The sequence below is a fragment of the Corylus avellana genome, chromosome 1 (assembly GCF_965113065.1).
Source record: "Corylus avellana chromosome 1, dhCorAvel1.hap1.2, whole genome shotgun sequence".
Lineage (NCBI taxonomy): Eukaryota > Viridiplantae > Streptophyta > Magnoliopsida > Fagales > Betulaceae > Corylus > Corylus avellana.
The window spans coordinates 23684710-23745657 of NC_142490.1; the positions used below are offsets into that span (position 1 = coordinate 23684710).

Here is a 60948-nt window from a genome sequence, read left to right on the forward strand (position 1 = left end):
TATGATTCATATAATTGTTTCTATTAAATTTTTCTTTATAACCACCAGGATTTAAACAACATTAAAAAAAAAAAAAAAAAAAAAAAAAGGAAATTGCTATAGGCGGCTTCAACTGGCAGGCATTCGAATTGATCTTCTTTATAATCTCTACCGGACCAATCTTGCAGGCAACCAACTTGTTATATTCTCCAACAGAAAACTTATCTTTAGTTAACACAACCCACACAAAATCCCCCTCCTCGAACTTTATGGCGCGGTGCTTTTTATCTGCATCCACCTTATACTTTGCTGTGGAATTTTGTAAATTCTGAATGGTGAACTTGTGACCTTCCTGTATTTGGGCTATTAAGTCTTCAGCTGTAGCATGTGTTCGCTTCAAATCTGGAATAGGTACCAAATCCAATGGGGCACAAGGATTACTCCCATAAATGATGGTAAATGGGCTAAGGCTGGTGCTCGGTTAGTGGAACGGTCGTAGGCGAACTTGGCTTGGAATAATTTATGATCCCATGACTTGATATGCTCCCCACCAAACTCCGAAGTAAGGCTCCCAATGATCGATTAACGACCTTTGTTTGCTCGTCCGTCTGTGGATGATATGTACTGCTAAAATCGAACTTTGTATGTGACAACCTCCACAAACATCGCCAGAAGTGGCTAAGAAACCTTGTGTGGCGGTCGGATACGATAGACAATGGTAGTCCATGGAGGCGATAGACCTCTCTGAAATATAATTATGCTACATTCACCGCGTCGGCGATCTTCTTGCAAGCAATGAAATGCACCATTTTTTAGAATATATCAACAACTACATTCTCAACATGCGGCTCGATCAACTTAATTAGCTGAATTTTTTGTTCTTTTTGTCTTCCTTTGTTATTTTTGTTGTTCTTTTTATCCTCCTTTGTTATTTTCTTATATTTTTGGGGAGAAAATCGCCCCCAATGGCCCCATTTCTTCACACAAATTTACAATATGTCATCATCCACTCACTTTACTGCGGATTAGGAGTTGGCTCCACCGCGATTGGATTCGAGTATGACACCCAGGTCATTCCCTAGCAATCAAAGGGTTTTGTATCCTCGGAATCCTCTTCTTCTTTACACTGCCAATTCTAGTGGGCCGGGCCTTCGTCAAACATGAGACAAACTGAAGTAGGCCTAGAGCACGGCTTCAATCCTATATTGTGGGGCCCTTGGTAGATAGGAGAGATGTAATTGGAAGTACATTTTCCTAACAATGAATAAATTGTCTTTTTAGTATACTCAGTGGCACATTGAGATGCAGCCAGATTTTCATTTGACAGCATTCTCATTGCTCCGCCTCCTCCTCCTTCTGTTTGAATTGTTAGTGGAAAGGATCCTCCCTCAATCCTCCTCCTTTGGTCTCGGTTTGTTAATTTTAGACTTGTTTAGTTTCTTAGTTGTTTTTGGTTTGCTTTGTTCCTGTTTGTTGTTTATTGCCTAAAAAAAAAAAAAAAGAGAGAAAAATATACATGGAGATATTTGTGCGTTAGCTTAGCATCATCCGTGACAATTTCTTTAATAGTATGATTACAACTTTGAATTTCTTCCGAACCGCGCAATTATTGAGCTTATTAGTAACCGATAAAGATGAACACATTGTATAGTGAAGATAGTGTTGTTGTGCATAATAAAAATGAATAATATGAAAACAAAAAGAGAGAGAGTAAAAGAAAATCGAGACACAAATTTACGTGGTTCGACAATGTGCTTACGTTCACAAGAGAATCTGACTATATTTCACTATTCAATGATTTAGGGTTACAGCATAAAATATTTGTAGGAAAACTTTAATTGTATGGACATATTTTTAAAAAAATCCAAAATATCCCATACCGTACTATACTAGTATTTCAGTATTATTCTTTATGCCTGAGAGAATATGAGCCACTTGTTCCAACAAAAGAGTTGTATAAGGACAAATTGAAATTGCAAATCTTCTTGGACATGTATGGCCAGGAAAGTTTGGATAGCAGGTAAGCTGACAGCCAGTGGTTTATGTCGTTAAATATTATAATGATGGTGTTCTATGTATGTTTGTATACTTGTTTCTTTACCCTTGTGCTAAGGACAGATATGTAGCAGCTTTGTTAAGAGTGGAGACTACTTGGCCAACCATACCAGTATTCAGTATTACTTTTTATGTCTAAGAATACGAGTCACTTGTCGCAACAATGTTAATTCTCAAAATTATTTTTCTTCTATTCACAATGCTTTTGTCTTTAACGTTGAAACTAGGGGTGTAAATTTGGTCCCAGTTTCTCGGTTATTGGCTAAAACCGGGAACCGGAATCGGGGTACCCAGTTTTTCACTTTTGAAAATCAAAACCGGAACTGGGTACCTAGTTACAATAACCGGCTGGTTCCGATTGGTACTCGGTGATCTGAACTGGGTAATTGGTTTTTTAATTTTTTTTGCATTTTGAGCTTATTTTAGGTGTTAGGCTTAATTTTTGGGCTTATTTTAGGTATTTGGCCTAACTTTTATGCTTAATTTAACCCTTTTGTGCCCCATTTTTTTTTTTTTAAAAAAAAAAACAATTCAAGAATATTAATAAATATACTAAATTCGAAAATATAGAAGTGATTTACGATTTTTGTGAACCCTAGAGTAAAATAATAATAATAATAAATATACTAAATTCAAATATATATATATAAAATTAAAAATATATTATTATTATTATTATTATTATACCGAGCTACTCGGTTACCTGGCTATAACCGGGTTTTAAAATTGGAATCGGGCACCCTGGTTACCGGTTTTTCCCAACCGAATTCAAACCAGTTTTTCAGTTCCAGTCCTAGTTTCCTAGAATTTTTTTACACTCTTACTTGAAACTTCGAATTGTAGAGAGTTGATGGAAATAAAGGAATCAGAACACAGAGCTCACTCACAAGCCGAAGTTTTGAGAAATGCTTTAGATCTTTAGATGAACATAGTCTAGAATTTTTCAGAGGATTTTTTTTTTCTTTTTTTTTTTTTTTGGGCCTTCAACCTCATCTCATCCAAAACATTGGATTTACTCAATCGATTCACAAGATCATTTGTATTTACTTCAATGAAAGAAGTGTGGGCCTGGGCCTTTTCCACAGGCTATTAATTAATTTCAAATCCCAACTACTACTGCCCATCTGTCCTTTTGTTTGATTTGTTCGACTCTTATTGATCTTTTTGGGAGTTAAAACTGCATCATGTGATGATGTTATGATTCCATATTGATTAAAAAAAAAAAGTGTATTCAACCTTCAACTTTTTTTGGGGTTGTTTTGACTTCAACTGTTCAACAGGCGTCTTTGTCTAGAATTGCTGAAAATATGCATTATTTGGATGCACTCTGCATCTGGGTGCGCTTGGATTTGGATCCACGAAAGCCTTTTGCAGCTGGATTTTTGGTCATTCTGTGAAGCTATAAATGCTATAAATGCTAAAAATGTCACTCTTGTGCGAACATGTCAAAAAAAAAAAAAAAAATGCTAAAAATTGCAAGTATGAAAAAATGGTGTTACACAACATTGAGATATGAAAAAAAATAAATAAATAAATTATCGAGCCTCTAAAAATAAGTTGGTTGAGATAAACACCATGAGCATAAGTGTGCCATATATTTTTCAATACCTTTTGATTTGGATTAACAACTTATGTGTGATATTTAAATTAACTCTCTTTTATTTTTTTTAGGTATATCATATTTATTCAATTTTATAGTTTTATTTTAATTGTTTAAAAAATTCAATATGTACTTGTTCAATAATCTAGATATTAAATCTCTTCTATAATATAATATACATATGATATTAAAATTACAATACTAACAATTATAGTGCATGATATGTATTACCCTTGCCATCCCAACTAGTATAATGAAGATAGTGAAAAAGCGTTAGCTTGAAGTTAAGAGACCTTAATTTCAAGGGAGTAATAAAGAGGGATAATACAAATGTTCTACGTTGGGAAGCAAAAGATGACTCTGTTAAAGTCAATTGGGATGTAGCCGTGGATAAACACAGAAGGAAAATGGGAATAGGTGTTATAGTTCGAGATAGCATGGGAGAGATGTTGACGACTCTTTCAGCACCAAAAGACTATATTATCAGCCTGATATTGTAGAGGTAGTGGCGGCATTGAGGGCTGCTCTTTTTTGTGGCAAGTTAGGTTTCCTTCGGGTGATTCTGGAAGGCGAATGCGCTCCAAGTGGTCCAGGCATTGCGGAAGGAAGGAAAAAACTGGAGTCGTTATGGTCACATTATAGAGAAGGCTCGTGGGGCTTTAAATGGCTTGTAAGCGTAGAAGGTAAACCATGTCAGACGACATTTGAATGATGTAGCCCATGACTTGGCTAAAGAAGCTTTATCTTTGAGTTTGGAAAATAGCTTTATTGAGGAAGTTTTCCTTTGTATCTCTGATATCATTTCTGTAAAGCATTGTCCTTAAGTTGTTTTATTAATAAGATATGCTCATTTTCTCTTTTAAAAAAAAAAAAAAAAAAAAAAAATTGGAAGAAGAAGAAGGTAAAAGACTTCTGTGCATACGTGGGGCACATAAATTGTGTGCAATCGCCATGTGTCTATCTCCTTGTTAAAAGAATTGAGTAATGCCTTGATTGCTCAGGTTTGCATGTGAGCACTTCACGTCTACAGCAAAAATTTTAAATCACATGATCACAACCTCAGTGTTTGAAATGTCTCGTCCAAGTTGGCTACGTGTTTTTCGGCCTTTGGCTCGTCACAAGCATATCGTCTACATAGACTTCAATGTTCCGTTGGTAGGTAACTACTGTATTTTTCAGCCCGAACTGCAAAACTTTGTAGCAATCAAAAATTTACTAAATAGAATTACACTTTATTTTATTATTAATGCTTATATGACACATTGACAATTCCCTTCAACATTTAAACACAACCGTGATTTTAAATAAATGTGAAATGATTTTTTTTTTTGGAAATATGAAAAAAAAAAGGGTTGAAGTTACTTTCCAAGCACCATATTTTTCCTTAATTTTTATAGTTTGATAAAACGGGCATCACAAAGTTGATCGAACAACTAGAAATAATATATTAGTCAGTTTTTTTTTTTTTTTTTTTTTTTTTTTTTTTTATAATTGAGTAAGGAAATGGTTACATAGAATTATTATTTCTACTTATGATCTGAAAGGAACAAGAAGTGGACAATCCTAAAATGAAAAAGGGGTGAACTCCCCAACAATAGACAAAAAATAAATTAAAACAGTGTGAAAATAATTACAAAGAGTAAGAAATGGGCTAAACAAATAACCCAGTCTTCTCTAGGAGCCGCACAAACCAGTCGTTAAACAATAGACAACGAGAAATTTTTTCGCCTACTTGGATTGAAAAATTGACGAACGCCTTCCATTTATTTAGAAAGAAACAAAATCTAAATCTTAAATTTACAAAATTTTAAAAATAAAATGGAAAAAAATTCAGCTTCCTTGAATATATAAAATAATACACATCGAAGTGAATTTTATGATGGTAACGTTTGATTGGAAAACTAAGGGGATAAAAAAGGTAGAGAAAAGCAAAAGGCATTGAGATACCTGACCCAAAAGCCTACAAGGGAAAGTAGATTACACTCTGGAACCAAATTATTAGTCAGAAAATAGCTTTTTATTTTTGCTTTTAGAAAGTAGTAATAAGGATTAACTATACAAAAAAAAAAAAGAAAGAAAGAAAGAAAGAAAAGTAAAATATATTTAGAGATATGATTCATATAATTGTTTCTATTAAATTTTTCTTTATAACCACCAGGATTTAAACAACATTAAAAAAAAAAAAAAGGAAATTGCTATTTTTTTTATTCAGGACATTGCAATCTCTGTCTAAAAGATTTTGAATAATGTTATTTTTCATGTCAATTTATTACTCTCAATTCATATTTGTTGAATTGGCTTGTTTTAAATGACTTTAATTACTTAAAGCATGTATAAAATGAGTGTGGACATTAACATTATTCAAATATTTTTATTTTAGCTGGGAAACAAAGGAAAAAGAGATATGCTAGGTCAATAAGCGAAATTGAGGACCACTTCAATGAGTGATTCCCACCTAAATATGCAAAGGAAAAACTTTTGGAAAGGGATCCTCTCCAATTGAATCAACCAGACAGGAACCGGTCCCTTCATTTAAAAGCACATAATTGTCATTTTATAATTTTTTTTGATAATTCTGCCCTTCATTTAAAAGAGACCGACTCCTCTCTAGTTTAATTCAACTAGAGAGGATCTATCTCCAAAACTTTTTTGTTTTCACATGTCTTCTTTGAGTAATGCTATAAGGAGGATTACAGTCCTCTCAAATATAAGATGATCATTATTAAATTTTGATATATTAATGATTTTAAAACAAAAAAAAAAACTCTAATCCTTCTTTTAGCATTACTTATTATTATTATTATTATTATTATTATTTTTTTTTAAGATAAAATTGGAGCAACTACTTTTGAGAAAAAAAAAAAAAAAAAAAAAACAACGGTCCAACACAACCTTCTCTCTGCTCGTGTCTCCGGTCTGGTTTTTGTCCAACCAAAAAAACCTTAACTAACAAGTAAACAAGAAAATATAAGTATAATTTGGTGCTAAAATGCACCTTCTCTGCTTTGGATGCTTCTTTGGTCTTCTTGGGTCTCGAGCTCACTCCTCGCTCTCTCTCTCACTCTCTGTGATCTGTCATGATGTTTTCTATATGTAAAGCATGAAAAGAGTGGGGTTCTTCAGAAGGCTTTTCTTCGTGGAGAAGATTCCCCTTTCTGGATTGGTATGTTCAAACTCAACACAAAAAAGCCATTGTGGTAGTAGTAGTTGCAGTGGGTTTTCTGTATTTTTTATCTCTGACCCTCGCAGTTTCCGTGTCAGAGCCATTGTTTTCCTGTCTTTTTTAATTCTTTCACTAAAAAGTAAACATATGGGAAAACTTCTCTGAGACTGTACTTGGAAACCCAGTTGAATTGAAAAACAAATGAAATTTTTTTAATTTTTTATTGCTGATTTTGTTGCTTTGTGAGCTTTGGAGATTTTGAAACTGGGTGTTTTTGTTTGGTTTTCTTTTTGTCCTGTTTTGAGTCTTTGATTCTGCAGTAGCAGATGTCGTGGGGGTTTTGAAGATCAGTTTGGCTCTCGTATACTTGGGAAAGCAGCGACCATTGATAGCACCAACCATTACGTGATTTTCTTCTGCTGCTTTGTGGGTATGTGAATTTTTGCGAATATTTGGAAATGGCTATTCTTGTTTGCTTATGTTTTGGCCTTATTTGAGGTCATTGAATGACCAGAATTAGCTAGGCATGTATGTAGTGTGCGAACATAGAATTTTTGGGTTTTGAAGACTAATTCAACTTATTAAACCTAAAAACCAATGATAAAAGGAGCCCGTCTGGATAATTATTTATGAACTTTTTTTTCTTTTCCAGATTTGTGGGTTAGTGGATTATGAAAATTCTGGAATTGGGTGCTTTTGTTTATCTATTTTGTTTGGGAATTTTTTTTTTGAACACAAAAGAATTGTGAGTGCATTCAGTACAAGAACTCTAGAATTTTGAAGTGGAGGATTATAAAGAATATCTCCGTATAATATGACGATCATTTGAGCTGGGAACAACCTGAAAGGCTGCTAGACATCATGAATTTGCAAGGAAGTGATATGCATTATAAATTTGCAAGGATGTCCTCTTTGATATACTTAGTGTCTTTTCTGAGGATAGAAGCAAACTAAATTGACCTGTATTTCGTTTATTCTTTGTTATATTCTTCTGTTGAACTAGATATTATAAACTGTCTTTTGCTGTCCCAGATATTGAGGAAAATGGGCTGTGTTGCGTCCACGATTGATAAGGATAAGAGGGTGCAGACTTGCAAGGAGAAGAAGAAGCTAATGAAACAGTTGGTTGGGTTTAGGGAAGAATTCGCAGATGCCCTATTGGCTTATTTGAGAGCACTGAAGAATACCGGAGTAACTCTTCGGCAGTTCACTGAGTCGGAGTCATTGGAGTCGCTGGATCTTGAAAATATCCATTATGGCTTGGCATTGCCTCCCTCTCCACCTCCGCCATTGCCTCCCTCCCCTCCTCCACCGCCTCCTTTTAGCCCTGATTTGAGAAAGTTCAATGAAAATAATCGGAAGGAAGAATTTCCTCAAAAAGAAAGCGTAGAGATTGAAGAGGATGATAATTATATCACATCATCGCCTTCTCCAATCCCGAGCTCATGGTACCACTCTTTGGACCCTTACCCTTTTCTGTCTTCTCCACAGCATCATCACAAGAAGAGTGAAGTTGTGGAACTAGGCGAGGACGAGAAGTGGGCAGAGACTAAGACAGAATTTGAAGAAGAAGATCAGAAAGGGGAAGTTATTGTGAAATTTGCTGTAAATCCACTTCCTCAAAAGCCACAGCCTGTAGAATTGGTTGATGATAATTCATCAACAATGAGCGGGCACACTAAAGACACCGCAGACATGCCTGCGGTAGTATTGAGGGGCAAGAAGACCTTGGAGGGTATTATGAGGGAGTTAGATGATTATTTTCTTAAAGCATCGGCTGGTGGAAAGGAAATAGCTGTTCTTGTGGACATTAATGGAGGGCACACTTTTCTCTCACAGGGTTTCAAAGAAAACAACAGTAAATACTCTCTATTTTCATCTAGCATTTGTCTGATACTTTCCAGTGTTTTCCCTTGATACGTAGTAAGTACTTATGGAGTGGAAGTTTCACGTGATAACACATTGTCTTTTTCATAATGTTGTTCATGATGTTTGTTAAAATCTTTTCACCACTGATCTTATTGTTCTAATTACATGAAAACTTTCCAATGTAGACATCTCTATAAAGGACTCTGTGTAGCTTCTGTTATTGTTTATGCAATATGTTACCTTCCAGCCTTTGTCGAGGCATTTATTATTCCATTATAGTTATTGAAATATGGTTCCTTATGAGTTTGAATGATTTAGGCAGTCAAGCCATCATTAAAGGTTGATTTCTGAAAATATCGTGCTGAAGTGTTTCCATGCTTCACTTGCTACATAATTCTGGACCTTCAATTGTTGGTATTTGGAAGTTAGGCTGAACTGTATTGCTGTCATAGACACTTTCCTTATGTGGGTGGTTATTTTAGGTTCTCCGATCGATAGTTTTCTATTTTTATATTCACAAAACAAAGAGCAGTGCAATGAATGCCATTTACTTATCAAAAAAAAAAAAAAAGAGCAGTGTAAAAATGTGCCATCAGAATTGGTTTTCAAAAACTGTTTTCAGGGAACATAATGTGTATAAATTGTCGAAGGCAAACTAAACCGTTGAAAACATCATGTTTATGGATTGTCTTGTTGTTCTCTACTTCTTTGAATACAGTTTTTATTGACTAATTTCTGAAAACACAGCCAAGAGGCCTCTTTTTTTTGGTCAATCTCATCTTTGTTAGCTTCTTGTTTATTAGAGCATCCGAAAACCATTACAACCTACTTATGGAATTTCAACGTATAATATGTCGGTTTGCAATAGATTTGGTTATGAAATTGCCCCCCCGCCCCGGTCTTTCTTTCATTCTTGTCTCGTATGCAGAAGCATAGCAATAGACCAGGGATTAGTCCCTCATTATTTTCTATGTATTACTTAATTGATTAGATGATCATCAGTATTGTTGTTGTTTCTATTTGGTTCTGAGATCTAAGCATCAATTCCGGTCTACTGACTTGGTGCCTAATATGATCTTTGTGAATAGTTTGCTCTGGAAAACCTTGTTCTGATGTAATTCGTTTCTGCTCAAAGAATCAATTTACGCCTGTTACCCTGTCTGGTGATAATTTTTGTTATCAAGTTCTTGGAATTTATTATTACCTTATCATTTACAGGGAAGAACTCTGCAAAGGTCTTTAGTTCATTGTCATGGAGTTGGTCTTCCAAGTCTCTTCTGGTAACCAAAGAGGCTGTTGATCTTTGTGGCTCTAGTGAACCATGCAGGCCTGGAGCTCATTGCATTACACTTAAAAAACTTTATGCTGCAGAGCAGAAACTTTACAAGGAAGTGAAGGTAAGATCATCATTGAACAACAGTGTGTTAGTAAGAATATGTGTATCCAAGAATCTGCATAATCTGGAAACATTGTAGTGTAAAGTTTGTTGGAGATTTTTTTACGTAATTTGAAAGAGTGTTATGTGGCGTTGTGGTACCCTGGCATGATATGACTTGGAAATTTTCCTTTTTTTAACCTTTCAATTTTTACAAGTTTGTTTGACAATCATGGAACATACAGAAGATAAAACTACAAATCTAAAGGAAATTACCTGTATTCCTGCCATACTGGCATGACTCTTTCTCACAACTGGGAAGCAACATTTTAGTTCTAAGGCATGCTTAGGATATCAGAAAATTATTGTGCGTGATTCTTATATGTATATATCATTATATTACTTGTAGGTGTATATCTGGCTGACAAGAAGCTTGATGCCCTCTTATTCTTTTGTTTAATATATACTTCAGGAAAATTTCAATATGGGGGTCAATATTCAGCAATTCTCAAAGCTTAGTTACACGTCTTGTTAATGAATTGATATGCGATTGTACTTGCTTATGATGGATTTAATCGTCACGTTATGTAGGAGGAAAAAATGACCAAACTAGAGTATGAAAGGAAGTCCTTCTTACTGCAAAAACAGGAGAATGAGAACCATGACTGGACCAAGACTGAGAAAACTCGATTGACTGTTGAGAGTTTGGAGGCTGAAATGATTCGTCTGCAACAATCAATTAGTACGATCTGTTCATCTATGTTGGAGCTCATAGATGAGGAGCTATATCCTCAGCTGGTTATGTTGACTTCTGGGTAAGTGATTGTAGACATCTATCTAATACTACCAGTCTTTTGATAAATATATACATGGTTCTATTGTATTACCTGCCAAAGTAAGGCCCCGTTTGGCAATGGACCAGCCAAAGTTGGAATTTTTTTTCAACTCCCCAACATTCTTACTTTTTGTATTACATCAATCACTTTTTATTACTATTCAAATTAAAAATTCACTACAAAACAAAACTTTTTTACTTTTCCATACAAAAAATTCTAAACTTCTATATACTTTATATCACATCAATCACCTCCAAACCCAAAACCACCTACCCAGTCTATTGCCCAATGGGGCCTATGTTCTCCAGCTTTTCAAAATGAGAAAAGTGGGAAGCCTCAACCCAAATCTAGTTGAATTTATCAAAGAATAGGTTAGCCATCATACCTTCGCCTGCCTTGTGATTAGATTTTCAACAGGCCTTAAATACATTTGGGTGGAAATTTAGTGAAAATATTGATCCCTATGTCTTCCTAGTATGTCATATTGAGATCATGATTTTGGCCCCAAAATTATTTTCTATGCTTGAATTCTTATGCAGCCTAATGCAATTGTGGAAGACAATGTACGAGTGTCATCAAGCTCAGAATCATATCTCCCAGCAGTTGAATCATCTGCATGATAACCCAATCACAGATTTCAGTACAGATTACCATCGCCAGGCAACAGCTCAGCTTGAAACTGAGGTCACTTACTGGTACAACACCTTCAGCAAACTCATAAAGTCTCAAAAGGAGTATGTACAAACCCTCTCCAGGTGGATTCAACTCACTGGCCGCCTTGCAGATGACCATCAACATCAACACAGTGGTTACTTATCTGTAGTCCGCAGCCTATGTGAAGTTTGGCAGCTTTCCCTTGACAGATTACCTGATAAGGTACTTCTGCTGAATCTTGCCTAGGAGGATATTACTGAGTTTACTAATGATCTCAGATTCGAGTGATTATTATGAATACTGTCCATATATATCAAACTTATATACACAGTTTAAGCTCACCACCTTTTTGGTCACAGAATTCTCATGTTGGTGAATCAACCGATTAGTTTGAGTGTTACACGTGTTGTGAAATGAGAAAATGATATCTTTGATGCCCAATTGTAGGTAACCTCAGAGGCCATTAAAGGCCTTTTGTCCGCCATCCACTCTGTTCTCCTGCAACAGGCAGAGGAATACAACCTGCAGAAGAAATCTGATAAACTTGACAAAAGGTTGCAAAAGGAGTTATGCTCACTAGCCGAGATGGAGATAAAACTTGAGGGAAGCTCTCATGCTGCAAATACACTCCCTGATTTGAGCCCTAAGCATCCTATATCAGTGAAGCGTACGAAAACGGAAGCGTTAAAGAAGCAAGTGGACGGCGAGAAGGACAAATATCTGAATGCAGTCCACGTTACAAGGGCCATGACATTAAACAACCTGAAAACAAGCCTCCCCATTGTATTCCAGGCGTTAATGGGATTCTCAAGTGCTTCTGCTCAGGCAATTGAGGAGGCTGTTCACAGCCTTGTCAAACCGGGAGATAGCTGTGATGTTGCTTCACAAAACTCAACGAGTTGAATATTTTTCAGATTACAAGATGAAGTGACAATTAAACAGATCTTGTTCCAGGATTATATTACTTGATTCTGTTGATAAAATCACAGAGCATATATAATTGCTTTCTTGAGGATAAACAGAATGCAATTGCTTGCCTGAGGATACTAGAATTTGATGGTTTCTTGCCGTCGTAATGATGTAATGAATTTTGTGCATGATTTCTGCCCATGCAATGCAAGAGGGCGTTAGTATATTACATGGAAATGAAGTGCCTCTATACATTGCTTTGATTTTCGGAACATTTGAAAAGACATCAGCTTGTTTTCCATTTACCCTTGTAATAAGATTGATGGAATCTTGAGGAATCTGAGACTATGGGGGCAGGATCCACTGTGGTGCTTTCTGAATGAGGATAACAAGTTTTATTTTTGAGTAATGCTAGACATTAGGGTGACATGCGGATGGATATTAACTATTCGGATTCCTTATCTGCACATACGAATACGGATGCGGACGTGGCTAGCAAAAATCACTATTTGCATATGCGGATGTAGATAGTAATTTTAGGGTATGCGGATGCCGTTAATAACCAAATCTGTATACCCTTTATATATATATTCACCAAAATGAAGTTGTTATGAATAAGGTATAGGTTATATACTTATATTTACATCGTTTTCAAAAGTAATATGAAATTAATATATTTTCAAAACATTAGGGCTTAAGAAAATTAGAACAAGTTTAAAACACTAAACCGGTCTAAATTATTTTCAAAATTGTTTAAAGTAGGTCATAATAGAGACCCAAAGAAAGTTAAAAAAAAAAAAAAGAAAAAAGACTAAAATAGGCACAAAAGACCCATTATCTAACATATGAATAACGAATTATAACTGCAATAACTGTGTTGACGTAGTTAATAAAAACATGATAGGGATATCTAAAGGGAATATCCACATTTTGCGAATGAGACTGCGGATATTACAAAAGTAAAATGAAATTAATATATTTTCAAAACATTAGGGCTTAAAATAAATTAAAACAACTTAAAACACTAAAAATTGGCCCAAATTATTTCCAAAATCGTTTAAAATAGGCCCTAATAGAGATTTTTTTTTCAAAAAAAAATCTACAATAGGCACAAAAAGTCCATTATCTAAAAATAAAAGCGGGGAAACTGTAGGATGCCTTTTGTCTAATTCTTAATAGAGGGTTACGATAAAATTGTCGTCCAAACTGGACAAAAAAAAAAAAAATCTTTTACCCCATTATAATAATTGATATATGTCCATGTGATTTTCACTTGCATTTTTAATAATGCATGTAGGAATTACATACGATGTTAATCTTATTAAAAATACATGTAAAAAATCATATTCTCTAAAATCAAATATCAATTTAATAGAATAAATTGAATGAATTTTCTCTAATACAGTTTCAAGGAAAACTTTGTTTTAAGATGTCTGTTAGGTATTAATTTTTACATACCAACCAATAATAAGAGGCTACGTGTAGGGGGGAGCAACACATTTAGAGATTTAAAATAATAAAAATTAATTTATATCCAACACCCCTCTAAATACTAAAATATAAATAAATAATTTAAAAACCTATAAATATTAATACACTGCCTTGGCGCCTTTTTCCTCTCTTAAACCGACATTTTGAGTCCTTATTGTAGAGGAATTAGAAGTTCTCTTCAACCGCCCTATTGAGTGAACCGTCCATTTTGCTGTTGCTATGAAAATAAATTATAAAATTTAAAACAACAATCATGTGTTCAATCATTCAGATCTTATTTTTGCGTAGTTCGTAAAATTTGAATGACCGTTTATAACCATTCATTTTACATGACTTGTTACTACTAAATAGAACAACTTTAATACTGCGATTGTTAGGTGAATGGTACAAATATTCATGATTTTTCTAGGTTTGATGTTAGTGAGATATTGGAGTAAACTAAAGCTTTATGATTATCTAGATACTTAGATTCAAATATACAATGTGTACATGTATTGGTCTATGATGTGTATGTTAATAACTTAATAATATTATAGTATACCTTTTTTTTTTTTTTTAACCTCTATGAGTGTTAGATCTGATAACTGTTAGATTGATTAGATCTAATAAATTTCATCACAGGGGTTCATATTTTTCCCAACCCTAAAACATATTTTTAACCCATCTGCTCGATCTGCAACCCCAAGTCCCCAACCCTTATCAAACTCTGTTGGCGGAAAACCCACACCCGCTGCACATCTCGTTCTCTCTCCCCCTGGACCCCTCCTCGTCGAACTGCCATCGCCGTTAACTTCTTTGCCGAGCTGCGTCGTCGCCGTTAAGTATCATCTCGTTCAGGGTTGGTTGCATCATCGCTGTCTCACCTTGTCTCTTGGCTGTTAAGTGAGCGAAGCGTCTCGCAAGCAAGCTCGGGCTCGGCTCGCATAAGCTCTGCTCGTGCTCGACTCGAATATTAAATGAAGCACTTCGTGAACACAAATCCTAGCTCGAATATTAAACGAAGCAAGCTCGGCTCGACTCGGCTAACTCGTGAGCTCGGCTGGTATATTTTTTATTAAGTAACAAATAACAATATATAATCAACATTACTCATTTACTCAATAATAACAAATATACTATATACCTTTGTTTTTTTTTTTGTTATTTATGTATATGTGTGTATATATATTATATATATAATATACGTATATATTAATATAAAAACATATAAGAAATATATATATATATATATATATATATATATATATATATATATATATTATCATTAATCATTTTATTATATGATATAATCATATAGTACAACCGCACAAGTTATTGTGTCATTTAATACAAATATTATAATTGGATAGTTTATACTTTGGAAATTGGAATCGTATATATCACATAATCATTAATCATTATATAATCATATGGTATATCTGCATAAATTATTGTGTTATTTAATCAATACATTATAATTATGTACTTTATTCTTATAAAACATATATGATGTATCACATGATCTTAGATCTAAGTTAATATTAATATTAATATTAATTGTGAGATAATATGATCATAAAATTTAAGTATGAGTGTACGACCATTAGATCATATGAATTTATTACTTAGAGTTTGAGTATTACTATTAGATTAAATGATTAATAATTAAGTAACTGATGTGTTTCTTATAATTTATACATTATAATTACAATTTACGGTAAGTAAAAACTTAACAATTTGAATTTAAATCATATATCATGAATCGTGATAATGAGAACATATAATATAAGTATATAAGTTATAACAATTAACATTGACCCATTACCCATATAAATTAGATAATGATACAATCATATAACCATATAAGTATATAAATGTTTACATATAAGATACAATATATATTAATATTGACATTATATAATTGACCCGTGTTAAACATTAACATTTTAACATATTAACTAAATAATACTATATGTAATATGATAATAGTGATTAGTGTGTGCGAGTGTGTGACATAAAGCGTTTTACGTTGTAATTTAAAAAATACTTAATCTAAAATAAGAAGAAAAAAAAAATACGCGATTGAAAAAAACACAATTTTTAAAATTGTAATTATTAAAATTGAAATAACAAACTGACCCTAAATAATACTACATAACACAGTTTTTATTCCTAATTTCTAAATTTTGAATTTTTTATTGAATTTAATAATTTACTTGAATTTGAATTTGATCTATGGTATATAAGTGTAATCGTAGCTGTCCAAAATGTTTTGATGATCTAATAACCGTTGGATGATATTAATGGATGGCAACTATCAAACATTTACTAAAAAGAATATATATGGTGTAACAGAGACACCGTAAACTTGCTTTGTTTGATCTAATCTGACGAGTAATATTAAATGTTGAACACGTATATATGATCAATGGATCATATTAAACAAGCACACCAGATATAAGTAGACACAGTCACATGGGATAAGTTTTTGGTAAAACGAATCCAACCGTTAATATTTAAAATTTAATTATTTTTCCAAATCCAACGGTTGGAAATTAGAGAACCCAAATTTAACCTAAATCTATCAGATCTCTCCATTCTCTCGACAGGTCTCTCCATTCTCTCGACTCTCCTCTCACAGACTCTCCATCATCCTCCTCGCCTCCTTTCTCTGTTGCCGCTCCTACCACTCTCCCAGTGCCCCCAACAGCATCCACCACCACCACCGCACACCTCGACGCCTGGCTGAAGCTGAACGGCTCGTGCCCGGTTTCCAGGAACTTGCCGCTGCCAACCCCGCTGTCCACGCCGCTCTCGGAGGACGTTTCAGTCTCGCAGTACGCCGCAGATCGGAGGCGGAGGAGGTGATAAGATTTGTGGGTTTTTCTTTTCTTTTTGGGTTATTTTTTCTCCGTTTCTTCTTGGGTGGTGGGTGGTTTGGGGTTTTGCCGTTTGATGTGTTTGTTTGGTTGCCCAGAAAATATTGGGCGGATTTCTTAAAGTTAGGCTAATTTTATGGTTGGGATCAATTTTGGGTGGGTCGAGATTCCTTGTAAATGTGAGATTCCTTGCCGTTTGATGTGTTTGTTTGGTTGCCCAGAAAATATTGGGCGAATTTCTTAAAGTTAGGCTAATTTTATGGTTGGGACCAATTTTGGTTGGTTGCCCAGAAAATATTGGGCGGATTTCTTAAAGTTAGGCTTAAATTACCAAAAAAAAAAAAAAAAGTAGACGAGCTCGAGCTCGAGCTCGAGCTCGAACAGGGTTCCAACCCTGTCGAGCCGAGCTCGAACAGCAAAGTCAGGCTCGACTCGAGCCTGGCCCAAAAATAAAAGAGCCGAGCCTGGACAGCCAAAGCTCGCCCAAGCTCGGCTCGTTTACACCCCGTCACCTCGTTTCTGGCAACGAGTAACCCATTCAACCTCTTTTAGTTGCAGATAAACAACAATTATTTACGTATTTCCCTCCCTTTTTTTTGTTTTTTGTTTTTTTTTAATTGTAGATAAAGTTGGCAGATATCTGATTTGAAGTTTGATCATGGCGACTAGTAAGTTTTCTGCTATTCATGGAGAAAATTATTGAAATTTCTCTTTGTATTATTTATTAGTTTAGTTATTTACAATTACGAGAGAGAGGATGAATTGAATTGAATAGAATACGTAAATACATAAATACAGGACTTCAGTTTGAGAACTCGTGCGAGGTGGGTGTGTTCTCAAAGCTCACCAATGCTTACTGTTTAGTTGCTATTGGTGGTTCCGAAAATTTCTACAGGTTTCCTGTACTTTCGTTTCTTTTTCTCTTTCTAATTTCTAATTTTTTACTTCTTATTATTATTACTGTTACTCCTCTTTTGATCTATTTATTTATTCGTTGTACAATGAATTCAATGCAAATGCACGTCTTTTGCCTTTACAGTACGTTTGAGTCGGAGTTAGCAGATGCTATCCCTATTGTTAAGACCTCCATTGGCGGTACTCGCATTATTGGACGCCTTTGTGCTGGTACTAATACCCTTTTTCTTGATTTTACTATTTTTCTTTTCTTTTATGGTATTATTTTGCTGTTAGAGAAAGATAGATAGCTGCAGAAAACCTTCATATCACTTTGCTTTCAATTGCCATTTGCAGGAAACAAAAACGGGCTTCTCGTTCCTCACACCACGACTGACCAAGGTTTGTATCATTTTAATTTGTTTCTCATGTTACAAATCATTATCTAAGTTGCACCTGATTATTGGTAATGTTTGCCAATAACTTGGAGTGGGTCATGTATTTGTCTGTTGCTCTTGCTTCTCTTTTCTTCTTCCATGTAAATTCATAGTTTGAAAGTTTGTCATCCTAATTGAGCTAAAGTTGCTTAGTGATCATGATAAATTGAAGTAAAATATTTAAGCTTTTTTTTTTTGCCAAAATATTCTGCAACTTAATATGATGGTTTTTTGATTCTTGTACTTCACTGCTTCTGTTTTATTTGGCTTGAAGATGTGTTATATCATCTTCTAATTTTGTGGAGGAAATGCTATTGGCCTTGATTTAAACTGAAAAAATGCAGTGTGTTTGATGGAGACTATTAAAGTTAAAATTGGATGTTCTATGAAGTTTCTCAGACAGTATAAGGTTTTTCTTGAGAGCAATTCTGTAACTTTGGCTAAAGGGAGGGAAATACATAAGATTATAACTTTAATTTATTCATGTGCACTGGTGATGCTAATAAGAGGATGAAGTGGTATTGGCAATGTGTGAATAGTGTGAACATGGAATGATGAGCTTTGTATAGTTTTTCTTTGTTTTTCTGCTTGAACCATGAAAAAGAAATTTTCATGTGTCATAAACATATGGATCTCAGGTTAAATTATATAGAAACATTTTCTTGTAAATTCATTAACAATGGGAAAGAAACTTGTAACTCATCGTAATAATTACAATAAATGGTGCTGTTCAATTCTCCAATTGTACCTCGGAGACATGAGGATGGTCTCCAACAGTTCATGTCCTTCTTTAAGCTGCATGTATCATATTTAATGATATCTTGGACTCTGCATGAGTGGTCCTTCAATCTCCTAGTATTTGGAATATCTATTGTTATGCTCGACAGTGCCTTAAGTTTTGGGGCCAGCATAATTGATCATTTATCTGTTTATTAAGGAAAAAAAAAAGTAGTGAAAAAAGAAACTTTCTCATTTTTTCTTGATTGCTTATTATAAATTCCATTGGAGGTGTAATTACTACAGATCTCATTGTATTTTTCGATATGCACAAGCAATTTATCTACCGACTGACTTACTGAGGTCTTATTGTTTTGTGGCTATTGCGGCAGAACTTCAGCACTTGAGAAACAGTCTACCGGATCAAGTAGTTGTTCAGCGCATTGATGAGAGGCTTTCTGCTCTGGGAAATTGTATAGCGTGCAACGACCACGTTGCTCTCGCGCATACAGATCTTGATAGGGTATCATTGTCTTATATTTAGAGCTGATAATTTTGTAATTTCTGACTTACAGCCCAATCTGAAAAAGAGGCTTTGTGATTGCATTCATTTCATGAACCTCTCCTCCCCCTCCCCCTTTTCTTGTCTTCATATGTTAATCTCCCTTGCCAAAGTGTTCTTAGAAATTTTGAGCAAGTGACCATAAGTTATCTTTGCATAGACAAACAAACGGAAAATCCAACAGGTTGTAAACCTTAGATACCCTTTGCTTTCCTTTGTTCTGTTTCTGATCAAATTATCTATTGAGAGGTGCTTGATTCTTAAATGACAATTATGGAAAATTTCTCTGAAAAGCATACAGAATAGATAACATCAAGTGTATTGTAAACTGCGATTAGTTTTATTGCTTTCATTGGTTGTTATAAATCCGTCGAAGTTTGAGGAGGTGATGCATAAGGTTCCTTTGTAGAGGCAACTAAAGTAATTGGATAATATGAAAGAATATGCGGAGTTGAACCCTTAGATACATGCTCATTTTTCCTTGAAGATACCCGAAAAGGTACCTTGAGAATTTTAATGGGGCAAGGTTTGTTGTGGAAGTTTAGATCCTCTTAGCAACAATTTGGTATAGAATTGTTTAGCATTCATTTTTGTTGGATGGTTGGATTTGGGTTGTCATATCTTAGAATCTTTTAGCAGGTATATTTTGGTTGTATGATTACCAAGGGTTTAGTAATGTGAGCTAGTAGTGTCTTTTGTTAAGAAGCAAGCAATTCTGGGTATTGTAATTTTCTTTTGAGAAGCACAGCTGATGCACCATTCCTTCCACTGAAATCTTGCTCCTTTTTCAGCTGGCACCATTAACCTTGTCAACTTGGAAGTTGGTAAATTATTCAGAATGAATTTGTTTTATTTTTGCGCAGGAAACTGAGGAGATGATCGCTGACGTACTGGGAGTAGAAGTTTTTAGGCAGACAATTGCTGGTAATATTCTTGTGGGCAGCTACTGTGCTTTCTCTAACAGAGGTGGTTTGGTAAGTAAAAATAAACGGCTCTCCTCGAAATGGTGTTTATTGAGGCATCATCCGCTTACTAGTGTCTTCATCAAACACTTGTTGCAGGTCCATCCCCATACTTCCATTGAAGACTTGGATGAACTTTCAACACTTCTTCAGGTCCCTCTGGTGGCTGGGAGTGTGAACCGTGGTAGTGAAGTGATAGCTGCTGGGATGACAGTGAACGATTGGACAGCATTCTGTGGTTCAGATACCACAGCAACAGAACTCTCTGTCATTGAGAGCGTTTTCAAATTGAGGGAAGCCCAGCCTAGTGCAATCGTGGATGAGATGAGGAAATCATTAATTGACAGCTACGTTTGAGGCTTGAAGCACGTACATGTTAATTTTGACTTGTTTGGCGGTTATAATTTATTCTGTTTTCCTGACGTTTCGATCAAGAAGCATGAATTTTGGAATTCTTTCTTTCAATGGTACGAAAGAATGAATTAATTGTATCTGTTAATCTGACAGACAAACACCTCCTACCTCTGTAAATGCTTGTTTGAATCATCGGATGCTCGCCCAAGTTGGGCAGTTTTGTCGCCTATCGAGAGAGATCATTGCTCATTAGTGATGGGTATTGCTGGCCAGCAGCGTTCACCTGGATGTACCCTAGTGCTAGGCAATGACTTCTACTCAACTCAACTCAACATATTTTTTAGTGTTCATCTCTTAAGTGTTTCTTTTTCTTCTTTTGTTTTTCTTTTAAAAAACAAGTGGATGTGAATGTGCCATATAAACAAAAATGTTTGAAGATTGTGAATGCTGATTATGGATTTTCCATATGTTATGATTTATGATACATGTTTTGATGTGACATGCTGCCAATTTCATTTATCAGATGACCACATGTACTATATGCGATAAATATTTTGTAATTGTAAAATCGACACAAGCTTGTCTTAAGAATTTAACCCTTACAAGAATAATTTACTCACATCACATTGATTGAAGTTGAGTGTTTTAAATACTTTTTATTTTTATTTTTATTTTTTCCAGTGATTGACAAAAAATAGCCAAGAATAATAGCATTAGCCTCCAAGTATTGAACTTGCTTCTGATTCTATAGAAGCTACAACCGTCACAACCTTAAACAACACCACATTTAACTAAACTAGGGATTCATTTTCCGCCATATATGCAACCTTGTCACTTTAACACTCAACAATAGTAAATTGTTTTAAGTATTTCAAAAAAAAAAAAAAAGCGTAAATTTTTTCAAGCGAGTACAAGTTCACAATTGCTCCCATAACAGACGAGAGGTTTCAAACAACAGATGGAAAATGAGTACATGCATGGATCCAAAATTTTCAGGGCATTCAAGTCAAGCCACTCACCTTTTCTATGCCTTCAATAGATGAACTCTTCTGCTTCAAAGTAGCTGAGACAGTTCACCCTGTAGCACCACCTCCAGGAAGAAGTTTTGGATTTTATTTTTTATTTTTTATTTTTATTATGTTCCTTGTTACAGACATGGCATCCTGTAATAGAAATAGACTTCAGAACACATCATTAAGTAGCTGCAAGTTCTTTCCACTTCGTTCAAGAGATCCTTACTGGCACCTCTTAAAAGCTTTTGGATCTTTGCAGTCAACAATGAATGCAAAAAATTCGTCCCCCACCAATTTTCTTCACTTGAAACAGCCCAGCTCCAGTACCAACAACAGACTCATGCCTGGGCTATTCTATCATTGTCTGATTGCACTGATTCCATGCTTGCACAGATAATGGCATGCCAAATCACTAAGACCCTTCTCTGTGATTACTAAGTGTGGTTTGAACATCACTATCTGATCATAATGACCTCCCAATCCTCTTCTCTAACCAGTTCCAGCATTTGTTTGGTTTTCAAGAAGAATGATGCGTGGGTTGACAATCTGCTACTACATCTTTGTTAATCATAACTCCATTAACAACTCTTGAATCAGTGGCGGAGCCAAATAATTGTTATTGTAGGGGCCCAACTAAAAATATGATAAACATAATTTGAAATAAAAATTGAGTAATTTATCACACAATATATGTATCACAAGAAAAGATATCTGTACAATTTCATAGATATGTGCTAAAATTAATATATTAGAAATGTAATATGTCGGCACTAGTACAAAAAGAGAAATACAAAAAGCGTCTAGAACTACAATTTTTAGTCTCTTAGAAAAACAAAATCATTAAGTATCGAATCTAAATTGAAGCTTTCAACAATTTCCTTTTCAATATAGATAACTAAACTGTTGCAATAAAATCATCTTCCATTTTGTTGCGAAGTCTTGTTTTAACAATTTTCATAGCTAAAAATGCTTATTCGGTAGTCGCTGTAGACACGGTAAGAGTAAAAAAAATACAAATCAATCTATCAATAAGATAGTATGCCTTTGATTTTTTTTGTCTTTGCTAATCCTTGACATAATTCTACATTGAAAAACAAATTTTGTAGTGTCGGATCATTAAGTACATCAAATTCAAAATACCTCAACTGATTTCTCAAATTAATTTTCTCCTGCTCAGAAAAATCAAAAGGATAATACTTCTCCGTAAGACTACATATATCGCCAATTTTAATGGATTTATAAGCATTCTTTGGATTCAAAGTTGAGCTAACTGTCAAAAGTTTCATGGTCTTTTCACCAAACCTACTATCAAGTTCTTGCAATTGAAAGTCTATAGTAGTATTGAATATGTCAAAATGATAATGATGCTCTACTATAATGTGATTCCTTTGATTATGACCTCGGCCTTCAATATAATGAGCACTCAAATCTGGAATGTCAAGTTTCTTGGAGAAAGAGATGACGTTTTCAAGCAAATTATCCAAATTATCATCTCTTAACTTTTGGAAAAGTTCTTTTGTAATAGAAACTAAATGAATAGCATTCAAAATGTCTTGATATTTTTGTTGCAAAGCTTGACAAAGAACATCAGTAATGCTCATGATTTCCTTCATTAAATATAAAATAAGGGTTAAATTCACTTTACTCCCCTGAAGTTTCAGGAGTTTTTCAATTCGACCCACAATGTTTAAAAATTGGCAATGTATCCCTCTAATGTTTCAAAAATTTTTAATTTGGACCATCCGTTACTAATTTTCTTCTAATTAGACGGAAATCATCCCACGTGCGTCTCATGTGAGATTTTGATGCCCTCTATTCCAATTTTGTCATCAATAAAACCTATGAAATTACATAGTTACCTTCATTAAAACCTATGAAATTGAGGATAAGTACATAATTTCATAGGTTTTATAATGAGAGCAAAATTAGAATAGAGGGCATCAAAATCCCACGCGAAACGTTCGTGGGATGATTTCTGTCTAATTAGACGAAAATTAGTAACAGAGAGTTTGAATTGACAAATTTTAAAACATTAGGGGGGTACATTGCCAATTTTTAAACATTGTGGTTCGAATTAAAAAACTCCTGAAATTTCAGGAGGTAAAGTGAATTTTTGCCATAAAATAAATATGAATTCAAAGGATATATGCATTTTATAAGCATCATTTGCATCTCTTTATTGAGAGTAAGCGCTTCATTCTCTTCTAATATTTTCAAGCACTTTACAAGTAGCATCAAACATCCTTATTAGGCTACAAATAGAATTAAAATGAGAAACCCAATGAGAATCACCAACTAGCTTCAAAGTGCCAATTTGGTTAACCCTTTTTCCAGTTTTAAGTTCACCAATAGGTCCAATATATGCAATTTGTGTTGCATGAGAAGCTTGTAACTAGTTCATCATGACGTTTACATGAACCGTCAACCACATTGATAATGAAATTCAAATTTGTGAAGAACTCATGAACAAAAATCACTGTAATACTTGGATAAAACACTAGTTTTAAAAGGCTAACAAATTATTACAAGGCAACATAAAACATAGTTTTATAACCCCAAAACCTAAACCCCTTATGAGTAGTCCAACTCCTTCAGCTCTTTTAAGCAAAACCCAAGACACTCACTCTCTGACCAAACGTACGCTAGGGGGACCACCCGAATGTATGCTCTTGACCTAAGTGCGAGCGTACGCTAGGGGGACCACCACGAGCGTTCATTGACCAGTTTTTGAACCATTAGGTAATACGCAAACGTACGCTTGAACCCTTTTATCCATTGTGTAATAGTATACGAATGTTTGCCCCTATAGTATTCGAACGTTTGCTCACAACTCTAAAGAGTAATTTTAACTCATTCTCCACATTTTCAGAAGAGAGCACGCCCCAAGCCCTTATATAAATCCTTCCCTTCGACCCTCAGCCCCTTCTCACACCAAGAAACCCTAACCCTAGAGTGAGGAGTGATTTTGAAGAGAACATACGCTCTTGACCTTTACCTTTGCCTTCATGTTGTTATTACTGTTTTTTTAGTATTACAAGTTTTAAAGATGTTTTGACAAATTCTTGCACCAATTTGATTTCTTTAAAGTTTGCATGTTAGCATGTTTTGTACTTTGCATGTGTCCATTAGAAGTCTAGAATAAGATGTACCATACCCTAAAAGCATAGAACCATGTTTAGAGCTTCTAGCCGAGAGTTTTCACTCTCTGGCCGAACGGTAGCCCACGGGCCCAAGCGTTCGCCTAAAGAGCACAACACACGCCCAGAAACCCGAATGCGCAGGCTTAAGGTTTCGTCGACCCCCTTTCTAACGATAGAACTTATTGTGTCTTTCGGAGAGCTCTCTAGTACTGCATATAACGATGTGTCGTATTTTGTTATAGTAAGGATTTGTGATGTTAGAAGACTCAAGCGAGCGCACGAGGTAAGTAAACACTTACGACTGTTTTCCTTCAAAACGTGCGATATATCAGCTGACTGAACATGCATATGATATGAGCATGCCTATATTTTTGTATAACATGGTAACTGTCTTAATAACTGGTTGATAAGATGCATCGTATGACATGGTACACCAGTACGTTCGGTATAATGGCTATGTGCTTACTATATAAACTTGATTCTATGGTCAAATGTGTGTGTGTGGATGTGATATATGAGCCTTTGATACAATGGTTATTTCATAATCGACGCAGCCTTAACTAGCAGGTCACTATAGGACGTACATTATTAGTAACGTGGGCTACCCAAGGTCGGACTTGATCGGGCTACTAGTGTTATGGACAGTAGCGTACAATGGTCGGGGTATCGGCATTATATTACAGGCCCCTCGGGACAGAGCCAACCCTACTGAGAATGGGTAATATCTCGGGTAGATCATATATGATAATTATGACGTAATAAAGCATTAGTTTTCTTCATTAAAACACTTAGGCAATTGCTGCTAGTAGTACACCTCTTTCTTTCAACAAAACAATATTTTTATGGTATATTAATAGAGACAACACCTCTCTCAAATCTTTGTCAAACTGCATGTTTTTTTTTTTTTTTGCACAATAATAACTAGCTCATGTCGTACCCAATTGTAAGATTTACTTGCTAAGTCTTTAGACTTATGTTGTTATTATATCTTGTAGGAAACCTCTTCCGGGTAAGAGAGGGGTGACAAGGTTCGTACTACAGAATTGTTTAAGATAGAGATTTTCACATTGTTACCAGATTTGATCAACTTATTATTTCAACTAGTTGCTTCGTGTCTGAATTTTGAGGATAATATATGCTTCTTTTATGGTTATTAGAATACTCAAATTTATCTCGCATTCCTATACATTAACTCTGATAATGTTTAGTGGGGCAGTTTCCCAGTTAACTACCAGTTAGCTATATTAGGGTAATTGTCAGTAACCCTACTAGACTGGTCAAGGCCAGATTTGGGGGCGTTACAACCGCATCTCTAGATGTAACAACTAATTGATGAGTGCCAAATATTGTATATTTGGGACCCTTAACTTGTATTTGTTAAACCCTTAGCTTTGTTATTTTTTGATGTTTTTAGGTAGTTTTGGTGTTTTGCAGATTATTGAGAGAAAATTGTGGGTCTTTGGTGTGGAGATTACGAAGAAATTGAAGAAGTGCATCTCTGGAAGTGCGCTCGAGCGTAGGGAGACCGCGATCGAGCACACTCGTGCAATCACCCAGAGCCCTGACGCATGCTCGAGTACACTCGAGCACACCTAGTGTGCGATCCAGCGCACCCGCGCTGATCTGGCAGCGCCAAAGCCCTAGTTTTTTATATTTATAGCATTCTTTACTTTTGTAACACACATTGGGAGGCGCCGTTTAGAGCAAAAAGTCGACCTATTGTTGTTCTTGAGCCCTTGCTTCGTTTTTCTTTGTAAGTTTTAGGATTTTTATGATTTCAATTCATATAACTATGAGTTTTGTGATCATGAGAGGCTAAAAACCTTCAATTAAGGTTGAAGATGATAAACAATCATGTTCTTGTCGTTTTATGTATACAATTCGATGTTTAATCAAATTGTTGTTCAAATTCAATTCAATTGCTTGATTAATTTCATTTGATTGAATGTTGTATCTTTTATTCATGCAAAGTTTTATATTCGTTGTGTTTCATCCCATCGAATGATTTGATTGAGACTTATATCCATTGTGATTCGTATATCAAATAGATACAATGGAGGATTTGATCCCAATTAGATATTCGTTGTGATTCATTTAACGGTTGAATTCATCGAATGATTTAATATGCATGTTTATGAATTTTGAACAATGTATAAAGCTTATTGTTTGTCGGTTGTAAGCATAAAATGCAAGAATATGTTGTTTGATTTGGTGAGGTGGATTCGGAAAACCTTAGTGTTTTTCTATTAATTGTTTTTAATCATTTCAATTAGTTTATTTTATTTTACATGACACAATTTGAAATTGCGGAACTAGGTTAAAATAGAGTTAGTTTAAATAGAAAATTAATTTTTGCAACACAACTCCATGTGGTTCGACCTCGCACTTGCACATGCTTTACTACACACGACTTGTGTGCTTGTGAGTTAATATAATTTGCACATCACTAGTGCTAATTGTAATCGATGTGCAAAACAATGAACATAGTATGCGCAAGGACATTCATTAAGAAATAATGCTTGCAATTCTTTCCATTCACCACACATATCCTTGTCCACGAATATTTTGAATATCAAGGCGATAATGAGACAGAATAGCACATATTCTATTCCTTAGAGTCAATGCCGATGTATCTTTAACATTAACAAGATCAAAGAAGTGTTCTTGTATTTGTCAACAAATCTCAAAACAATAGCCATTTGCTCTCTCTTAGACTCATCCCGTGCCTCATCAAATAATGCAAAATTTAGAGTCTCCAATATCTTCATGAATTTTATCTCGCACTTTATTTGCAATAACTTGTAAAATCTCATTTTGAATTGTATGCGAATTATACTTTGCATATTTTGGAGTATTTTCCAAAAAAACATGCAACTATATCATTATATGATGCCAAAATGTTAATAATCTCAAGAATCTCTATTTTTTGAATCAAGAGTCTCATCATGACCTCTAAAAGCACATCCTTGAAATGCACGCCACCAAACAACATCAATAGAAGTTACTTACTCGATTATTTAGAATTTATTTGGTATTTTGTGCATTCAATACTTTATTGATATGCCATGATTGATTTCGTAAATCCTCACAAGATTTCACAGCATATTATGAGGTCAACAAGCATCCTCCCTAATATGAGTCAAAAAGGCACAATTCTTTCCATTATGAACCCTTTTCCAATTTTTAAATCTTTTGATAGTAAATACATCCCATCTAGGACATCCAACTGCTTTCATAGTAAAAAGATAACTTGGTAGACAATATGCAGCATCTTTAGAACGAGAATACTCAAACCATGTTGAAAATTGTGTGAACCAAGTGGCTTGAAAGCCACGATGATGCTTTTTTGGTCCAGCAAGTGGATAATTTGACAAAATAATTTGATATAGACCATTTTTCAAATAAGTCCATCTTATTTCATCACGTTGATTGACTAGATAGTCCCACATTGGAGGACGTAATCTTGGATCTTGTTCTATAGAAAAAACATCAACTTCTTTAACATTAAGTGTGAAAAATTTAAAATGAATCTCTTGGGTTTTTGCAATTAGAGATTCAGAAGGATGTTCTTCATCTTCAACCTTTGGAGACTTAAGATGACGCTCGTTGATATTTGAAGTTTCAACATTAAAATCTAACTGTTATTACTTTATGAAATACTAGCTTCTTTTTTTTTGAAGAATGAATCGATTTTCATAAACTTTGACATGATTCATGAACCTAAATTTTTCAAGTTAAATTTCAACCCCATAAGAGTTAATCAAAATTTATCAACAACAACCTAAGCAATCATATATACATAATAGTTTGAATATAAACAATCATATATGGCTTAAATGCTCAATTTTTTTTTTTTTCTATATTTATGAACACTTTATTTTTTATTTTGGAAAAAACAAGGTCGCAAAAGAGCTAAATACTATAAAAGAGAAGAAAAACAAATACCAGTAAAAACGCCACCTAGTATTGCCTCTCTGTGAAGCTTCGTCGAAATCTCAATAAGAGTATGAACTAACGGGCAACCTGTGTTAGAGACAACAATTAGACCTCCAACTATATTTAAAATTTTCAATTTTTTTTTTTTTTTTTTTTTTTTTTTTTTTTTTAAGAACATATTAAAAAGGCCAAATTAGCTAATTTATTGTGCAACACATTAGTAACTCAAAATAATTTTAGAGCAAAAAAAATTGAAGAAACAAAATAATTAAAAAATTATCTTATAATGCAAAAAATAGAAGCGAAGAACCTATTCATAGTATAAAAAATAAAAATAAAAAATTCAATCTAAGGCTCCGTTTACTTCAACGTAAAATGGTTTCATTCGTAAAATATTTTCAAGAAAGTATTTAGCTATTTCTAATTCTAATTCGTAAAATACCAGTCCCGCCGGGGTCCCGGGCAAGTCCCGGTTAAGTTCCGGCGGGGTCCCGAGCAGGTCCCGGGCAAGTCCCGGTCAGGTCCCAGGCGGGTCCTGGTCAAGTCCCGATCAGGTCCGGTCAAGTCCCGGTGAGGTTCTGGGCGGGTCTTGGCAAGGTCCATTGATTTAAGAATGAGATGCTTATAGTCGGAAAAAGTTTTTGACGTGTCAACCTAACACGTCAAAAACTTTTGACGTGTTAAATTAACACGTCAAAAGTTTTTGACGTGTTAGGTTGATACGTCAAAAACTTTTGACGTGTTAAAATGCAGCACGTCAATAATATTTTTTTTGACGTGTCTACTTAGACACGTCAAAATGTTTTGACGTGGCAAAAATTAGTTACTGTTTGCCACGTCAAAAAATCTCCTTTTTTTTTGTAGTGCCTAGTCCACCAATCCCAACTATGGGAATGACAGAAATGTTCTCTTCTACTTTGGAATCCAATAACAACTCTTTAACTGCCTTCTTTTCACCCTCTCTCCCAATGACTTGTTCCTCATGAACAAAAGAGTGCGTGTCTTCTCTTTTCCTATGCTCAAACTCATGTGTCACTATAAGGTTCTCAGTGAAGCCAAATTTGATCTTATCATATGCAATTTCATCCAGTCTCGCTCTAACTGCCTTGATCATATGACTCATTTTAAGGCCATATACAAGTTGGTTTGATTTGGAAAAGAAGATGCGCACCTGTAAACCACCCATTTGAATCCGATCATATATATTGTGATATTTTTAGAATTTCTGTACCATTGAATAGTTGGGTTTAACATTATAATGAACAAATTGCATGTTGTTGTGAATTTATTCTTTGGAAATGTTGTTGAGGAATTTTAAACTACTCTGGCTTGTGTTGTGATAAATATTTTTATCCAGGTCTGGGATTAATGCTTGAGTCATCTTCTTGTGTTGTGATATATCATATATATACGCACGCGCACACACACACACATATTTATATATATATGAATTTACCTCTTTTGTCATCTTCTTGTCCTGCGTCATCACTTGCCTTTGTAGAAGTTGAGTGGAGAAGTCATCCAACAAGTCGTTGGCGTCGTACATGGCATCCTTGAACTTTCGAAGCCAATCTTTGACAGCAAAGTTCTGGGTCTGCTGCTCCTCCGCATCTAAAAGCACGGCTTGGATGGTGGAAACCGTGTTCCGGAGCTTTTGAAGCTCATCTTTGAAACCTCGAAGCAGTCTAATCTCTTGGGGAACAAGAGAGCCCAAACTCTGAATGATTCCCTCAGCAGTGTGGAAGAGAACTCCTTTTGCCATTTCTTGTTGGTAAAAAAATCGAGTACTGAATGCTAAAATTAAGTAAAAGCTGCTGTACGTGATCGAATTCAGCGAGAGAGATCGAGGTGTTAGAGCATAGAATTAAGGAAGATGTACGTGTATGTTTGTTGTGAAGCGGATGGACATGCTCAATTGCTTTAAAAAGAACCAACATGCAAATAAAAAAGTCCAAAAAATAATAATAATAATAATAGTATGGAGTGGAGATTGAGAGAGCCACTGAGTTTGAATACAAGATGATAATTAATGTATTATAAAGTTTGAATTATTGTGCGAATGCAAATTAAATATATATGGTACGTGTCCTCATCAATGTCTAAGAATACAGACAGGCATTGTAGGCGTTGATCGTGATGCATAAGAATCCACAGCAAAAATTGGTGTAACGTCAAGTGTCGGGGAGTTGCTTTCTTCACCCAATTTACATAATTTGTTTTTATTTCCTTTGCCGGCCTTCACCCACCCACTTAATTACAATATTCATTTGGTTTCTATCAATCTATGGTTGTCTATATATAGTGATTAGTGATTGATATTCATACTGCGTCGTTAACTTGAAATTTTCACTACAAAAATTTAAAGAATTTGTGACTGCCCATTAATGACCTTTTTGGGCTAAAAAACGTTATTAATAAGTTAGTGACATTTTTGAAATGGCAAAAGGTTGGTAGACTAGAAACAGGATAGTGACATTTTTACTGTTCACACGTCACTACTTTTTAAAAAATTAAAAAATATATATATATTTTCTTCCGTTGGATCTAGGTTTTTGCTTCCGTTTGTGGATTGAGATCTCCTCTAATTACTTAAAATTAGAGAATCTCATGTTATGAAATCGTGGTCATTCACACGTCACTACTTTTTTAAAAATTATAAAAAAAAAAAAATTTATATATATATATATATATATAACAAAAATGTTAGGCTTACAAACAAATTTTACGAAAAAACTTTTAGAAACTGATGTGGCACAATATAATTGAGTTTCTCAAAATTTGAACTTATTTAATTTTCAATCATGTTGTATCACGCCAGTTTGTAAATTTTATTTTGTAAAATTCGTTTGTAAGCCTAGCATTCCTCTTTTAATAATGCATGTGAGAATTACATACTATGTTAATCTTATTAAAAATACATGCGAAAAATCATATACTCTAACAAAGAAAAAGAAAAAGAAAAATCAATTTAATAGAAAAAATTGAATGAATTTTCTGTAACAGAGAGTTTGAAGGAAAACTTTGTTATAAGAGGTTTGCTAGCAATTAGTTTTTACATGCCAAACAAATAATAAGAGGCTACGTGCAGGGGGGAGTAACGCATTAGAGATTTAAAATAATAAAAAATTAATTTATAATTTAGTAAATACTAAAATATAAATAAATAATTTAAAAACCTATAAATATTAAAACACCTCGTTGGCGCCTTTTTTCTCTCTTAAACCGACATTTTGAGTCCTTGTTGAAGAGGAATTAGAAGTTCTCTAAACTCCTTGGCGCCTTATCGCGCTTATAAAAGGACAGCCGCACAGAGCAGAGCGTAGTGCGAAAGTCTCTGTATTCATGGTTTTTTGTTTTCCCTTTTCGAAGAAAACGATGATGTCCACGGAAAGCCTTGGTAGCGATGCCCGTAGATCTCTTCAATCCGGCAGATTCAGTTGTGGGCTTTCACCTTCCGCTTCAGCTTCAGCTTTAGCTATGGCTGTGAGTGGCAATAGTTGTGACTATGTCTCAGACACGGACTTGTCGGACGATGAAACAGAGGAGTTCTTGGATTCTTCGTCACCCAGTAGCACAAATGTTTCATTGACGCCGATTTCTAACCAATCAGCTCGCCTCCCCACATTTCATGCAATCGGGCAAGGTGTATGGTGCGCTCTGCTTTCTTATGAAGCCTGCTCTCGACTCTGCCTTCGCTCATGGGCTCAGGGCGGTTGCGCGGAAGCTGCCTATTTCTTGAACGATGAATGTTCTGTATTGCGAGAGGCATTTGGGTTAGTTTTTTTTTTTTTTCATTTTCATTTTCATTTTAATTTTATTTTTTATTAATAGACAAAGAACTCAGTCATATATATATATATATATATGCCGAATCACTCTTTAGAAGTCTAGAATTGCGAAGTTTAAAATTGCAACATTTAGTGTGAACCCGGTCATTTAAGAGCATTTAATTATATTTCAATAATTTTTCATGATTTCATTAAATTCAAAATTTTAATTACGATATTATTTTCTAGAATTTATTACTTTTTAAAACTATATTAAGACAACATTTAAAATTTAAAAACATATTACATTAATTAACTATTCATAATCGGCCAAATAAGTAAAAAAATAAAAATAAAAAATAAAAAAACTATATGGCCGATTTTTTTTTTTAAAAAAACGAAGTATATCCATAGGAACAATTTTTTTTTTTTTTAAAAAATTGTATTGAAATATTAAGATGCTACACTAAAAATATTAAATATTAAGATGCTACACTAAAAATATTAAATATTCAAGCTAATTTTCTATATTATAATCCATGTATTCTTCTTGCTATTTTTATTTTTTATTTTTTTTAAATCGTAGTATATATATAACCATATATAGGATTTTTAAAATTTTTTTTAACAATATATAGGATTTGGTGCTAGGAAATTGGAAACAGATTACCAAAATGCTAATATGTTTTTTTCAATAGATATCACACTAAAAATATTAAATATTTCTACTAATTTTTTATATCATAATTCATGTATTCTTCTTGCTTTTTTTAATTATTTTTTGTACTTTTCATTTTAAATCATATATACTTATACGAACAAAGATTTAAACATGTTTTAATGCATATGAATTAAACTAAAATAAAGGCTCATATGATTTACTTGATATTTTGTTTTGTTTATGTGATTTAGTCGATTTTCGACCATTTTTGAAAGTGTTTTTATGCTTTAGAAAGCAAAACAAGACAAACATTTATTTGATTAATAAGCATAAATCAAACATAAATACTTTCGAAACACTAAAATAATATTAAGCATTGCACCTTGTGTGATGATTGATTTGATTACGTTAATGGTTTAGTGAAAGTTTTTGTTTTATTTTGCATTCATAAAAAAATATTTTGTTTAGTTTGCTTTTTATTTTTTAGAATGTTTAGAATTATATGAATTTTAATTTTCATTGACATATAATATGTATCAAACCAATAATATTAAAAACTAATGCTTTGATAATCAAAATCCACATGTTTTCTTCTTGCTATTATTTTCATTTTAAACTACTCACATAGGAACAAATATTTTAACATTTTTACAAATATGTTGTAATTCATTTGAATGTTTTATGAGTTTTTTTATTTTTTATTTTTTTTATTTGTGTACATAATCAAAGTGGAAAAATCCACTTTACCCCTGAAGTTTCAAGGGTTTTTCAATTTGAACCCCAAAGTTTAAAAAGTGGCAATGTACCCCCAATATTTCAAAAATTTTCAATTTAAACCTTCCGTTAATAATTTTCGTTAAATTGGACGGAAATCTCTAAAATTACATAATTACCCTCAGGCTTTTTTTAAAAAAATTTCCGTCCAATTTAACGGAAATTGTAGCTGAAGGTTTAAATTGAAAATTTTTGAAACATTGGGGGGTACATTGCCACTTTTTAAACTTTGGGGTTCAAATTGAAAAACCCCTAAAACTTCAGGGGTAAAGTGGATTTTCCCCTAATCAAATATATCGAAGAAAAATGTAGCTATAAAAAGGTTTTGATGTGTGGATGTACGGAATATGCCGAACGAAGTTTCTTTTTTATTTTTTTATTTTCATCTCTTTTCCCTAAATTATAAATTATAATATTCTCCGTATAATTTCAGTTTGCGGCAAGTACTATTACAGTCCGAAGAAGAAATACGGGCAAGACCATCTCCAGAGCCAGACAACGAGGGAGCTGCTTCAGAATCTTTGAATAAGTGTACTTGTATTGCAGAAACTGTGGCGTATGACTTTGTGCTAGAAGTTGCCATGAAAGTTCAACATATTAAGGAAAGAAATTTGCAGCTACACAGCCAATGGAAGTGGTTAGTAACCCAATTTCCATCCTTTTATGGAGTTTCATATGCATACACCAAACTAAGATACCTTTCATACGTCATGGATGTGGCTACACCCACTCATGACTGTCTATCTCTGGTTCATGATTTGCTATTGCCTGTAATCATGAAAGGCAAGAGTGGTTTGAGTCATCTAGAGAATCGGATTCTTGGGGTAATTGAGGAGAAAGTTGAGAAGATCATTACATTGGTTTTCGAGAATTACAAGTCTCTTGATGAATCTTCACCATCTGGGATGATTGATGCTTTCAAGCCTGCTACTGGGATTGTAGCTCCTGCTTTGGTGTCTGCCTTGAAGATATACACCCTTCTGCATGATATTTTGAGTCCTGCTGCACAATTGAAGTTATGCAGATATTTTCAGGCTGCTGCAAGAAAAAGGTCAAGAGGGCACTTGATAAAAACAAATGAGAGCAGCACATCGATGGATCCTGTGACTCTTTCAACTTGTTATTACAAGATGAAATCTCTTGTTTGTAATATTAGAAATGAGATTTTCACTGATATTGAAATCCATAATCAGCTTCCCAATTTTATAGACCTTCCAAATATTTCTTCAGCCATTTACTGTGGGGATCTCTGCAATAGATTGCGAGCTTTCCTTGTTGCATGTCCTCCTCCGAGCCTTTCACCTCCTATTGCAGAACTTGTCATTGCTACAGTAGACTTCCAGAGGGATCTTGATTGCTGGAAAACTAATCCTGTCAAAGGTGGGGTTGATGCAAAAGAGCTGTTCGAAAAACACATAAACACTTGGATTCAAGATACACGTCTTACTTTGCTTGCTTTGTGCAAATTAATCAAGGTAAAAAAATGGTCAGGTGTCAGAAATCAGCACTCAACAAATGCTTTTATTGAAGATATGTATGATCGGTTGAAGGAGATGATGGATGAATATGATTTCATCGTTTTTCGCTGGCCAGAATATATTTATCATTTGGAGAAGGCTATAGCAGATGTTGAAAAGGCAATTGTGAAAGCCTTGCTTTGGTTGTATGCTGATCTTTTAACACCATTGAAGGACAGTTTGGCATCCAAAATATATGGTCTCAAATATGTTAGAAAAATTGCCAAACGAAGGGACACTTATGTTGTCTCATATGAGTTGGGGATTATTTTAAATTCCATGAGCAGGGTGCTGGAGATCTTGAAGCCGGATATAGAAACAAAGCTGAATTCTTGGAGATCTTGCATCCCCGATATTAGAGAGACCACCAAAGAAGATTGTTTCAATGAAGTAACTGTGATGCTTAGAGCCGAATTCAGAAGTTACTTGCATGCAGTTGTGGAGAAACTTGCAAAAAACACGAGATTGCGGCATGAAACAAAATTGACGAATGTTCTTCAAGATCTAAGGGAAACTATGGAAGAATCAGATGTAAAAAGTAGAATGCAGCATTTGAGGGATATGCTAATATGCACAATGGATCAACTTCATACAGTGGTTGAACCTCATGTATTGATAGCAATATGCAGAGGTTTCTGGAACCGTATGGGACAGGACATATTGCATTTTGCAGGAAAGAAGAGAGAGATCAAGTCATATAAAGGCTTGCGATTCACAATTTCAATTTTGGATAATGTATTCGCATTAGAGATGAAGAAATTGCTTGGGAATGCGCTGGAAGAGAAAGACTTGGAGCCACCGCCAAATAGTAGGGAACTGCATTCCTTGCTCTACTGAAGACAAGGGTGGCATGGATTCATCATGATCAACATGTTTGTATACTTTGTAATATCAATTAGTCTCAAGAATGGATTTTGTAATTCTTTATCATTATCCTTAGCATTTCAAATGTTAATCAGTTTATAAATATACACATTGTAACTAATCAAACTCAAGATGCAACTTTCCAATTCTTGTCTATATTTTTCATGGTGTCAAAGCCTGCGGTCAACACCATCGATCCTATTTATGGCTTCCAACTCTAATGCTTCTGCTACTTCTGCTGTTTTTTTACCAAGCATAACTCATTTTATTTCGAATCTGTTTGCAGCCTAGGCTGTGGAGATGTTTATTTTTCAAAAGGTACCTTGTGCTGATACAAAATCATGCAAATCAAATATGTTTGCTTGTAAGGGCCATGTGAGAACTGAGAAGGATTAGGCTTGCCTTCAGCTCTCTCTGAAAATTATTGACAAGTTGAACATCAGAGTAATGCGAACTTGTTTTGAAGGATTTTGTTATTTTTACAAGATATCAATTTTTTTTTTTTTTAAATGTCTCATACCCAATCAAAGTATAATCACCAATCCTTAAAAGACACTTTCTAATTTATCTAATTTAATTTATAAATGATTATATGTAGACAGACATCATGTTCTACATAAATGATAACATATATGCCAGTGCTTTCTATATTACGGATTCCCCTTCTCCGCCGAGTATCTGATCGTATATATGCAGAAGCGACGTGATGAATCTGGTAGATCTTGAGCTTGCGCGTGACGTCAGGAGCGGCCTGGATTCTCACGGAGTTTATCCTTATCGGCTCGGCAAGCAAGCGTCCTCCGGCGGTGGTGACCGCCAGTGACTGATCTCGCTCGAGCGTCCGTATAGTCGTCTCCACAGGAAGCTTCTCAAAGTCGGAGAACGCAAGATCACAATGTGGAAACGGACATTGCTGATGTACGAGTGAGAAGCGGTGAATTAAGATTGAGAGGTCGTCCACCAAAAAACACCGTCATGTTGATGTTGTTGAGGCTGACAAGCTCGGAGCAGCAAAGGCAGGGCCGAAGGGAAGGGCCGTAGGACCACTGCGAGTCGCAGAGAGAGGTGGCCATGGGAGTGAAAGAGCGAAACCAATTAAGGAAGGGGGTATTTAAATGAAAATAAATTAAGGGCCCTGCGGAGAAGTTACCGGACTTGGTTAAGCAGGATGATAGTGCATGTTGAATTAGCAGTAAATTACCCATGGATTCTCAGAAAAATGTCTAGATCAGTGCTAGTGTGTCATTCCTCCTTGCCAGTCCTTGGTCAGCCTAGAAAATTTGTTAGGACACCAGGCCATGCGTAGCAATTATTGCCTTCCAAAGGCTTATTAATTGTTCCTCCGTTTCGGTACACATGATGCAAGGCATAGTGCCATAGACCATGGGCTTGGTCTATAACGTACGTTTTGCGTAGTACCTGCGAGAGGTTTTTTGTGCTTAATTTTGATTGAAAAAAATGTATTGACGTGGCATAAATGTGATATAAGAAATAAGTTTGAATTTTTTTTTTTTTCTTTTGTAAATATAGTTGTTTGTTAACTTTAAAAAAATATTTTGACTTGGAAATAAATTCCATCAGGAGTCCCATTCAATCACATCTACATGGCAAGATAATCAAAATCCTCGCCTCCCCTTACAAAAACACTAAGCTCATATTAACAATTAATGCCATATATACAAAGAACCACACTCAAATGCAAATACTTTCGAAAATGCGGCATTAACATCTGTTATGACGATTTACACTAAAAGTTGCTTTTCTAAAGTTCTTCATCAAACGAGGATAGAGTATTGCATGTGGTGCAATAGTTTCAATTTACAAAACTGTAGCCACTTCTTTCATGCGGAAAAAAATGGTTAGAGTTGAGTGCAAATTGCCCTATATGCAGAACTGAAGCTCACCCAAGGGCTGTTGTTGTTGAAATAGAGGTAAGAATTAATTAAGGAATAATTGTTTGACGCTGATGATTTGCAACAAATGCAGATGACGGATATAGATGAAGCACGAGACTTCCGAGCGCAAGATATTGCAGACATTCCCGGCTCTAGTTCAACTCCGGCTCCTAAGTTTTTTGTCACTATTTTGCCAAATTTTTGAAGTGAAAGTGGGGCTTTGCTTTAGGCTTGATGGTTCACCATTTTTTTTTAAAAAAATTATTTTGTGTACTTGATTTATAATTAATTTTTTGTGATATTAAAATAAACTCATAAGTTTCTTATCGATCATATACTTCCAAAGTTGTTTGGAGGTGGCAACATGCCATGCATGAGCAGGCCATTTTCTCCTAGGAAAATAAAAGAGAGATACTGGATGTTGGATCAGCTTGCATGCACATCATCATCTTCACTTTGCATTTACGTGACAAAGATTCTCTTATATTTAGTAATTACGTGACAAAGATAAAAGAGCATCATCATCTTCATTCTTCACTTTGTGCCAAAAGGATTAATGGAGAGACAATGTGCTTGTAACTTGTGTATGTCATTGTCATGTTGTCCAGTTGGAATTCAAAAAACAAATTAAACAAAATAGGATGTGAACTGGAGAAAGAAAGAAGCCAGCGTCACGCTTCCTCTCATTCTAGTATAGCCATGCATGAGCAGGCCATTTTCTCCTAGGAAAACGAAAGAGAGATAGTGGATGTTGGATCGGCTTGCATGGGGTTGAGAAAATTACTGCATGTGCGGTAGAAAAAATTGACGGCTGAAATTTAGTTTCGTATTTTTTAACTTGAATGACATCGTATATAAAATTTAAGAAAAAAGCACCTTAACACGTAACGCCGTTTTCAAAAAAATGCACCCACAACTGTCTCTGTTCTCCCCGGTTCTACAGGTGTAGACAAGGAAGATGGTGATGAGTACTTCAAAGCAGTTGCAGTAAAGTTGTGTTTGGTGTTACAAAATCAAAGCCCTCTTTTGTGACCAACCGGAGGTTCATTCTAAACCGCGTCAGACGGTGGCTTTTTGGGCTGACACAAGTAGATGATCAGGAAGGTGAGAAATTTACTTTGAGCTTATAGATCGATGCATGGGAATGGCCGATTGGGTGTGTTGGAGTTTTAATGGTTAATTTATTTGAGTTTGAAGTTTGTTCGAATGTTTTGGGTTAGTGTTGAAAATAAGTACCAAAAGGCACTGATTTCTTAAAACCATAAGTCAAATAAAAAACCAATAAATTATGCAAATATGAGATATCCTACCAAAAAAAGAGCTTGAAGAAATGTAAATTAACAAAAGGCGGAGTGGTAAGGTTGAGCTAAGCAGTACCCAATCCTTCCTTCATTCACGTCTCTCTCTCTCTCTCTTTCTCTCATGTGCGATGTGTGGACCCTACTTTGCCTCCATCCAGCGGCGCCATTAATCTTTACTTGGTATCTCTAAGGTGTTTTTTTTCATAAACTCTCTACAACGTCGTTCAACTTAAAATATACAAAATTGAATCTCAGCCGCCTGTTGTTTCTACCACACACATGCGGTACTTTCTCAACCGCATGCAAGCTGGATCCGTGGACGTTGTTATAGAGCTAATATTGCAATTTGCAAATCTAAAGGAAAAATTGTTTAGAAATCAGATATTATTTAGATTATAAAGTTACACTGGCTTAAGAAAAAAAAAAAGAAAAAAAAAGAAAAAAAAAAGGGGGTCTGTCATGACCCTAAGGTCGTGAACCGAATAACATGGAAGGACGCACTTAGTACCACTCTTTTCCCATTTGAGGACTGTGGGCCCATAATCCATTTGAACAAAACACATTCAAGCGTGCAGCTAAAATTCCACCCTCTGCCCCTGATTCAGGAATGCCTTCCATCAAAAACTCCTACACAAATAAATGAAGTAGTATATTAGAAGCCTGAGTAGAACAGTATCATACATATAACAAAAATAACAAAGGAGCCGGAGCCACTTACCAAAAAAAACTAAGGAGCCAGAGCTGAACTCTCTATTTGAATAGCAACAGCCCGTGGGTGAGCTGCAGTTCTACATGTAGGTCAAGTAGCATTCAACTCTAGCCATTGTTTTCCGCAATCCACATGAAAGAAGTGGCTACAGTTTGTTAACTGTACCACTTCCTCATCACTTTGGAATTTGGCTAGGTAGATAAGGCACTCTATCGGCTCTATCCCTTCCCTAAATCTATATGTTTCTAACGAATTTATGGCCTGTGGGTCAAGGCCACGGGCCATCATAACCACTTCCGCTTGCTCAACTATAAAATGCCTCACCTCGAAGGTATGAGGGACCACGAATACGCATACTAAGCTAATATACATATTGACTTAAGCATCGGAGGAGGAAACGCCGGCCAACACCCGGCACATCCTCTTAACGCGTGCTTTGGTTTTGCAGATTTACTAAAATGCTTACAGAAAGGTGAACCACGAAAGGCGTAGCTCGGAGATTTGGATTCCCTTGAATTCATCGTGCCAGAAAATGCTTCAACAGTACCCCTACCCCGTGGCCTTGACCCACAGCCAATAAATTCGTTAGATACCGATAGATTTAGGGAGGGGAGAGAGTCGATAGAGTGCCATATCTGCCTGGCCGAATTCCAAAGTGATGAGGAAGTGGTACAGTTAACAAACTGTAGCCACTTCTTTCACGTGGATTGCGGAAAACAATGGCTAGAGTTAAATGCTACTTGCCCTACATGTAGAACTGCAGCTCACCCACGGGCTGTTGCTATTCAAATAGAGAGTTCAGCTCTGGCTTCTTAGTTTTTTTTGGTAAGTGGCTCTGGCTCCTTAGTTATTTGTGTTATATGTACGCTACTGTTCTACTCAGGCTTCTAATATACTACTTCATGTATTTATTTGTGCAGGAATTTTTGGTGGGAGGCATTCCTGAATCAGGGGTAGAGGGAGGAATTTTAGCTGCACACTTAAATATGTTTTGTTCAAATGGATTATGGGCCCACAATCTTCAAATGGGAAAAGAGTGGTACTAAGTGCATCCTTCCGTGTTAATTGGTTTACGCCCTTAGGGTCATAACAGACCTTTTTTTTTTTTTTTTTTTTTTTTTTTTTTTTTTTTTTTTAAAGCAAGTGTAACTTTATAATCTAAATAATATCTGGTTTCTAAACAATTTTTCCTTTAGATTTGCAAATTGCAATATTAACTCCATAACAACATCCACGGATCCGGCTTGCTTGCGGTTGAGAAAGTACCACATGTGTGAGGTAGAAACAACTGACGACTAAGATTCAATTTTGTATATTTTAAGTTGAACGACCTTGTAGAGAAAGTTTATGAAAAAAACACCTTACAGATACCAAGTAAAGATTAATGGCGCCGCTGGTTGGAGGCAAAGTAGGGTCCACACATCGCACACGAGAGAGAGAGAGAGAGAGAGAGAGAGACGTGAATGAAGGAAGGATTGGGTACTGCTTCGCTCAACCTTACCACTCCGTTTTTTGTTAATTTAAATTTCTTCAAGCTCTTTTTATGGTATTTTTTTGGTAGGATATCTCATATCTACATAATTTATTGGTTTTTTATTTGACTAATGGTTTTAAGAAATCAGTGCCTCTTGGTACTTATTTTCAACACTAACCTAAAACATTCGAACAAACTTCCAACTCAAATAAATCAACCATTAAAACTCCAACACACCCAATCGGCCATTCCCATGCTTCGATCTATAAGCTCAAAGTAAATTTCTCACCTTCCTAATCATCTACTTGCGTCAGCCCAAAAAGCCACCGTCTAACACTGTTCAGAATGAGCCTCCGGTTGGTCACAAAAGAGGGCTTTGATTTAGAACACCAAACACAACTTTACTGCAACTACTTTGAAGTACTCATCACCATCTTCCTTGTCTACACCTGTAGAACCGGGGAGAACAGAGACAGTTGTGGGTGCAATTTCTTGAAAATGGCGTCACGCGTTAAAGTGTTTTTTTCTTAAATTTTATATACGATGTCGTTCAAGTTAAAAAATACGAAACTAAATCTCAGTCATCAATTTTTTCAATTTTTTCTACCGCACACATGCGGTACTTTTCTCAACCCCATGCAAGCCGATCCAACATCCACTATCTCTCTTTCGTTTTCCTAGGAGAAAATGGCCTACTCATGCCCATACTAGAATGAGAGGAAGCGTGATGCTGGCTTCTTTCTTTCTCCGGTTCACATCCTTTTTTGTTTAATTTGTTTTTTGAATTCCAACTAGACAACATGACAATGACAGACACAAGTTACAAGCACATTGTCTCTCCATTAATCCTTTTGCCACAAAGTGAAGAATGAAGATGATGATGCTCTTTTATCTTTGTCACGTAATTACTAAATATAAGAGAATCTTTGTCACGTAAATACAAAGTGAAGATGATGATGTGCATGCAAGCTGATCCAACATCCATTATCTCTCTTTTATTTTCCTAGGAGAAAATGGCCTACTTATGCATGGCTATACTAGAATGAGAGGAAGTGTGAGGCTGGCTTCTTTCTTTCTCCAGTTCACATCTTTTTTGTTTAATTTGTTTTTTAATTCCACTGGACAACATGACAAAGACACAAGTCACAAACACATTCTCTCTCCATTAATCCTTCTGGCACAAAGTGAAGAATGAAGATGATGATGCTCTTTTATCTTTGTCACGTAATTACTAAATATAAGAGAATCTTTGTCACATAAATACAAAGTGAAGATGATGATGTGCATTCAAGCCAATCCAACATCCACTATCTCTCTTTGAGAGCTACTGCTATACGGTTGTGGCAGAAAACATGGGTTTTCTGCCCACCAATCACCACATGACATATCAGCATTTTAAGAAAAATGCAAAAACTTCAAAATGAGAACAAACTACCGAAACAAAAAACAAAGTAACGAGGAAAACCACCAGCCCCATCTAGGTGGCTGGCGAGGCCACCTCCAGGCCATAGGGTGGCCGCGCCAGCCATCCCTAGGCCACTGGGTGGCCGCGACGGCCACCCCAGATCTGGCTAAGGGGTGGCGGGCACACCACCCCTTGGCCAAGGGGTGGCTCGCAAGTAGCGTATGAGGTGATCATTTATGAGGTTTCCTTGTGTTGGGGCGATTTATGAGGTGATGGTACGTGTTCCCTGCCATCGTCTTCTTCGAGACGTTTGTTTGAATCCCTTTGGGGGTCGTTAGAATCCTTTGGAGATACGTGGCAATTTTTGAAACGCTTTTACGTCTACCGTGAGACTCTTGAATTTTTGAGTGACACTTGGCAAAGTTGGTTACCCTATTAAGTGCTTGGACGCCTTAAAAACTAGGGTTGTTCTCCTTTTTTCCTCATCACTGTCAAGCATCTTGCCTCTATCTTTGCTCCAAATTTGCTTTTCTTTTCTCTTTTTGCCCCTTGTGTTGTGATGGAATTCACTGGAGCTGCTCTCCATTCTCGACTCAAATCTTCAGATTTGGAGGTTTGTAGGGAGATATATAAGTTCCCTAAAGGTGTCCAAATCCGACTTCCTACCGTCGGTGAAGGTGCTACCGGTCCAGAAAACGGGGATGAAATTTGTTTATTGCTCCAGATTCTGAAAGCCGGTTTCAGATTACCAGTTCCCCGGGTGATAGGGAGATTTTGCACATACTGAACTTGGCTCCTTTCCAAGTTTCCCCGAACGACTTGAGAGTTCTAATAGGGATGGCCATCCTCTGGCCGGAGTTACACAAGGACCAGGGACTTTTGCAAATCACAGCGAGGGAGTTTCTTTACTTATACACTGCTTTACGTGTTAACGACGAGGCGGATGATATTTGGAAGTTTCATGCCCATAAGGCGAGGGCTGTATTTGAGCTTCCATATAGGATTTCTAAAATTAAGAACTGGAAGGACAAATTTTTCTTCATTTCTCGAGGATTTGAGTTTTTTGAGAACGAACCTCATGATTTTCCATTAAGATCTCAGTGGGGCTAGATTCCAAACGGAGCTTTGGATATACCTGTGCTTCCTAACTCTGTTCTGATCCGTTTGCAAAGAGCCATTGATTGGGCCAAGGATGAAGTTACAGTCCGGAATTTCTGAACCCATGGTGATTGGTTGATCCGGGCGGAGCCCATAGAAGCGTCTTTTGGGTATAGAGGCCTATCAAACTTAAGTGAGGCCCAAAAGAGGGCACAGGAGCACAGGGCTAATAGCTTTCCTCACCTTTTCTTCGCTGGTACTCGCCCTGGCTGTCTGATTGATGGGACGATCCCAAGTCGCCGACCGGGCTTCTTCAGGCCGAAAGCTCGTTTCATGATCGTGATTCCTGAAGAGGATGTGAATGCTGCTGAAGAGAGAGGCCATGCTGGCGAGGAAGCGCGCCTTGTTGATGAGGAGGTGGGCCCTGCTGCTGGGTTTCGAGAAGCAGGCGTTGAATTGTCTGGCAGTCCTACTTCTATTGGGTCTGCAGCACCAAGTGTTTGAGGGTTTGCCTTACCTTGGGGTGAATTCTGATGCTAAAGGTCCGCTTGGAGCTTTGGTTCGTTTGCTGGGGCCAGCATCATCCTCTGTTCAGGTGAACCCCACAGCCCTTCAAGTTTGCTCTTCTTTGGCACAAGCCGCTTTGGATGCCGTGGCCATGAGTTATGGAATGGTTGTGGGGCACAGGGTGTCTAGCACTTCTCAGCAGCCCACTGTGTCGAAGCTGGAGTTGAGATTGGAGGCTACTTTAAGGGAGAATTCCCAACTTTGTGAACAGAACCGTGAGCTGTTGTTGGAGCTGGAGAGGCAGCAGTCCATGGAAACTGTATGTACCGAGTGTATCCGCCTTCAGGGTGTTTGCAGTGAAGCTGAGGCCAAGTTTGTGGCTTGTCGCAATCAAGCGATTGCTGTTGAGAATTCAGTGGCCTTTTATCGAGAAAGAGTTTAGATGGCTGAGGAATTGGCTAGGAATGCCCAATCTGCAAAATACACGGCTGAGGTGGCATTAAGGGAAGCTGAAGCTGAAATTCGGGGAGCTTGTGCTGCACAAAGACGTGCAGAATCCAAGGCTCGTAATGAGGCCAATTGAGCCAGGTAGAAAGAGTTGGTGATCCAGAGGATTCGAGAAGATGCCGCAAAGGATAGGGATGAGTTTTTTGCTCGATTACGCTTTCAGCACGGCCAAATCCTCGGTCTCAAAGAGGAGTTGTGGCGTGTTCCAGCAGCTAATCACAGTAGTTGGAGAGGTTTTCAAGAGTGGTTTCAGGGCGTGCCAAAATTTTTGGCGTGGAGAGTTTGGGCCAAGGGATCCTGAGACGGTGAGTTGGCGGGACAATCCCATTGAAGTCCGACTGTCTTTGTTTGTAGCCATGGATCGGGCTCTCAGGATCGCTTGTCCTCCTGTTTTTCGCCCTCATCCATTGGTTAATGGTGAAGAACCTCCTGCTAGGGATAATGCATCTCTTGTAGATCTTGATAGTGAAGAAGATCTAAAGTATTTTTGTATGGTCCCATATCTAGGCTGTTGTTTGTTCCATTACTTTGTTTATGTACCTGCACTTTTCCTAGAATGAAACAAGTTTTATTAGTTTCAAAAATCCTTGTGCTCATTGTGTGTTTGAGTTTTTCTTTGTGTGAAAAATGTTTGGGAAAAGGACCATTCCTGGGGGATCCTTTACATTGTGAAACTGGGAGATTAGGAGAAATATGTAGGCTACCCAACACTGTTTTAACTAGCTGTATAGAGGAGTACCATTTTTAAACATGTACAGAGTATACCTCTACCAACCCGAGTGGGATGATTACCTTTTAGTTTTCCATTATTCGAACGGAGTCGTTTAATTTGATGGCTACACGACACCGTTTTAACTAGCTGCATAGATTAGTACCCTTTTTTAAACATGTACGGAATATACCTCTACCAACCCGAGCGGGTTGATGGCCCATCACCGTACCACAATACCTTAGTTTCACAGTGGAGTTTCCCTTTTGATGTGTTTGTACATCTTATTTTTTCTGGAGATGGAGAGTGACATGGGACCGTTGGGTGATCCACCTAGAGTTTATTCTTAGGGGAAAGCATCCCCGGATTACCGGGGACTCTCCGATGCTTAAGTCAGAATGGGTATACGGAATGTATAATGAAGTAAAATAAAAGAATGAGATTAAGCGAAGTTAATCACCTTTAGTTTGTTCTTGTTTCCCATTCTCGACGCTCCACCCTTGACGCTTCTTGATTTGTTCTCCTTTGCTTCTTTTGCTTATTCATGTTAGCTAAAAGAGGAGAAAAAATAAATAATATGCGGCTCATACCTGAGGGATGTAGGCTAATATCTCCTATCTCCTATTGATGAATTCATCGGTAATAATGTCGGAGGTGTTCAGCATTCCAGGGGTGGATCAACGGTCTTCCGTCCACTGTTTCGAGATGGTATGTCCCAAGCCATGGGGGTGGCCGGCTTGCTGGGGGTGGCTCACGGGCCATCCCCGAGGCTTAGGGGCCAAGCCTAAGGCCAAGTTCTCTCTTGCCACGGCACTAGAATGCCACAAAGGCAAACCCTCACCGTGGTAGAGAGGCCCCTCTAAGCCTAAGGCCAAGTCCCATCTCACCACGGCATAAGACTGCCACAATGGCATACCCTCACCGTGACGAAGAGACTCCCCTCAGCCCCAGGCTAGATCCAATCTTGCCTTGACATAAGATTGATGTAAAAGCATACCCTTGTCATCACCAGAAGATCAGCACTAGCTCAGCATAGAAGACTGGCTCCTAATTGAGTGGGGTAAACTTGCACACATGAGCAAAGCACAGAGATTTCGCAAGGAGAAACAACAAAAGAATATTGGCGTACACAAGAACAATATTCACAAAGATTTGCTAAACAAAATCAGGAATAACATGCCATTTTTATAAATGCTCTTCTTAACAAAATGCGTGCGTTTGCAACGTCTATGTACAGGAAAAATGTGAGCACATTAAAAGAAAGCTCCTAGAGTTCATCCTCGCTGGTCTCTGGCTCAGGCGAGGGAGACTTCTTCACAAGCTCTCTATAATCTAGGTTGGGAGCATCCAGGAGCTCTTCTTTCCTAATCTTCACGAGCTCCTCAATAGCATCAGGATCGACGACAAAGTCGCTCATCTTCAGGCTCCTAAACTTCATCTGATTGGCGTCCACTCGCATAAGGGCCTGGAAAGTTTCGAAGCCCCAGACATATCCACGATACCAACCGCGGTTGCGCACCACCGCCACCTTCCAAAGCTGGGAGCGATACCTCCTCAACATCCTAGATTGTTCTTGCATCTTCAGTTGAAGCACCACGATGAGGCCATCCCTCTCCTTTATCTCAGCTTTATGAGCCGCACTCAGACCTCGCGAGCTAGCCGCAATGTTGGTCTCCACCCCGGAAGACGCCCTTCTCCATGAAGCTTCAGATGCAGGTTTATCATGGATTTATTCTTCTCAGGGATCTTGACGACTATCGCAACATGGGAAGCCTCGGCCTTGGCCAAAGCCTTACCCTTATCGCCGAGCTCGACAGTCATCGCAGCCCGGGAAGTTTCCGCCTGCAACAAAGCTTCCTCCTTCTTAGCAACCTTCGCCACCTCTGCAGCATAAGAAGCCTCCATTTGGGCCAGCGCCTGGTCCCTTTGAGCAATTTCAGCGGCATGGCGACATGCAGCCAGGGAGAACTCTTTCTCTCACTCCGCGCCCCTGGCTACCTTAACGTCAAAAAGCGACTGAAGCCTCACTATCTCCCCTTCTCGCTCAGCCCTACAAGCCCTTTCAGTGTCAAGGAGGGTTTGGAGGCCAGTTAGCTCCTTCTCATGTTCTGCAACGCGAGCAACCACCGCATGAAATAGCAATCTGAGCCTAGCAAGCTCCTTATCCATCTCCTCCCCCGCGTGACTTCGGCATTGTATAGCAACTGAAGGCTCACCATCACATCGTTCTTCTCCACTGCTTCAGTCGCGACTACCTTCCGAGCCTCCTCTGCCTTCGCCAAGAGACACCGAGCTTCCTCGAGTTGGCCCTCAGTTGAAGCCAGCGAGCCAAGCGCCTTCTTTAACTCGCCCCGGGCGTCAACCCCAGCCAAAATGGCGCCATTTGTCCTGCTGGACAACCTCCCATTCTCTGCGGCCATGCGGGCCTCTGATGCATTGGCCTCCTTCACTTCCAACTAGAGCCTGTCCATCTTCTTCTTGGAGTTCGCCCACTCCTAATCGAGTTTGGCATTGCACTCCTGGCAACTCCGGAGTTCTCCCTAGAGCTCATCAACGATAGCCTTCAACCAGTCAATCTCTAGAGCGGCGAAGGCAAGGCGGCAATCATGAGTCGAGAAGAGGCAGGCCAGCTCCACCGATTGCTGTAATAGAAACTCATTAGTTAACCTCGGTGAAAAAGCAAATAGAAGAAGAAGCAGCAAGATGCTTACCAAAAAGAACCGCTGTCGCCATTCTTCCATGAGGTCCGAACCCTCGCTCGCAACAAGGGCGACCTCGGAAGGAAATGTCACCGCCAGGGCAGCACAGGGATCCGCCAACAAACCCTTGGAGGCCCACCAGCTAGACTGCCCTGCTTGGTCTCTTGCAACCCCCTCCTCTTCAAGAGTTGAAGTATGTCCATCTTCTGCGCTCGCCCTGCAAGGAGACAACTGATCATGCATATCCCCCAGATGAGGTTCACACCAGACACAATCTCCTCCACCAAGGGAGATAGCGAATCCATCGCCGCCTCATAATCATCCTTAGGCGGAGAAGAGGAGTCGCCTACTGTGCTTTGAACCCTTGCAGCTGGGGAAGCAACCTCTTCAATTGGCCAAGGCATCCCTTCTCCTTCTGCCAGAGCTAGCAAACCACCTGCTGGAGATGCCACCAATAGGGGAATGACCTCGATCACAGTCTCAACCCTCGGCGAGGGGGTTCTCAGATCAGCTTCAACCCCTTCGCCCTCCGCAGGAGCCTTAAGATCTGCCATGACGAGGCTGGCTTTTGTTGGAGCGTTGTCACCCTGAGGGGTAACCTTTGGCTGAATGCGAGGGCGAGGAACGCTTGGATCCAACCCCTGTCCTTAGGCGGAGATCTCGCTGAACACGAGGAGGTTAGACTCGTAGCGAGATCTCTTCGGCGAGGTCTCGCCCTCAGGGGCCTCTGCCCCTCTCTTCACAGCCTTTGGGGCTCCGCCCTTAGAATTCTCCACTCCTTTCTTCTTGGCAACCAGAGCTCCATCCTTTGCAAGCTTCGCCCTTTTGCTTTTCTCCAAGGGAACCGGTCTCGCAGGGGATCTCTTTCCTACGGCAACCCCCCGCCGCGAGAAGCCCACAGAGAGTGAAGGTCCATTTGCCCTGGGGATAACCCAGGTCAAGCTCCAAGTTTTCCTTGGTGATAAGCTTCTCTGCTTGAACCTCATCTGGATGGGTCGCAGCCCAGTTGTGGACCTGCTCTATGTTGGCCTTCTCTGTGGCGTTGAGAGACTTGGGAGCGTGGATGCAACTTGATCGAGGAACTCCCCACCTTATCGGGACAAAAGGCGGAGTGTTGCAGTATCTGTCCCTCGCAGACAACTCCTAGTGAGTACTTGAGAGGAAAAAGAAGCCCCGCTCGAAGTGGTCGCCAGGATGCCACTTCTCGGACTGAACGATGAGCTTTGGGTCCAAACCTTGATGGTTGGTAGAAGCTCAGGAACTCTCTCGCGGACGGTTGCTGACCAGGCTTGTAGATCATGGGCCAGAATATATTAAAGGCCACCAACAGTACCCAGCCGTTGGACTTGATTTGGCTCGGGGCTAAATTTAATTCCGCGAGGAGCTCGCAGATCATGGGTGGAAGCGGGAGGACCAACCCCGCTCTGAACATCGCCTCATAAACGATGACCTCCCGGTTAATAGAAGAAGGGGTTGCCCCCTCGCTGCTGTTGGGAATCCGAATGACCACGTCCTTGGGGATGGCGTAGGTATCTCGCAAACGCCGCACGTCCTTGGCGGTGAGCGTTGATCGCCATTCAAGGTACGTGTCAGGAGCGTACTCGACAGCAGCACTTTTTCCCTTGTCCTAGCCCGCAACCGCAAGCAACTTCAACTTCCTCTTGCCCATGAGAAAGGCGATTTCCGGTGCTAGCTGTGAGGGAAGGCGAGTAGTGCGGGATCGAATCACAAAGAGGGCGACGCTTAGACGCAAGCGAGAGACTGCTGGCAAAAGAAAAGGAAGAAGTAAGTCTAAAAATGGGGACAGAGGGTTGGAAGAACCATTATATATATATGGAAAAAAATTTGGGCCCCGCCATGCTGACAAGCAATTAAAAGGAAAAAAACCCCTAAAACCCAACTCATGCCGCGCCCATTGGAATTCTGCACGCTTTCATCCGTGCCTATATAAAAGCCGGCATCGAAGGCATATTTTTCACTTTGGCCATCCTGGAGAACCGTCAAATATCGTCTTCTTCAAGCTGCCATTTGTGCGACTTCCTCCCTTTCTATTTCAACAGGAAGGTGTACTTGGTCACTACTGTCCCCAAAATCCTAGACTACCGTCTGTTCTTTGATTCTTCTAACCCTCTGTCCCCCTTTTTAGACTGACTTCTTCCTTTTCTTCAGCCAGCAGTCTCTCGCTTGCATCTGAGCGTCGCCCAGAGTTTGATTCGATCCAGCACTACTCGCCTTCCCTCACAGCTAGCGCCAGAAATTGCCTTTCTCATGGGCAAGAGGAAGTCGAAGTTGCCTGCGGTTGCGGGCCAAGACAAGGGGAAAAGTGCTGCTGTCGAGGACGCTCCTGACACGTACCTTGAATGGCGATCAACGCTCACCACCAAGGGCGTACGGCGTTTGCGAGATACCTATGCCATCCCCGAGGACGTGGTCATCCAGATTCCCAACACCAGCGGGAGGGCAATCCCTTCTACGTATAACAGGGAGGTCACTGTTTATGAGGTCATGTTCAGCGCGGGGTTGGTCCTCCCGCTTCCACACATGATCTGCAAGCTCCTCGTGCAACTAAGTTTAGCCTCGAGCCAAATCAAGCCCAACGGCTGGGTGCTGCTTGTTGCCTTTAATATATTGTGGCCCAGATCTTTGAGCCTGGTCAGCTACCGTCCGCGAGAGAGTTCCTGAGCTTCTACCGACCGTCAAGGTTTGGACACGGCTTGGGCCTCTAGGGGCGTCCCTCGAAGCTCATCGTTCTGCAAAAAAAGTGGCATCCTGGCGACCACTTCGAGCGGGGCTTCTTTTTCATCTCAAGTACTCACTAGGAGTTGTCTGCGAGGGAAAGATACTGCAACACTCCACCTTCTATCCCGATAAGGTGGGGAGTCCCTTGATCAAGTCGTATCAATGCTCCCAAGACTCTCAGCGCCACAGAGAAGGCCAACATAGAGCAGGTCCGCAACTGGGCTGCGACCCATCCGGATGAGGTTCAAGCGGAGAAGCTTGTCACCAAGGAAAACTTGGAGCTTTACCTGGGTTATCCCCAGGGCAAATGGACCGTCACTCTTCGTGGTCTTCTCGCCGAGGGGGTTGCCGAAGGAAAGAGATCCCCTGTGAGGCCCGTTCCCTTGGTGAAAAGGAAAGGGGCAAAGCCTGCGAAGGATAAAGATCCGGTTGCCAAGAAGAAAGGAGTGTAGAATTCTAAAGGCGGAGCCCCAAAGGCTGTGAAGAGAGGGGTGGAGGCCCCCGAGGGCGAGACCTCGTCGAAGAGATCTCGCTACGAGTCTAACCTCCTCGTGTTCAGCGAGATCTCCGCCTAAGGATAGGGGTTGGATCCAAGCGATCCTCGCCCTCGCATTCAGCCAAAGGTTACCCCTCAGGGCGGCAACGCTCCAACAAAAGCCAGCCTCGTCGTGGCAGATCTTGAGGCTCCTGCGGAGGGCGAAGGGGTTGAAGCTGATCTGAGAACCCCCTCGCCGAGGGTTGAGGCTGTGATCGAGGTCATTTCCCTATTGGTGGCATCTCCAGCAGGTGGTTTCTAGCTCTGGCAGATGGAGAGGGGATGCCTTGGCCAGTTGAAGAGGTTGCTTCCCCAACTTCAAGGGTTCAAAGCACAGTAGGCGACCCCTCTTCTCCGCCTAAGGATGATTATGAGGCGGCGATGGATTCGCTATCTCCCCTGGTGGAGGAGATTGCGTCTGGTGTAAACCTCCTTCGGGGGGACATGCATGATGAGTCATCCCCTCGCCGAGCGAGCACAGAAGATGCACACACTTCTCCTGAAGAGGAGGGGGTCGCAGGAGACCTAGTAGGACTGTCTAGCTGGTAGGAGTCCAAGGGTTTGTTGGCGGATCCCTGTACTGCCCTAGCAGCGACATTTCCTTCCGAGGTTGCCGCTGTCGCGAGCGAGGGTTCGGACATCTTGGAAGAATTGCGAAAGTGGTTCTTTTTGGTAAGCATCTTGCTACTTCTTCTATTTGCTTTTTCACCGGGTTAACTAATGAGTTTTTATTGCAGCAATCGGTGGAGCTGGCCCGCCTCTTCTCGACTCGCGATTGCCGCCTCGCCTTTACCGCTCCAGAGATTGACTGGTTGAAGGTTACCGTTGATGAATTCCAGGGAGATATCCGGAGTTGCGAGGAGTGCATTGCCAAACTCAATTGGGAGCGGGCAGACTCCAAGAAGAAGATGGGCAGGCTTCAATTGGAAGTGAGGGAGGCCAAGGCATCAAAGGCACGCATGGCCGCAGAGAATGGGAGGTTGACTAGCAGGACAAATGGCGCCATTCTGGCTATGGTTGATGCTCGGGGCGAGCTAAAGAACGCACTTGACTCACTTGTTTCAACTGAGGGCCAACTCGAGGAAGCTCGGTCTCTCTTGGCAGAGGCAGAGGAGGCTCGGACGGTAGCCGTGGCTGAAGCAGCGGAGAAGAACGATGCAATGGCGTGCCTCCAATTGCTATACACCGCCAAAGTCGCGCGGGGGGAGAAGCATAAGGAGCTCGCCGGGCTCATATCGTTCTCTGATGTGAAGGCTGCTCGCGATGCAGAACGCGAAAAGGAGCTAACTGGCCTCCAAACACTCCTTGACACTGAAAGGGCTTGTAGGGCTGAGCGAGAAGGGGAGATAGCGAGGCTTCAGTCGCTTCTTGCGTGGAGGTAGCCAGGGGCTCGGAGTGAGAGAAAGAGTTCTCCCTAGCTGCATCTCGCCTCGCCGTCAAAATTGCTCAGAGGGACTAGGCGCTGGCCCAAATGGAGGATTCTTATTCTGCGGAGGTGGCGAAGGTTGCCGAGAAGGAGGAAGCTCTGTCGCAGGCGGAAACTTCCCGGGCTGCGATGACTTCTGAGCTCGCCGATAAAGGTGAGGCTTTGGCCAAGACCGAGGCTTCCCATGCCGCGATAGTTGTCAAGATCGCTGAGAAGAATAAATCCCTAATAAATCTGCATCTGAAGCTTCGTGGAGAAGGGCTTCTTCCGGGGTGGAGACCATCATTGCGACAAGCTCGCGAGGTCCTAGTGCGGCTCATAAAGTTGAGATAAAGGAGAGGGACGACCTCATCATGGTGCTTCGACTGAAGCTGCGAGAGCAATCTAGGATGTTGAGGAGATATCACTCCCTGCTTTGGAAGGTGGCAGTGGTGCGCAACCACGGCTAGTATCGCGGATATGTCTGGGGCTTCGAAACTTTCCGGGCCCTTATGAGAATGGACACCGATCGAACGATTTGAGAGCCTGAAGATGAGCGACTTCGTCATCGATCCTGATGCCATTGAGGAACTCGTGAAGATTGGGAAAGAAGAGCTCCCGGATGCTCCCAACCTAGATTATAGAGAGCTTGTGAAGAAGTCTCCCTCGCCTGAGCCAGAGACCAGCGAGGATGAATTCTAAGAACTTTCTTTTAATGTGCTCACATTTTTCCTATACATAGACGTTGCAAACGCACGCATTTTGTTAAAAAGAACATTTATAAAAATGGAATGTTATTTGTGATTTTGTTTGGCAATCTTTGTGAATAGGAAAAATGTATAATAAATCCACGAATCAACCTTCCAAAATTTAAAGAGAGCTGCTGCTATACGGTTGTGGCAGAAAACATGGGTTTTCTGCCCACCAATCACCACATGACACATTAACATTTTAAGAAAAATGCAAAAACTTAAAATGAGAACAAAACACCAAAACCAAAAAAAAAAAGGGCAGTCACGAGGAGAACCACCACCCCCATCTGGGTGGCCGGCGTGGCCACCCCCAGGCCACGGGGTGGCCGCGCCAGCCATCCCTAGGCCACGGGGTGGCCACGCCAGCCACCCTTAGGCCATCTAGCACTGCAAGAATTTAGGTCTTTAAGGGTGACATTATTTGGACGCTAAAAGTCCTAAAGTGGACGCTGTTGACTAGAGCGTCGACTTTTGGACGCTAATGGGTTGGACGCTAATCGTCCGACCCTAATCATCAAATGTGTGATTATCAGCGTCCACTTATAAGCGGACCCTAATGATCACTTTTAGCGTCGACAATGTGGACGCTAAAAGTCATGTATTTTTGTCGCTGAAGCTAGAGTCAACGGAAGGCAGAGTCGACGCTACACTATAAGTGGACGCTGATAATCACTTTTAGCGTCGACAATGTGGACGCTAAAAGTCATGTATTTTTGTCGCTGAAGCTAGAGTCAACGGAAGGCAGAGTCAACGCTAGTGCTACACTATCAGCATCCACTCAAAGTGGATGCTAATGGTGGACTATTAGCGTCCACTGTTTTGGTCCTAAAAAATAAAAAAAAATAAAAAAAAAATAAAAAAAAAAATCAACCATCAGTGTCCAAAGTATAGTGGACGTTGATGGTTAACTATTAACGTCGACTAAAGTGGATGCTAATGCTCAAAAAAAAAAAAAAAAAAAATCAACTATCAACGTCCAAACTGGAGTGGACGCTGATGGTGAACCATTAGCGTCCACTATGATTCCAAAAAAATTAAAAAAAAAATCAACCATCAGCGTCCATTAATGTGGACGCTAATGATCCAAAAAAAATTAAAAAAATAACTATCAGCGTCCAAACTAGAGTGGACGCTGATGGTTGCACTATTAGCGTCAACTAAATTGGACGCTAATGAGTCTGACATTCTAAAAAAAAATAAAACATTATTAGGGTCAATTCGACCTTAAAAATGTTTTATTATTATTTTTAAAAAAAAATTTTTTTTTTTTTTTTTTCTAAAAAAAAAAAAACAGCAATTTTAAAAGATGAGGTTATATTCAAAAGATATATAAATGATCCTAATTAAAAGAAACAATAAAAAAGTCATGACAAAAGAACACCAAAAAGGCAACCAAAAGTTTCTAGCCATGCATATTGCTTATCAAATTGAAAAATTTAAAGTCAAATGATTACAAATACAAAAATTCAGTCTGCCGATAAGAGAAATATGAACATTACAATTCACAATGTCCAAAAGAACATGCTCAAAACACCAAAAGGAAGATTTTCTAATTGTAAAGTAAAGGATAAATATGCAAACAAGGAAGTTATGTTGCTGACAAGAAAGCTTGAAAAAAAAAACAAAAAATTAGGTCGTCCTTATGTCATATGAGACACGCTATTCCTCCATCTCCTTTTCAAATTTACCATTAAATGTGAATCTTACATGTCTAATGATGAATTTGAAAAACATATAAATGGAAAATGGAAGGGAAATAAAAAAATAAAAAAAATAAATAACATTTCTCGTGTCAAATATGCTCAATGTGTCTAATTAAGAAAGCAATACAAGTGTTAAGCTTCTACTTACAATAATCAAGTCAGGACATGGCAGCAAACTAATAATTAATGCCAACTCTTTAACTGGCTTATAGAGATGAAATCGCCTAAAGACTAAGCCAACCTATAGCAGCACATGCATCTATGTAACAGTAGCGGATTACCTCATTAACCAAAAGTAATAGTTCATAGAATGCATATAATCTTAAAAAACGTAAAATAACAAACCTGCGGGTTCTAGGGTGCTGGCCACGGATGCAGAGGAGATCCGAGGAAGAACGAGAGAGATCAAAGAAGAAGATGAAGAGACCCAACGTGAGCGCCGATTGCAGAATCCCGCACCCCTTGCAATCCCTTTGAAATGAACGAAACGCGCTTTTAGTTTTTTTTTTTTTTCTAAGAATAAAGGGCAGATTAAGGAAGAGTTAAAATAAAAAATAAAAATAAAATGTAGATATAATGAACCAAATAGATGCAGGAAGCTTTTTGGAATCTTCTTCAATTTTCAACAGTTCCATGTTTTGCTTGAAGAAGAATTTGCTCTTGCGTGCAAGGTCTTATTTTTACAACTAAACACACACGCACACGCACATACACACACAAAACAATATTTGGAAAGACCAGACCAACCTTTTTGCGTTCTTGACGAATATTTTTCCTCTTACTTTGTTTCATGTCCATCAAAAACTCATCAAAACTGCAGCACAAAAAGAGATCCCCTCACACTACATTATTTGTGCATAAAACTGAGTCTTGCAGCTAAAAAGACGAGGCATTCAGAGATTTACTGCCACAACTTGTTCTAATTATACAATGCTTAGACTTATGCTGATGTCTAATAGAGGAAAAGCTACTGAGGTAATTCTTACAACAATGTCCTTCCATGTTCAGGTACTTTTCTATAAAAATGTTTGTCTTCAACCTTGAAGACAGAAAAACTTGGCAGGATCAGAAACCAGAAGGGATGAATTACTCACAAATAATATAGAGTAGAATATATGCCTACAGAAATTATTTTTCAGCATTTGGTAGGTATGCCTACAAAATTCCAGCCAAACTGAATAAGCTGGAAGCCTTAAAGAAAACCAAAAGGCAATCTATATAATATTGCAGAAGTTCATGACTCCTGGGCTTATTTTTCTCCAGACCTTATGATTTGGCCACCCTTGTAGCCAAGCTGGATCAATCAATAGATGTGTGTGTGTGTGATATATGAAGAAATGGCATTCATCGGATTGTCTTCAAGGGATGTGCCAAGATGCAGCAATAGAATTTGATATAAAATAAATAGATGAATGAAGAACAATGACTATGTAAACCAATTATCATATTAATGAAGTCACCGTACCATGACTAAAAAACTGTTTTAGTATCACTTACTTCTTATAGTTACGATTTTTCCAGTGGTACTGCATTCCAATCCTCTGCAGAAAACCTTTTCCCTTCAGTTTTTGCCACTCATTTTCAGTGGGAAGGTGATATGCAGCGATGAAAGCTGGGACTGTAAAACATATAAAATAACCTTAAGTAACCAGGGCAACAAAACTCAAAGCAAGTAATCAATTCTTGAGTGGATCACAATCCAAAGGTAGAAAAAACCATAGAAGTGCTCTTTACTTAATTATCTAAATATCTTAGTGAGGAAATCTCATAATGCAGTTCCAATCTTTTCGCCTTGAAACACAATTTGTGCTTTGATATTTATAATTGTGTAGATCACAATCATAAGATTAGCTACCATTTTGTGCTTTGATATTTAGATAAGCCCTTCTTTTTTTTTCTTCTACTTATCACTTATGAGATTGTGTTTCAAGGCGGAAAGATTGCAACTGTATTATGAGATTTCCTCACTAAGATATCAGATCTTTTCCTCTTTAATAATCATTTTCCACCCCTAGTAAGTAGAGACAAAAATCAGAGGAACCCTTTGCTTATCTCAGCAGAGCACCTGCAAAGCATTTCTCAGTTTCTTCTCTCCCTGCTGAATTAAACCAAAAAAAAAAAAAAAAAAAGGAGAAATTTTACGTTGTGTGTTTGTGTGTAATTTCAACAAATGTTACACCACTCAATAACTTTTTATATATTATAACAATACTTTGCAAAGCCACATCATTAGATTAAATATCCTCTCAAGGTTTATCATGCAAACCAGATTTCACAACAACTTGATTTTTTTTGTATTCTTAGCACTAATCTAGAAAATAAAAGGAAATGATATATCTGATTTAGACACAAAAATAAAAAGTCACGTTGCTTGATGAGTCCCACATGGATACAAGTGGAGGAATTTTTCAGTTACCAACTCCCACAATAATGTGTCTCATTTTTTCTCAGAGTTAGTGAAACAACTTCTTTAGTCAAAATAAGTTTGCAATAGATAGAGAGCAGAGCTATATAAAATAGATTAGCGTGAACAAAGTGATGAGTGAAAATAAAGACCCATTTGATAAATCCAACACCTTGGCCGCTAGATCCTTCAGAGCAGAGACCATAATGTCAAAAACTTGATCTTTGAAAGGGGTATTACGAAGTAAAATTCTTGGACCAATTACTGGAGTAAAAGGTACACAGCATTGCAACTTTGGATAATATCTTGCCCCAAAACTGTAGTACGCATCAGCCCAAGAATGATCAAAAACAAATTCACCATAGGAATGGATGCAGATAGAAATAAAAGCAGATTATCATCAGGAAGGAGATAATATAAGGAATTTTAGAACAAAGTACAACAGAACTTGTTGTACATCAGGTTTGCTCGACAGAGGTAGGTACACGAAGTGGTCTTTGCCTTGGAGGGGTTCCCTGTCATTAAAAAAAAAAAGAACTTGCTGTGTTAACAAAATAGCAGATGCTAAACCTTTTAAGATAGAGTGGAACAACACCTAAAATATTTTCACATTCATCCTTAGCAATTATGTGACGCGGCATCCATCCAGTTTCCTGAAACAAAATTTAAGCTGATAATTGATACAACAGTCAAATCTTTAGTTCATTCACATCAAACACATGGTTAAAGACATATAATATTAACTTTGATATCTGAAGGATCATCAATAGAGAATTTGTTTTTTTTTTTTAAATGATTACTCACAATCTTTCACATGAAAATGAAGTTATGGTATTTTCCCCACAAATAAAGCAAAACCTTCCACATTTTCAGTAACATGAACAAGGAGGAAGTGAAAACCGCCACAAAGAACAACTGTATAAGCAAACACACACACAAAATAAACTATTGACCATTCAATTTAACTCTTGAGTTAAAAAGAACAGAGAATATTCATTTCAAGTGCTAGGTGAGCGCCGATTGCAGAGTCCCGCACCCCTTGCAATCCCTTTGAAATGAACGAGAACGCGCTTTTAGTTTTTTTTTTTTTTAAGAATAAAGGGCAGATTAAGGAAGAGTTAAAATAAAATGTAGATATAATGAACCAAATAGATGCAGGAAGCTTTTTGGAATCTTCTTCAATTTTCAACAGGTGCTGAACTTCCTTCAATTTATGAGAAGAGAACAGAGAAGAAAAAAACCCTTCTTAATTACTAATCAAAAAACCAGCGTGACTCTGGCAAGGAATGCATACCTCATTTGTTTCTGAACCACATGTTATATAACCATCAGCAGTGGATAAACCCACAAAATTCTGAGGAAGCAAGACGTGCAAAGTTTAACCGACCAAGAAAAGGGAGAAAAAATCAGATTCTTAATCAAACCAAGATAACTGCTAGATGTGAGATCAGAGGGAAACGTGAGAGATGAAGAAGAGGGAAAGGTGAGAGACGAAAGAAAGGCATAATCCACCCGTAGCCCCGTAGTTCTACCCCTGAACCAATCCACCCTGTGAAATTAACCAAATTAAGGAAAAGAAAACAAAAAAAATTCAAATAAGTCAAATTATGCTGAGCCTGGTTCTGGTGAAAATAGATCCAGCGAACCCGTTATACAGAGCTTGAACCGAACCCTCGCCAGTCGCCACCCTGCGAAACAAAGAAAATCACCCTCATAATTCACAATTATTTCCATTAATACCTCTCACAAACGGTTTTTCTCTGCGAAAGTAACTCACAGGATTGGGAGCTTTGAACGCCGAGGACCCATCAACGATTACGACGTCGTCTGAACCCCCAAGAGACAGGGGCATGGGAATCCTCCCGGAATCTCCGGCGCCGGCGCCAGCGACGCCACGGGACATCAAGAACTGGTGCTGGAGCAACATGGCAGCCGCGGCCGCAGCCGTGGCAGAGGGAGACGACGAGGACTTGGGGGCCCTGCCCGCTAATCTGGTTGTTGCGGAGCTTGGAGGCGAGAGTGGCTGAGTCGTCGAAGTGGAAAGCGACATTGTTGTCGGGGTTAGACGGCGGCGTTTCGTTGGAGAGGTGGCATGGTGGAGAACATTTGCACGAGAAAGTCGTCGTGGGTGGTGAATCTGGGAGCTCTGGATCTGTTGCGACTTGTTGCTGCTGTTGTTGTTGGTGGTGGTGGTGATCAGGGCGGAACCAGGAATTTTTATTTGGGGACGAACTTATGTCGACTTGAGTGGCGGTAATAAGGAGGAATTGAACTTCTGAGATTTTTGAACCATTAAAAAGAGTGTTTTCACCCCACGTTCATTCGTTTATGTGCCAAGGCGCCAACAAAATTAATTCCCTAAATTTCAAGAAGTGAAATGAATATTAAATGAGGTTAAAAAGAGAGAGAGGAGGAGGAGGATTGTCATTCACTGCTGTCTTAAATGCTGCAGAGGAGCAGAGGCTGGAACGAATAGAGTCGAAAATCAGTTGAGTGAATATATACAAAGAAATGTTTTGGGGCACTTATTTTGAAAAAACTCTAAAATCTGGATTTTTTTTCTTTCTAAGCCCCTAATAAGAGGGGTTGCACAGAACACACTGGTGATGATTGTGAAGGTCCTGGAGGGAGATTTGAGGTGGGTTCAGGAGAAAGAGAAGGAGAGGGAGAGAGAGAGTTTAGTTGAATGGGAAGTGAAGGAAACAGAGGGAAGGCATTT

General features: G+C 38.3%; 3 protein-coding genes and 2 pseudogenes across 6 annotated transcripts; 4 read left to right on the forward strand and 1 right to left on the reverse strand.

Moving 5' to 3' along the window:
• Positions 1–6625: 6625 nt before the first annotated feature.
• Positions 6626–12703, forward strand: LOC132170775 (benzoyl-CoA reductase subunit C, putative (DUF630 and DUF632)). 2 transcript variants are annotated; one of them, XM_059581878.2, is made up of 7 exons: positions 6626–6797; positions 7118–7227; positions 7830–8655; positions 9885–10063; positions 10633–10856; positions 11417–11753; positions 11979–12703. In XM_059581878.2, exons 3-7 carry the CDS (start codon positions 7842–7844, stop codon positions 12432–12434), a joined length of 2010 nt encoding a protein of 669 aa, XP_059437861.2. In that variant the 5' UTR covers positions 6626–6797; positions 7118–7227; positions 7830–7841; the 3' UTR covers positions 12435–12703. The 2 variants fall into 2 exon arrangements, with proteins under 2 accessions (XP_059437861.2, XP_059437862.2); XM_059581879.2 differs by having other exon boundaries at positions 7124–7227.
• Positions 12704–16682: 3979 nt separating this feature from the next.
• Positions 16683–21225, forward strand: LOC132170523 (eukaryotic translation initiation factor 6-2). Of its 2 annotated transcripts, none has more exons than XM_088518804.1 (8): positions 16683–16774; positions 17413–17457; positions 17588–17684; positions 17829–17914; positions 18041–18085; positions 19230–19360; positions 20263–20373; positions 20461–21225. In XM_088518804.1, the coding sequence occupies exons 2-8, from the start codon at positions 17448–17450 to the stop codon at positions 20716–20718; spliced, it is 738 nt and encodes a 245-aa protein (XP_088374930.1). In that variant the 5' UTR covers positions 16683–16774; positions 17413–17447; the 3' UTR covers positions 20719–21225. The 2 variants fall into 2 exon arrangements, with proteins under 2 accessions (XP_088374930.1, XP_088374932.1); XM_088518806.1 differs by having other exon boundaries at positions 16720–16786.
• Positions 21226–29435: 8210 nt separating this feature from the next.
• Positions 29436–29537, forward strand: LOC148588141 (small nucleolar RNA SNORD90; annotated as a pseudogene).
• Positions 29538–32182: 2645 nt separating this feature from the next.
• LOC132169504 (uncharacterized) lies at positions 32183–36360 on the forward strand. Its single transcript, XM_059580533.2, has 2 exons — positions 32183–32577; positions 34440–36360. The coding sequence occupies exons 1-2, from the start codon at positions 32183–32185 to the stop codon at positions 36358–36360; spliced, it is 2316 nt and encodes a 771-aa protein (XP_059436516.2).
• A 666-nt stretch (positions 36361–37026) lies between these two features.
• On the reverse strand, positions 37027–60279 carry LOC132169507 (uncharacterized; annotated as a pseudogene). Its single transcript, XR_015911693.1, has 10 exons — positions 59970–60279; positions 59885–59917; positions 59654–59778; positions 59524–59607; positions 58800–58882; positions 58402–58600; positions 57323–57443; positions 56573–56639; positions 56171–56296; positions 37027–37806 (listed from the first exon to the last, which is right to left on the reverse strand). The product of XR_015911693.1 is annotated as an uncharacterized LOC132169507 (transcript).
• Positions 60280–60948: the final 669 nt, after the last annotated feature.

What these genes read in the sequence shown, in the direction of transcription:
- LOC132170523 (XM_088518804.1), top strand. An exon ending in CGCATACAGATCTTGATAGG is followed by an intron (nt 19,361 to 20,262) that starts GTATCATTGTCT and finishes ATTTTTGCGCAG; the next exon opens with GAAACTGAGGAGATGATCGC. An exon ending in TCTCTAACAGAGGTGGTTTG is followed by an intron (nt 20,374 to 20,460) that starts GTAAGTAAAAAT and finishes CACTTGTTGCAG; the next exon opens with GTCCATCCCCATACTTCCAT.
- LOC132169504 (XM_059580533.2), top strand. Translation starts at nt 32,183, where the DNA reads ATGTCCACGGAAAGCCTTGGTAGCGATGCCCGTAGATCTCTTCAATCC. An exon ending in GTATTGCGAGAGGCATTTGG is followed by an intron (nt 32,578 to 34,439) that starts GTTAGTTTTTTT and finishes GTATAATTTCAG; the next exon opens with TTTGCGGCAAGTACTATTAC.
- LOC132170775 (XM_059581878.2), top strand. Translation starts at nt 7,842, where the DNA reads ATGGGCTGTGTTGCGTCCACGATTGATAAGGATAAGAGGGTGCAGACT. An exon ending in AACTTTACAAGGAAGTGAAG is followed by an intron (nt 10,064 to 10,632) that starts GTAAGATCATCA and finishes CACGTTATGTAG; the next exon opens with GAGGAAAAAATGACCAAACT. An exon ending in TTGACAGATTACCTGATAAG is followed by an intron (nt 11,754 to 11,978) that starts GTACTTCTGCTG and finishes GCCCAATTGTAG; the next exon opens with GTAACCTCAGAGGCCATTAA.